The sequence below is a fragment of the Helianthus annuus genome, chromosome 9 (genome assembly GCF_002127325.2).
Source record: "Helianthus annuus cultivar XRQ/B chromosome 9, HanXRQr2.0-SUNRISE, whole genome shotgun sequence".
Lineage (NCBI taxonomy): Eukaryota > Viridiplantae > Streptophyta > Magnoliopsida > Asterales > Asteraceae > Helianthus > Helianthus annuus.
In genome coordinates this window covers 158,209,707-158,281,795 of record NC_035441.2, presented here as the reverse complement: position 1 = coordinate 158,281,795, position 72,089 = coordinate 158,209,707, and the positions used below count along the sequence as shown (strand labels likewise).

At 37.9% G+C, this 72,089-nt stretch overlaps 1 protein-coding gene across 4 annotated transcripts; it reads right to left on the bottom strand.

Moving 5' to 3' along the window:
* Nucleotides 1-52,842: 52,842 nt before the first annotated feature.
* Nucleotides 52,843-59,696, bottom strand: LOC110879169 (expansin-A1). 4 transcript variants are annotated; one of them, XM_022127590.2, is made up of 5 exons: nt 59,598-59,696; nt 59,349-59,483; nt 58,988-59,270; nt 53,375-53,707; nt 52,843-53,059 (listed from the first exon to the last, which is right to left on the bottom strand). In XM_022127590.2, the coding sequence occupies exons 2-4, from the start codon at nt 59,476-59,478 to the stop codon at nt 53,401-53,403; spliced, it is 720 nt and encodes a 239-aa protein (XP_021983282.1). In that variant the 5' UTR covers nt 59,479-59,483; nt 59,598-59,696; the 3' UTR covers nt 52,843-53,059; nt 53,375-53,400. The 4 variants fall into 4 exon arrangements, with proteins under 4 accessions (XP_021983282.1, XP_021983281.1, XP_035833660.1 ...); XM_022127589.2 differs by having other exon boundaries at nt 52,843-53,049; XM_022127588.2 differs by lacking the exon at nt 52,843-53,059 and adding an exon at nt 53,088-53,290.
* Between the last annotated feature and the right edge of the window lie 12,393 nt (nt 59,697-72,089).

Sequence of the window (72,089 nt, the reverse complement as noted above, 5' to 3'; positions counted from 1 at the left end):
TTTATTAATCATTAATAATAAAGATTACAATGATAAAGACTTGAAAAGAGAATAAAACCTAAATCACTATTTATTTATATACATCAGAAACTTGCGAATGACTTTTCCTTGTTGGACTCAAATAAGGCTAAACAACTAGATAACTACTAAACTTAAATAACTTTGAAATCTACAATTAATTTAAAATTCAAATCAATTGCTTGGTGTAAATGAACAAACCAACACAAAAGAATCAAAACAATTCCTCTCCTGCGACAATAAAACCATCACGCCGATTCACCAATCATAACATTATTCTTCGGCGTTAATGGTGCTTCTATCAGCCATAGCAAAGCATGTCTACAAAAATCATCAACCGCCACCATACCTAACTTTCACCACCACCTTTTTCCGTCGCCGGAGACGTTTTCTTCCACCGCAGACACCAGATTCTTCAAGAAACTCTACCACTGAAGACATCAAGACAAACTAACCAATTTCCGAAATGGTGATTATTTAACAATCAGTTCAACATTCCAGTTTGTTGGTGTCGATGTTGGAGATTTAGGTCAGCAAAGAAGATGGAGATGATGTGTTGGAGATGGAGGCGTGAAGAAGATGGAACGGAGTTAGCCAGATGGGAGTTGTTGGTGACTGATATTCTAGTGTTTGACAAAGAGTCAAGACCTGTAACACCTCGTAAAATCACGTCCAATGATGTATTGACACGTGTAATAAACCCTAATAAAGTCAAACCTTGGGATTTAGGGACTAATTTTTCGAAAAATCAAAAACTTTGATTATGAAAGGACTGGAAGTGTTAGCATACCTAAAATAAGTTTTTAAATAACCTTTTATGGTTTTATATTCACAAATAAGCCACTTGTTGATCAAGTGTAGCCGTTTGTGTATTTAATTGAAAGTTTGCGCAATAAAGGGTTAAAAGCGTCAACATGTTAATTCTTACATCTGAGTGACCTTTTAACAAACCGAGAGCTTCATGATATTTGATTATGCTCTCGAGAATGCCAATCATTGGCCGTCCAAGGCTTTTGTGCCTTTAAGTGACGTTATGCGCAACTTTGTAAGTATAAGGGACTAAAAATGTCAATATGTTTAATTATACCTCTGAATGACCTTTTAGAGAACCCGAAGCATCGTAATGTTTAATAATACTTTCAAGGATGCCTAATATGGATTAGATGAGGCTTCAATGCTAATAAGTGATGAAATGCGCAAGTTTGCGCAATAGAGGGGCCTAAAGCGTCAACTTTTGAATCTACGCCATTCGGTGACCATTTAAGCAAACGGGAGCGTAGTAATATTTAATTATATGCTTGGGAGTGATTATTATGGGCCATGGAAGGCTTAGATATCATTAAACGGCATTTCGCGCTACCTTGCGCAATTAAGGGACTAATTGCGTCAAACTGCAAAAGGAGGTCGAATCGTATGGTAACGGACCTTCCGGAATATGTCCATAAGTTAAACATACCCTATTTATCCTTTATATAGCTTAGATATAGGTTTAGAGGTGTTTGGTACGCAAAAATAAACTTTTATGTCATGCAGGGACTAAAAGTGTCAAAAAGTGCACAAGTTTGCACTTTTGCGCATATCTCGCATTCTGAATATCCCCGGACACCCAAAAATTTATGTAAGCACTAAAATATTTTATTTTAGTGTGTGGCATGATAAAATTCCACTCGTCGCGTAATTTGGACCGTTTTTAGCGTTCGTCCGTGTTTCGTCGTAATTCGACGCACTACGTGACCGTACGGCCAAAGGAACCGACATCCGACATGTATTTGAACATGTTTCATGTTCCCTATGTTTAAACATCATAGTGGGGCCTTAAAATGAGGTTAACGGGCCTTGAACGTGCCTAAAGTGACCATAAAAACTCACAGGGGCCATTTCTGCCATATATGAAAGTGATGTTTGCTGCTAAACAGCTGTAAACAGCCTGTTCCAGCAGTTTCTATCAATTGTAAATGGTTTTTTTTGGAAACTAGGGGCTGTCCATTGTTTATAAAACCATGGGTAATATGTGTAGGGTTCAGATTCAATCACGGTTTACGAGGAACGATCCTAACGGTCCTCAAAAACCTATAAATACCCATTCCCCACTTCACTTCTTTTGCACCTTTCCTTCTAATCTGCTTATTCTCTGAATTGGAGAGGATCTTGAACCTTTTTTAGAACCTCTCTCAGTCCTTTGGACTCTTGTAAGTAATCCCTTCATGCTTAGTTTAATTTTTTAGCGTTTTAACCGAAAGTCAAGCGTTTTCGATAAACGCTTTGACTTTTAAACGGTTAAGCAATTATTCGCAACGAACATGGCTACGTGACCGTAATTAGGTAGGTGTTTAACCCTCAAAGGGCACCTCCTAATTACCACGTTTACTTAGTTAAATTGTCGGGTCAAATGAAAGTCAAACGGGTTAGTTTTAAATAAATTCATAACTATTAATATAAAAACCATAAAATCAGTTTTCTCACTTTAATAACTTGGTAAATATTAGTTGATCATGTCTAAGCATGTTCAACCCGACAATTCTAAGTATAGGCTCGGTTCGGAACCGAAAGTCGCAAAAGTTGACTTTTGCTTTGACTTTCAGTTCTGACCCGATTTAGATTAATTTAGATATGCCTTAGGATTCCATTAGGACCATATTATAAGTTAGCATAACCCTCCAAGGTTATACAACTTGGTTCCATAGAAATCCTAGTTCATGCATGTTTCCGTAAAATGCTTAAAAGTTGACCATTATGCCCAAATGCCCTTAAAATGTGATTTTTGGAAATGTAAAAGAGTAGAAACCTTAGTTACTGATTTATAAACTTGTACCCAAAATTTGATATCAGTTTGAGGTCTAAAATAGGAGTTATGCTCATTAGCGTAATTAGAAAGTTTTTATGAATTAATCGGCGTAATTAGCATATAGCCTATCTAAACCCGATTTTCGATACCAAACTTTATACCTACTGATGTAATATAATATTTTGGGATTTTTGGAGATTTTTATTTATTTTTAGGCTGAGCATAACTTAGTGTTCTAAGCTTAATTTGGCTAATGCCGGTTTTGCCCTTTTGGGCTATAAAATGAGTTTTATAAATCCGATTGACCCCAAACCTTTTTCTACTGATCTAATATGTTAAATAAATTATTTTGAGCCTTCTGGAATTTTAAAAATATCAGCTTTCTATATAAAACCCGGAAATGGCTCCAAATCGCCTTTTTAAGCGTTTTTAACGCATAAGTATGTGCTAGAACCTATCTAAGCATATGAGGTTGAAACCTACTGATGTATTCAGTAAAATTTTATAATTTAAACAGTAGGAGAATATCTTAAGATCAGAATTCCAGTTTTGACCTTTTAAGCATATGTGAAATTACCAAAACGCCCCTGCGGTGTCTAGAATGATTAAGATCGATAAATTTCACATAGGATTAATACCCTACTGTTATAACTTAGTAAATTAAGTATATTTACTGATTTAATCAGACCTGTAACTCAGGTTATTATTTAAACCCTTTTTCACCCTTTAAAATGACCAAAATGCCCTTATGAGGCATAAATTGGGTCTAAAACCATTTGGGGCATAATGGAAGGTATCATTCTGATATCACAACATGTTTAAGGCATATTAACTTAGGAAACTTGTTCATGACTCTTATGGTTACTCGTTACGCATGTTTCGCGTTCGGATCGGTTTATGTAACTAGTTTGCATAAAATAACCAAAACGGGTCAAACCTTATCATTTTCACTTCAAAATCCAGAATGTGTTTAGTTTACCCATATTATACAAATCTCCAAACTTGTCGGGTCTAAATCACATTCTAATCCGGTCTGCGCTTAATCATGGGTTTTGAACCGTATCCTCCTTTAAAACTAACCGGTCTAAGCATAGGCTTAAATAAGACCCGTTAGGAATCTAATAGGTTATTAAAACCTTCGTTCCAGATTAAGAGCCCCAGTAGAAGTACTTGTGCTTGCTGATTTGATATACGGCTGGGATTGAATTTATATTTAGCTCAGGTAAATACGTTTAACTTATTTTCCCTTATACGGGCTTGGGATACGGTATTATAAAAATACCGCTTGGTCGGGTGTAGAAACCTTTTAATCGGAGATGATTAAATTGCATAATCCCGTTTTGATCTGTATTGCTTGATAACAAATAACATTGGGGGTTAATGATCGTGTCCTGGATATCCTTGGCTCATTTAAAAAGTGAATGGCCGCAACGTAAGCACAAGGTGTAGGCAAAACACCTCCTGTTGCTTATGTAAAACATATACTCACTCGTAAGGGTGTCTTCTTGTGAGATTATATTTGTGGTGTGTCTATTAATTTTGGCCGGCTTGTATATGTATTATCACCGGCCCTAAATGTTGGACAAACATGTAAATCAGATACAAGATTTTTATTAATAAAATTGTCCCAAGTTATAAAAATATTTTATGCCTTGTGCATTCAAATCAATTTTCTAAACGTTTTCAAAATGAGTCAGTTAAATTGTATTTACCAGTGAAAACTGACGTATTTTCCAAAAAGGTTAAGTGACAGGTACTGTACGTAATTGGCTGGGAGCTCAGGGCGTCAATAGGGAATCTTGCAAGTTTTAGATGCCTAAAGTCTGTTGAACAGTTTTCTTTTATTTTGATCCGCCTGTGGATCCCTTTGCATACCGTTTGTAATACTTTGATATTCTCATTCGGTTGTAAAAAAAATTATCTTTTGCTTCCGCTGTGCATTTAAATTGTGTTGTTTGACTATGATGATATCAGTTACGTCACGATACTCCCCACCGGGCCCACCGGTAATATATGAAAATTTAGGGGTGTGACAAGACCCATTCTAGTATTATACATCTACTTAGTTATTTTTAAATTAAGGGGCAATTTTGTCAATTCACATTTACTTAACTGAATAAGTTAACACCCATTCATTGTAGGGACTACCCGAGTAACAAGTGAGCAAACCACAAGGAACAAACATGCTATTTTAAAAAGGTGGAGACTAAAGATAAAAAAATGGCAAACCACAGGGACCATCCAAGCAATTAACTCTTCTAAAAATATAATGAGTTTCTTATAAGTAAGTACTATTATGTTTTTAACAAACATTATACATTGAATAAGAGATATATATGCTTCCCTTCTAATCTTGCCAGGGGCGGATCTAGCATTCAACCAGCCCGATCACGGGACAGGGCTCAACTTTGAACCGGTAGTGTAAATTTATTTATTTATTTATTTTTATTTTTATTTTTATTTTTATACAAATGATACCCATAAACAACTACAAGGACACCCGTAAGACCACCCGTAGTGGGGAAGAAGAAGATGATTTTGGTTTTTGATAAATTACACATTCACCATTTTTGCAGGTTGTTGCAGAAAGGAAGGTTGAGGAAGATGAACTCTTTTTCTAAAACCAAAAAAAATAATTATTTATTAATTAGATTTGTTTTTTCTTTCTTGAAAGTTGGAAACCAACCCACGTGGCTCACTATTATTCATTCTTATATATATATATATATATATATATATATTAAAGAAAGCTCTCTTGATGTATGGAGACAACTATTCTTTAGGAGATTTTTATTTTATTTATTACTTTCAGTTACAATAATATTTATTAATTTATTTATTATCTACGCCCATTTTAGAAAAACGTCCATTTTAGAAAAATGATTTCAAGCTATAAAAAAGAAAATGACAAATCTATTAGTTATTTGTTTTACTTTATTTATTTATTGTCGTTTTTTTAATATTGTATAATTGCATGGTGAAAAAAAATTTAGGACACCCCTGAGCTAACGTTGTGGTTCCGCCACTGAATCTTGCACTGCTAGAAATCAGACTAGCACATATAGATCACTAACATACGGCCTAAACTATATAAACAGAGTCTCACAGATGATCGCTATCAATTTTTGATATTTTTGAGTCATAGATCTGGTAATGTATTTTTTGCGAGATGATTAGGGCCTCAGAGAGAGATGTTGAATGTTATGGATAGACGTAAGACATATACATGATGTGTCTGAATCTAGTTCAACATTATCGTCCCAAGTTGAAGCACCTAATGCATACGTTGAGAAGCTTGTATCTAAACAAGAAACATGTAGTACATGTGGTATTGCTACCAAAGAATTGTCCTATTGCTATGCAAGCTAAAGAAGTTGATTTCATAGGTGACCAATTTAGGTATTAATTTGTTGTTGAATAAGGGAAACGTATAATAAGTTGGGAAGATAATAGAAGTTCTTTTCCAGCCGGTTACTCACAAAGTGGAGCGTTCCAGCCTAGAAAAAGAAGAGCCAATTTGCAAGATGTTCTTATGGATTTCATTCAAGAGAATGGGAGAGGATGAATAAGCAAGATCAAGAGCTAGCAGGACATAGAACTACAACTCAAAATATCAAAAAAAATCCTCTTACAACTAGTTGCGAAAGAGTTTGAAATAGAGAAAGTAAAAACTATTACCCTAAAAAGTGGTAATGTAACTAAAGATAGAACTCATTCTTTAGATGTTCATCAAGAGAATGAGTTTGAAACTTCAATGTCTAATGAAAAAGAGGAGTTAACAATTACGCAGTTTAGTAAAAAGAAAAAAAGGAAAAGGTTAAAGAACACAAGCCACATCTTCCATATCCTAAGCGCCAATTGAAAGAGAAGTTTGAGAGTATGCTAAGTTTCTTGATATGTTCACGAAGTAGATATCAATCTTCCATTTATGGAAACACTAGCCCAGATGCCTAAGTATGCAAACTTTTTGAAGGACTTACTTACTAACAAAAGAAAGTTAGAAGATCTATCTACTGTGACCCTTAATGAAGAATGTCAACAGTCTTGCAGAACAAATTACCATAAAAAGTAGTAGCTCCTAGTAGTTGTACGATTTCGTGCTTCAGGATATCTCTCTGTTAGTAATGCATTAGCTGATCTAGGTGCAAATGAAAATCTGATGCCATATTCAGTATTCACTAAGGTTAACCTAGGGGAACCTACTCCCACTCGCATTAGTATTAAGTTAGTTGACCTTAGATATCCAAGAGGAATAATGGAGAACTTGTTGGTGAAGGTTAATAAGTTTATTTTTCCAGTCGACTTCGTTATCATAGATATGGATGATGATGATGATGATGATGATGATAATCACGTGCCCCTCATTTTGGGACGACCATTTTTGCTATGACTAGACCTATGGTTGATGTCTTTGAAGGAAAACTTACTCTATGAGTTGATAAAGAGAAGGTTAATTTTGATGTTACGGATCTAATGAAGCATGATAAGGAGCAAGACAATTCAGTTTACTTTATTAATCCCATCCGTTTGATAAATAGTTTTTGGATGCTAACATTAAAGATATATCATTTTCTAATTTATATACCAGTACAGATAGGGTGTAAACGAACCGAACGTTCAGCAAACAGTTCGTGAACCGTTCAACGGGAAGTTCGTTTATGTCTGTTCATTTAGTTAATGAACGAACACGAACAAGATATTTCGTTCGATTAACTAAGTGGACTAACACGAACAAAGGTCTCATTCGTTCGAATGCGTTCGTGAACGTTCGAAAATATGTTCTTTACGTTCGTTCATGTTCGCTTGTTTATGTTAATTTGTTAAAGTTTTTATTGTTTTTTTAATATTTCACTTTCTCTCTTAAGTTTTAATCCCCCCCCCCCCGCTTTACTTTCCCTCTTAAATATTAGTTAATAATTATATTAAAAAATGGTAAACAGTAAACCATTATCTAAATACAGAAAAAGTTAGACACTAAAGACATTTGTTGGGATATGACTAAGAAACTTTAGATAATTATGTCTTAAGCTAGCTAAACTTGATTTATTGTATGGTGCTTTTAGTAGACTTCGTGTGTCTTGAATTCATGATTTATCAGTTAATGGTTGTATTTGACGACATGTGTCAAATGTTTAAGGTTAATGGTGCTTTTTTTATTTCAAGTTTAATGTTCGTTTGTGCTCATTTGTGTTCATTTGTTGTTTGTGTTCGTGACCAATGTTCACAAACTGTTCGCGAACAACTAAAATTCCTTAACAAATGAACACAAACATAAACTTCCATTCGACATGTTTTCATGAATAGTTCACGAACATCTGCATTTCCTTAACGAACAAACATGAACATTGCCTTGTTCGTGTTTGTTCGGTTCATTTATAGCCCAAGTATAGAGCTATCTGGAGCACTAGAGTTTGAAGAAATGAATGGAGATAGTCAAGAGGAATTATTTGAGCTTATGTACGTCAAATAGCTAAGTCAAAAACTTTAATAGAGGGGCCGCTCACACGAGAGTTAATGGAGTTGCCCTCAAATTTACAATATGCATTTCTGGATGCTTCAGGAAAACTCCCTGTTATCATATCCTCTCAGTTAGAAGAAGGAAGTAAAGAAATATTCATTTATGTTCTAAGAAGCCACAAGCAAGCAATTGCTTGGAAGATTATGGACATTGAAGGCCCACACTAGAGTTAAAGGAGTTGCCCTCAAATTTAGAATATGCATTTCTGGATGCTTCAGGAAAACTCCACGTTATCATATCCTCTCAGTTAGAAGAAGAGAGTAAAGAGAAACTCCTCTATGTTCTAAGATGCCACAAGCAAGCAATTGCTTAGAAGATTATGGACATTGAAGGGATCAATCATACTTACTACACACAAGATTCTCATGAAGGAAAAATATAAGTCGGTGGTGCAACCCAAAAGAAAATTGAATCCTAAGATGTAAAAGACAATTAGAAAGTGATTCTTAAGCTAATTGATGCTAACTTAATATATCCCATCTATGTCTCTAAATGCGCCAACCCTATTCAAGTTGTGCCTAGAAAGGGTGGAATGACGGTTGTTGCTGAGCTCATTCCAACTAGAATAATGACAGGATGGCGTGTGTGCACGGATTATAGAAATTGAATGACGCCACATAAAAAGATCATTTCCTATTACATTTTATTGATCAGATGCTTGAGCATCTAGCTGGGAAAATTCTACTGTTTTGTGACAACCCTCACTAAACCAGGTATCCGTACGACTTAATTAACTATTAATTGTTGCTTAATTACTGTGCTTAACTGAGATTCTTGATGAACTGCTACTTGACTGTTGATACTTGTACATATCTGCATCATACTTTGATTTCCGTCACTACATTATTTACTTACTGAACTCTAGTGACAAACATGATGCACAAAAGCACAGTAGCATTTGAACGGATAACCTATTGAACATGCTGATAAAGCCAGCATCAGGCAGACACTGCCTCCAAAGGCCTATATGAGCCAGAAATATTTTACTACACCCATAGTGTGTGTAGGGATACAAGGGTTGTAGAACTGCGTCTCTAGGAATAAGATATAATGATTGGATGCGCCTAAAACGTACTCTAAGCACGAAACACAACACTTTTATCAACATACTAGCTTCTAGCTAACTAATAAAGTGCCAAAACATGAGAAAATATTCCTGACACTTTGCAGAATAAATTGTGTCGCTAAAAATATCATTTACGACGCTTAAAAGAATACTTAAGCACTTTAACGGATTACTATCCAACCGAACAACCGGATATACCCGGAACATAAAAATATTGCCAGAAATATTATTGGTCTTTTCTGAGCCAGTTACGGTCCCTGATTACCCTAACACCCGTTTTATAACGTATCATACAACTAACGGAGTTAACCTCTAAAGTTAACCTACTTAACGTAACTAAACTCTAACTACACACTTGGAATCGAACCATAGGACCCCCCCTGGGCCGGTTTGGTCCCCTTGTAACTAGATAGTACACTTTTGATTATTAAATTGATCCATGTCTCAAATCTAGATGACATAAAACCCGTTGGACGATGAACATGATTTTGGTCTATAAATACCCCACCTTATCACAAGAGATTTCTCACACTTCACAACTCAACACACACACTCCCTCTTGCTCCTCCCACTCTCGGCCGAAGACCCCCCACCCCCATCCATCATTTGTCGGCTCTTGTTCATCCATTCCTAGCATATACAAGCCTTACGGGTCACGTATTAGGAGCTTTGAAGCAAGCGGAAGTGGAAGGACCTCGTTACTTAGCTTTTATCCACCACCTTTTCGCCTAGATTCTTCCCTAGCCCCGAGCTAGAGGTATAATGTTTAAAACTCACTCTCGAACGTATCTAAAGTGGTTAATATGATTTATAACGGTTAAAATGCGGAAACCCATCTTTTGAATCTATAAAGTTTACTAAAACTTGATTTTTGTTGGATAAAAGATCATAACTTGTGTAAAAGTTGTAGTGTTTGAATATGTTGATTATTGAGGCCCGATCTACGATGTGGTGGCTCTGATCATCGTTTAACCCGACTTTGTTAAGATCATAGATCTTGACATAAGCTTGTTTCTATCGGTACAAGGGTTAAAAGGTGAAACTCTACCACACGAAAGACATGAACTTGTGTAAAAGTATTTTGACTTGTAAAATAGTATTTAAAACTAGCGGATCTACGCATGTACAAGTGGTATATTCGTAGAACCAAGTGTCGAGAAAATCATGTTTTATAAAAGTCGGATGACACACTAACAAATATGATTTTTACAAACTACAAGTGTATAAACACTTGTGAAACGAAAGATTCGACAAAGTAACAATTTTTATAAAAGTTGTCGGGAAGTTGTAAAGAATGATTTATTCTAAAAACGGGGTTTTTACAAGATTAAACTATTTCACACATAGATCCACCAAATATAAGGAGATCTACACTATAGTTTTCGGAAAAACTACAAGTTCATGTAATAATGCGATTTACATACTAATCGACTAGTTTGATGTATTGAAATTAGTTTGATGTGTCGGAAATTGTTTGATTGAATCAAGAAATTGTTGAAGTGATTTTGTAAAAGAAAATGATACGCTTGAAAGCGTGGCCACCTCCAGTTACAGGGGAAACTCTGGCGAAATTTTTCTAAAATCTAACACTTAGAATTATTTACAAGTGTTAGACTATTTTTGAGATGTTTTCAAAATATATTTCGCCATGACTTTATTTATTAAATAATCGGAGGTGGGATTTTCACAAAAGCTAAACGTGATAAATATTTATTCGATAAATATATTTTTCACCACACTGTTTATGATTATTTTGTGAAAATATATAAATATTATTTTTAGAGTAAAAATAATATTTACAAACGTTGACGAACCCAAAATAATACAAACGCTTACACGACGAATATATAAGTTACACCGGTAATTATTATTACCACTTAATCGTTAAAACGTAACTTACGCTTTATACGGAAATATTCATAAACGCGTATTTTGTCAACGTATTATTTTGGAAAGTATTAAGTGAAGAGAAAATATAATATTTTTGAGAAAAATATTTATATTTTGGAATGAGAAGTAACAATATATTAAGTGGGACTTAATGAGATGATACAAATACACATGTATTAAATCCCCCATCCTTGGGAAGGAAATTAATTACCAAGTCTATACAAGGAACGGTTGTCTAACTGTTTCCCAAAACTTAAACTATAAAGCTAAGGCACGGCCATCCGTCTAATAGAATTAGCACATGTAGGTCGTTGCACAGCTGCCTGACATTCGGAGTACTTGGTATAGCGACGCACTGACTGTGAGTTCATGTCCCCCTTTTCTCTTAACTGTTTTCAGTTTTCTAAACTGCGGGGGTGAAATACATGTTACAATGGTTATGATTACTTTATACATGGTATGGTTAGCGTAAGGAGGGTTACTTTTAGATCATGTGAATGGGTAGGCGGAAACTTGAGGTCATTAATCCTCAGGGTAGGACCGAGGGGCAGGAGCGGTAGATCTATTTGGGTGTAGCGAGCCCAGTCTCAGGTCCAGCATAACGGACCTTGGGATGACTTTGTTCCCGACGCATAAATTTGCTAGGTTTGAGCCTTCCTACTTGCATTTCACACATATCAATGGCCTTGCAAACCATTGGTGATCTCTTTTTCCTTATTTGCTACATACCAGGGTTTTTGATAAATACAAAGGTTTATTTACTCACTTTCGCATGAACTCGCTCAACATTATTGTTGATTTTTCAACTTACATGTATTTCAGGGAATTAAAGATCTGGCACGGTATGGCATGTTTTTCGCTGCATTAGTCACCGAGGTCATCTAGGGTTTGGGGAATGTGACTCTTTCCTGGACAAGTCACAGTCCTCAAATCATGTTATGTTATGTTTAGGGTTGTAATGTTTGTGGGACAAGTTTATGGTTGATAGGGTGTTAACCCGTTAAGACAATGTTTTGATATTCTTATTTTAATGGATGATCTTGCATATTTTTAATTCATATAGCTTTGTTATGATTAAGCTATGGTATTAAGAAGTCACACCAAATTAACCACGCTTCCGCAAAGCCAGGGTGTGACAGCTTGGTATCAGAGCTCTGATCATAGCGAACTAGGATTCCTTCTTGAGTCTAGACTATGATCACTAGGGCTCTCACGAAAACATTTTTACTGCATACCACTTAAGTCCAGATCCAAAACCTTTTTATAAACAAATGTTGAGCGCATTTTATTTATTATTTTTAGGCTCAGTCTGGGAGGCTGAGGCTCGGTCTGGGAGGCCGAGGCTCGATCTAATGGATCGAGGTAGTTGTCTAGTGGGACTAAGGAGTCAGTCTGGGAGGCTGGGAGAATTTGCTAGTGGGACTAGGGAGTCAGTCTGGGAGGCTGGGAGAATTTGCTAGTGGGACTAGGGAGTCAGTCTGGGAGGCTGGGAAAAATTGGCTAGTGGGACTAGGAAGGACAGTCTGGGAGGCTGGGAGGCTAGTGGGACTAGGAGGATTATGTGATTATTATTTGGTAGCTTATGTGATTACCTGATTTACTGATTATTTGTGCATATTTGTGTTTGTGTTACAGACACATGGACTCACCAGGCACGGGTGATTCGGATACCACCGGACCTTTACCCATAGTATCTGACGACATTATATCCTCAGAGCACGAGGTGCATACCTCCGATTACACGAGCACTGATGACGATGACTTCCAGCCCTTCGCTCTGCCCGATGGCGCTGATGAGCCTATTGATGACCCTCCTGCTGAGTACTTACCCCTAGTTGTGATTCCGGCTCCTATTCCTTTAGCTGTCTATCCCGCATATGACTTGCTACTCGACGCCGAGGCTGACGGCGATATCGATTTGTTCGAGGACGAGCCTTTTGAGGATGAGATTCCGGATGCAGCCCTTCTTCCCGCTGGCGATCTTCTGATGATCGCTGACTGTAACACCTCGAAAAATTTCGTCCAATAATGTCTTGACACGTGTCATAAGGTTACGGAATGTGAAAACAAACTTTAGAGGGACTAAAAGTGACAAACAGTGAAAACTATGGAACGTAAGGGTCCAAAGTGTCAACAATGGATAAATAGACTCTATGATAACCCTACATAATGTTTATAACCTTAAACGGATGGTTCATGGATCATACGACGCGGAAATTGCACAAAAGTGAGGAATTACAAACTATAGGGGCCAAAAGTGTCAACATGTTGAATTTATACCTCTGAGTGAACTTTTGGCAGACCCGAAGCTTTTTAATGCTAAAATATACTCATTAGAATGTGTGGTAAAAATTTCGTGAAGTTTCGTTAACGTATGAGAAAGTTATGGCCAAAACCGTACTTGAAGGACTAAAAGCGTCAACATCGAATTTCATGGCTTTTCGGTTGAGCGCAAAGTTATCCGAGGACATTACCATGTTGGTAAATGTCCCAAGGTTCTTAAAAACCAAGTTTGGGGGTTTACGAGTCAAAATAACTAGCCGAAACCTCGTATACGAAGACCAAGGACCAAAACTTCAATATTAAAGAGATTTGAGGATCAGATGGGGCTAGGTGTCACACCTAGGACCCTAGGCGTGACGCGAGGCCTGCCCAGGTCCAGAATTCGCGAAAATTGCATTTTGGGTCCGAATTTGAAGTGCATAACAGCTGCCATCACCTCCTTTTGCTCCAATTAAATCCCATGCATGCCTAGTGCAACAGTGTGCTACCTCCAACCTCTGAATTCATCTTTAAATCAGATCAAAAGCTCCTTTCTTGGGCATTTGCATTGTGATCAAGAAGCTCTCAACTCTCAAGAACACTCTCAAGACTTTCTGGAGCAAATCTGAACGACAAGGCCACCTCCAAGCGTTAGCTAAGCTTCATTAGGACCTTGGTAATCCGTTATATCAACCTCTAATTCGTTCTAGCATAGATTAATTGCTAAAAGTCAAACTGTTGTTCTTATACTTTGACTTTTCGATTAAACGAGTTTTACTCAGTCATTTCTCAAATTGAAACCACAAATATGTTGGTATTTATGTGGGAAACAAACCCTCAAAAGGGTATTCTCTGATTCCCACTTTATGCATGCTAATTGTCGAGTCAAACTTGTTTCTAAAAAGTCAACAGAAGTTGTTTTTGCAAAAATAAGCTTAAATGGTAATGTAGATGACATGCAATCCGTTTGATCATCAAAAATAACTTATAATGGATATAAGAATGTGTTTTATCATCATCAACTCGACAATCTTTAGTATAAATACGAATCGGAACCGAAAGTCTTGTAAAACGACTTTTTCGTAGACTATCGATTCGGATTCGTACATGCATGTTTGAGATCTGTATTAGAGAGTATTTTTGACCATTTTTATTTTGGTTAAACTTTCTGGAATTTTATTGCTTGAGTCTATGTTTAGCCGATTCATTTGCATGTTTCCGATTTATGCTTAAAGTTGACTATTTTGCCCTTTTTGATATAAAACGTGATTTTTGGAAAAGTAAAAGAGTAGAAACCTTTATTTCTAATATATAAACTTGCACCGAAAATTTGAGATCAGTTAGTGGTCCAGATTTTTAGTTATGGCCGATATCGTAAAACTATATCTTAAAGTTACATAAACGGCGCATTTCGCGTATAACCTATTTCAGGCCACGTTTTGATACAAAACTTTTTACCCACTGATGTTATATAATATTTTGGGATTTTTGATGATTTTTATTTAATTTTTGGCTGATCGTATCTTAGATCGCTTAGTCGATTCGGTTAATGCCGGTTTTGACCGTTTAAGCCATAAAATGAGTTTTATACATCCTTTTGACCCGAAACCTTTTTCCACTGATTTTATATGTTAAATAAATTATTTTGAGCATTCTGGAAATATAAAAATCTCAGCTTTCTTTTGAAAACCCGGAAACGGCCCTAGATCGCATTTTTAGCATTTCTAACGCATAGTAAGCGTTATACTCATTTTAAACATATAAAACTCATACCTACTGATGTAATTAGTATATTTTCATATAATAACAGTAAGTATAAATGTTTGAACTCAGATTTCCAGTTTTGGCAGTTTTAGCCCTTGTGAAATTACTAAAATGCCCCTACGGTGCATAGTTTGATTTTAAATGATAAGTTTGGTATATGGGTCATACCCTACTGTTATAATATGTTAAATGAAGTATATTTACTGTATAAACCAGACCCGAAACTCAGATTTCTAAATTGACTCTTTTATAATCTTTTAGATGACCAAAATGCCCTTCTAAGGCATAAATTGAGTTTGAAATTATTCGGGGCATAATAGAACATAACTTACTGATATTATATCATATTTAAAGCATATTATCTCAGGGAACTTGCATTTGACTCTTTTGGCTACCCGTAACGCCCTTTTAGCATTCGGTTCGGTTTACGTAACTAGTTTGCGTAAATTGACCGAAACGGGTCAAACGTTATCATTTTTGTCTCAAAATCCAGAATGTATTTAGTATACCCATATTACACAAGTATTCAAACTTGTCGGGTCTAAATCACATTCTATCCGGTCTTTCGCTTAATCGTGCGCTTGTACCGTATCATCCTTAAAACTAACCGGTCAAAGCTTAAGCTTAAATAAAAGACCCGTTAGGAACCTAATAGGTTATTATAAACCTTTGTTCCAGATTAGGAGACCCAGTAAAAGCTACCTACACTTACCATTTGTGATTCATACTTGCTCAGGTAAATACATTTTGACTTATTTTCCCTATACGGGCTTGGGGTACGGTATTTAAAATACCGCTTGATCGAGCGCACAAATCCTGCACCCTATGGGTGTACAGTCTTGAATAGTTTGTGCGACTCGTTTAAACAGTCTTGTTCTTACTTTAGGCTTTGGGGGGTTATTGACTGTGTCCCGGATATCCTTGGCATTATCTTACGAGATGGCCACGACCAGAGCACGGGGTGTAGGCGTACACCCGACGTGTATAACTCTTTAATGTGGTGTGTCATTTAATCTTTAGCCCGGACAGCAGATCCCGGGCCACCAAATGTACGAGTAACATGTAATTCGTTCACAAGTTTATATTGCATAATTATCCCAAGTTAATAAAAATATTTATGCCATGTGCATTTAAATCAATTTTCAATCATTTTCAAAATGAGTCAGTCGATTTGTATTTACCAGTGTAAACTGACGTATTTTCCCAAAAGGTTAAGTGCAGGTACTATACGAACTAGGCTGGCTGTTTCCTAAGAGCGTCCACTATAGTCTCGCAAGCTCGGACGACAAAATAAACTGTTGAACAATTTTATCTTATTTTTATTTGATCCGCCTGTGGATTCGTTTCAACTACTTATGATGTTATTATTACATTTAATTAAAGTTGAAATGTATATATTCTGCTTCCGCTGTGCATTATTATATTGTGTTGTTTGTCTATGACGATGCCAACCACGTCACTGTACCCCACACCGGGCCCACCGGTGACACGTGGAGATCGGGGTGTGACAGGTTGGTATCAGAGCCAACGCTGAGTGAATTAAACACTAGTCCTTTGTGTTTAATCTCAGTTACACAATTGCACAATCCTCGATTTTCGAGTCTAGACAAAGAACTTAGGAAATGCTCGACATTTCGTTTATTTTATCTTTATTTTTATTATTAGCTTTGTCTTATATATTTTGTTGTGCAACTTGTTTAATTTTCGACAGGTTCATCATGCCGCCACGTATGCGAGGACGAGGAGGATTCGCCACATCACATGACCACGAGGCAGGACCCTCACACAGGCGAGCCCCATCAGCTTCGCACAACACTGCAGCCCATGATCTTTGGAGATCATTCGCCGAGCCAGCCAGGCACTCGGTATCTTTGAGCACCTCGCCATCCCTACCTCACTCCTTTGGGCCACATTCTGAAAATGGGCCCCATGACTCCCATGGATCTTTCATTCCACTACACCAGTCACCTCACCACTACCCAGCACCAGTTTATCAGGGCCTGTATAACCCCGATGCCTATTTGGATGAACCAGTGGGTCATAACCCACTAGGACCTGAAGACCACTTCTCTGGTGGTAACGAGATGGAGGTCGACGAGGACACTGACCCTTCCCTGCCACCGTCCGGCACGCCTAACCATCCCATTGAGATATCGGATGGGTCACCATACAGGGGATCACCATTCAATGGTGTTGACAACTACGATGAGAGGTTTAAGCAGCACGATTGGTTTTACACCCCCAACCATCACAACTCTCCCATGCACCAGTCTTATCACGGTTCTCCCGTGCACTCTCAGCACCACTCTCAGCAGCAGCAGCTTCAGCAGCCGCCTTTGCAGCAGGACCCATCTGAGGCCTTTTGGCGCGACGTGGTTACTCCGTCGCCACCACCACCACCGGTTTTGCCTCCTCCGCCTCAGAGGCCAAGGAAGAACGCGCGTATGTCTACGCGAGGAGGGATTCGCATTGCCACCCCTCGACATTCAGGTAGCGGCCGCTACTCGCCGCTCCACGAGGAGTCAGAGATGGGAGAGTCTCAGCATCCCGTCTCAGAGGTTACTTCTGCGACTATTTCACAACTACCGCCGCAGAACTTTGGAGAGCCCATCCCTGCGTATGCTAGCGCAGCACAGTTCAACCCTTTCGAGCCGACTTTTCCTCCCGGTTATGATTATACGGGAGATCCCTACTGGTTAGCTTCAGGCTACAACCCTCTCAATCAGGAGAGTACTTTTGGAGGTCCCTGGGTTACGGGACAATCAGCTTTTGGATTCCCACCGCAGGGATACCAGCAGCCGCAGCCTCCACAGCCACCGCAGTATCAGCCACCGCCGCCGGCGCCGATGATGTCGCCACCGCAAGTCCAAGAAATCCTGCAAGGGATACATGACGTGCGACGGGAATTGAAAAATGATCGCCGACACAACCGCGGTATGTTCAAGAAGATGGTTGACTTGATTAAGGGTAAGAGTAAGAAGGATTATTGAATCCTGTGTTGTTAGCTTTTTTTTTACTCATGTCCCTGCGTGGACATTTATTCCTGTATTCTACCCCTGCGTGGGTATATTTCTCTTATTCTACCCCTGCGTGGGTATGTTGTTCTGTTAACCCCTGCGTGGGTTTGCTTTGTTTTATTTGTTGTTGTTGTTATTGGTTTAGCCCCTGCGCGGGCATGTTATTCACGTTATTTGAATTAAAGTCCCGTTTAGGGCAAAGATGTACTAGTTACTTTATTTAAAATTTAAAATGGTTAATTTGAATTTCTCATTTTATTTATGTGCATGAATATAATATTCAAATAAATGGAAAATATCAATTTTTATTTGATTTGCCATTCTAATAAGAATCTTAGTAAGGTAAAACCTAGCTTGAATGTCTTATTAACAGACCTGGCCAATATGGTAAAACCTGGTTGAAAAGATTCAAATCTCTGTTAACATCTGTAAACATGTTAACATTCCTGGCTAAACGTGATCTGTAGAATCACACAAGCCACCCTTTTTAATAAATTATCTACAGATTATATCTGTATACAAGTCTGGTAATGACTTGATACCTACGGGTTATGACTATGTCATATAGTGGCAGTTGTGGTTTATGACTCCCTGCCTAGTAAAGGATTATTTGTTTAATTATACAATTTCTAATCCTATAAAAATCTAAATTTATAATTTAGTAATTGTCCGAAGTGACTAGGCCTATTGTGCCAATATACATTTCATTCCATAATATAGTTGCTAATAAAAGCCCTGAATGAAATTAAATAAATTAACTATTATGGTTCTTAATACCATGGTTAATAAATCGTCTAGAACGATAATATTGTTAGGTTTCTAAATAAGACCTTGTCCTTTTATGTAGCTTAAAGCTACATGGCCAAATCGGAGGAGACCAACAGTCATTCTGGAGAACACCCAGATAATACCAGGATTCACGTCACTGGTGAAGAATTGCAAGCACTGATAGATAACGCTGTTGCCAAAGCTATGGATACGCAATTCAGGGAATCTAGCGGTACTCGGAGTAGGACCCGAACAGTATCGCACGTAAAGCCCAAGACTCATTCTGAGGCTCATAGTAAGCCACCTTCTAAAAAGAGTGAGCCGAAGAAGGATGAGGAGGATAATCACTCCTCCAACCACAGCAGTATTCCTAAGCATGAAGTCAAGCTGAAGCATGATACGCACAGCAAGTCCTGTACGTACAAGTATTTCGTTTCTTGCAAACCCAGAGATTTTACTGGGGAAAAAGGAGCAGTTGACTGCATGACATGGCTGGATGAGATGGATACTGTTGTTGATATCAGCGGGTGTGCTGATAGGGACGTCGTGAAGTACGTGTCCCAGTCGTTCAAGGGAGATGCGTTAGCATGGTGGAAGTCACTCCTACAAGCTGCCGGTAAGGCCACACTGTACGGTATGTCATGGGAACAGTTTGTGGCCCTGATCAAAGAGAATTTCTGCCCGCAGCATGAGGTCGAAAGGATTGAATCGGATTTCGTATCTCTGGTTATGAAGAACCTCGATTGTCAAGCGTATCTTACTACGTTCAACACTTTATCTCGGTTAGTGCCTTATCTGGTGACCCCGGAGCCGCGAAGGATTGCTCGATTTATTGGGGGTCTGGCACCGGAGATAAAGGCAAGCGTCAAGGCTTCAAGGCCTACGACATTCAGATCCGTAGCTGATCTATCCCTCTCCCTCACTCAAGATGTAGTCAGATTGAGAGCTATGAAGAGCTCAGAGGAAAACAAGAGGAAACGTGAGGATGACACCTCACGAAGATCTGAGAAACGACACAGAGGGAACAACGACCATAAGAAAGGGTCGGGATCTAAGAAAGGAGATCATCAATCGGGTGAGAGACCCAGATGCAAGACCTGCAAGAGACACCATTTTGGGAAATGTCGTTTGGAAGCGAAATCCCAGTCTCAAGAAAGGCGATGTGGAATCTGCAAGTCCACAGATCATAAGGCCTTAGATTGCAAGAAGATGAAGGATGCAACTTGTTTTGGTTGCAACGAGAAAGGGCACATTCGGCCCAACTGCCCAAAGAATGCGAAGAAAGCTGATGATGGGAAGAAGACTAATGCGAGAGTCTTCAGAATGGACGCCAAGGAGGCAGTTCTTGACGACAACGTCATTACAGGTACGTTTCTTGTAAATGATGTTTTCGCTAGAGTCTTGTTTGATTCAGGAGCTGATAAGTCATTTGTAGATGATAAGTTTTGTAAATTGTTGAACCTTCCTGTTAAGACCCTAAGTGTGAAATATGAGGTGGAATTAGCCGATGGAACCATAGAAACCGCCTCGACTGTTCTAGATGGATGTGTTATATCCATTAGGAATCATTCTTTCCCGTTATCCTTGCTTCCCTTTAAGCTAGCTGGATTCGATATAGTGATAGGCATGGATTGGTTAGCGCAAAACCAAGCCCAGATTGTGTGCAACAGAAAGCAAGTAGTAGTGAAGACTCTGTCTGGTGAGTCACTTACTATTCAAGGAGATACCCAGCATGGATTGCCTGAGCAAGTGTCCATGCTCAAAGCATCCAGATGCATGCAGAAAGGATGTGTCATCTATATGGCACAAGTTACCATTGATGAGCCGAAACCGAAGATTGAAGATATCCCTGTTATCTCAGAGTACCCTGAAGTATTTCCTGAAGAACTACCCGGTTTGCCACCGGATAGGCAAGTGGAGTTTCGGATAGACATCATTCCAGGCGCTGCGCCTGTAGCAAGAGCACCATACAGATTGGCACCAACGGAGATGAAGGAGTTAAGGACGCAGTTGGATGATTTGTTAGCTAAAGGTTTTATTAGACCTAGCTCGTCTCCTTGGGGAGCGCCAATCTTGTTCGTTAAAAAGAAGGATGGATCGATGCGTCTGTGCATCGATTACCGTGAGCTTAACAAGGTCACTATCAAGAATAGATATCCGTTACCCAGGATCGACGATCTGTTCGATCAGTTGCAAGGAGCAAGCTATTTCTCCAAGATTGACCTGAGATCAGGTTATCATCAGTTAAAGGTCAAGGATGAAGATGTGCACAAGACAGCGTTTAGGACTCGTTATGGACATTACGAGTTCCTAGTGATGCCGTTTGGGCTCACTAACGCACCAGCCGCATTCATGGATCTCATGAATCGCGTCTGCAAGCCTTATCTAGATAAATTCGTCATCGTCTTTATTGACGACATCCTTATCTACTCGAAGAGCCAAGCTGACCATGAGAAACACCTTTGTATTCTCAAACTTTTGCAACAGGAGAAACTTTATGCCAAATTTTCGAAGTGTGAATTTTGGCTTCGAGAAGTCCAGTTTCTTGGACATGTGGTAAGCGAGCGTGGTATCCAAGTAGATCCCGCTAAAGTAGAAGCAGTCATGAACTGGCAGGAGCCGAAGACTCCTACCGAGATTCGCAGTTTCCTCGGATTGGCAGGATATTATAGGCGATTTATCGAGAACTTTTCAAGAATTGCTGCGCCCCTAACTTCGTTGACTCGTAAGAAGATTAAGTTTGATTGGGGCCCTAAGCAGCAGGAATCCTTCGATATTTTGAAGAAGAGGTTGAGCAATGCTCCAGTGTTGACATTGCCCGATGGCATAGAAGATTTCATAGTATATTGCGATGCATCGCACACTGGTATGGGCTGTGTACTCATGCAGAGAGGCAAAGTCATTGCCTACGCTTCTCGACAATTAAAGGTGCACGAGAAGAACTACACCACCCACGATTTGGAATTGGGTGCAGTTGTATTTGCTTTGAAACTATGGAGACATTACTTGTATCGAACCAAGTGTATAATATATTCAGATCACAAGAGTCTTCAGCATCTGTTCAATCAGAAGGAATTGAACATGCGTCAAAGGCGATGGATGGAAACTTTAAATGATTATGACTGCGAGATAAGATACCATCCAGGCAAGGCAAATGTAGTTGCCGACGCCTTAAGCAGAAAGGAAAGGGTGAAACCAATCAGAATCAATGCCAAGCGCATTGAAATAAGAAATAATTTGAACGAAAGGGTGTTAGCTGCACAGAAGGAAGCTGTGCTGGAAGCTAACTATCCTGCGGAAAAGTTAGGAGTAACTGAGGAGCAGTTATCCTACGACAAGGATGGAATGCTACGACTAAACGGACGAATATGGGTTCCAGTTTATGGAGGACTTCGGGATGTTATCCTCCAGGAAGCCCACAGCTCTAAATATTCCGTTCATCCTGGAGCTGATAAGATGTACCAGGATTTGAAAGCAAACTACTGGTGGATTGGTTTGAAAAAGTCAGTAGCCGAGCACGTAGCTGTGTGTTTGACTTGTGCGCAAGTCAAGGCTGAGCATCAGAAGCCGTCAGGTTTGCTTCAGCAACCTGAAATTCCCAAGTGGAAATGGGAAATGGTGACAATGGATTTCATCACCAAGTTGCCGAAGACGAAAAAGGGAAATGATACCATATGGGTCATAGTAGATAGACTGACTAAGTCAGCTCATTTTCTACCCATCAAGGAGACATATAGCTCCGATATGTTAGCTCAATTATATGTCGATAAGATTGTAGCGTTGCATGGTATACCTGTATCTATTATCTCCGATAGAGATACTAGATATACGTCACATTTTTGGAAGAGTTTCCAGCAATCGTTGGGCACTCGTTTGAATTTTAGTACGGCCTATCATCCTCAGACTGATGGTCAGAGTGAGCGTACTATTCAAACTTTGGAAGACATGCTTCGTGCATGTGCGATCGACTTGGGTGGTAGTTGGGATAAGAACCTACCACTGATTGAATTCTCCTACAACAATAGCTACCATTCCAGCATAAAGGCTGCGCCTTTTGAGGCCCTATACGGTAGAAAGTGTAGATCGCCCATTTGTTGGGCAGAAGTTGGAGAAGTCCAACTGTCAGGACCAGATATCGTCTTTGAGACGACAGACAAGATCGTTCGGATTCGCGATCGTTTGAAAGCTGCCAGGGATAGGCAGAAAAGTTATGCGGATCCTAAGCGCAAAGATTTTCACTTCGATGTAGGTGATAAGGTATTGCTTAAAGTATCGCCCTGGAAGGGTGTGATGCGATTTGGAAAGAAAGGCAAGCTAAGCCCGAGATATATAGGACCTTTCGAGGTCATCGAACGTGTCGGGTCAGTCGCTTACAAGTTAAACTTGCCTGAAGAGCTTAGCGCTATTCATAATGTGTTCCACATCTGTAATTTGAAGAAGTGTTTCGCGGACGAATCACTGGTTATACCGCATACAGATATACACATTGATGAGAGTTTGAAGTTCGTGGAAAAACCTTTGTCGATTGAGGATCGACAGGTGAAAAAGCTTCGAAGGAAGCACGTGCCTATTGTTAAGGTCAAATGGGATGCCCGTAGAGGTCCCGAATACACGTGGGAAGTGGAATCCACGATGCAAGAGAAATATCCTCATTTGTTTCAGTAAATCTCGAGGTCGAGATTTCTTTTAAGGGGGTGAGGATGTAACACCTCAAAAAATTTCGTCCAATAATGTCTTGACACGTGTCATAAGGTTACGGAATGTGAAAACAAACTTTAGAGGGACTAAAAGTGACAAACAGTGAAAACTATGGAACATAACGGTCCAAAGTGTCAACAATGGATAAATAGACTCTATGATAACCCTACATAATGTTTATAACCTTAAACGGATGGTTCATGGATCATACGACGCGGAAATTGCACAAAAGTGAGGAATTACAAACTACATAATGTTTTCGCCATGACTTTATTTATTAAATAATCGGAGGTGGGATTTTCACAAAAGCTAAACGTGATAAATATTTATTCGATAAATATATTTTTCACCACACTGTTTATGATTATTTTGTGAAAATATATAAATATTATTTTTAGAGTAAAAATAATATTTACAAACGTTGACGAACCCAAAATAATACAAACGCTTACACGACGAATATATAAGTTACACCGGTAATTATTATTACCACTTAATCGTTAAAACGTAACTTACGCTTTATACGGAAATATTCATAAACGCGTATTTTGTCAACGTATTATTTTGGAAAGTATTAAGTGAAGAGAAAATATAATATTTTTGAGAAAAATATTTATATTTTGGAATGAGAAGTAACAATATATTAAGTGGGACTTAATGAGATGATACAAATACACATGTATTAAATCCCCCATCCTTGGGAAGGAAATTAATTACCAAGTCTATACAAGGAACGGTTGTCTAACTGTTTCCCAAAACTTAAACTATAAAGCTAAGGCACGGCCATCCGTCTAATAGAATTAGCACATGTAGGTCGTTGCACAGCTGCCTGACATTCGGAGTACTTGGTATAGCGACGCACTGACTGTGAGTTCATGTCCCCCTTTTCTCTTAACTGTTTTCAGTTTTCTAAACTGCGGGGGTGAAATACATGTTACAATGGTTATGATTACTTTATACATGGTATGGTTAGCGTAAGGAGGGTTACTTTTAGATCATGTGAATGGGTAGGCGGAAACTTGAGGTCATTAATCCTCAGGGTAGGACCGAGGGGCAGGAGCGGTAGATCTATTTGGGTGTAGCGAGCCCAGTCTCAGGTCCAGCATAACGGACCTTGGGATGACTTTGTTCCCGACGCATAAATTTGCTAGGTTTGAGCCTTCCTACTTGCATTTCACACATATCAATGGCCTTGCAAACCATTGGTGATCTCTTTTTCCTTATTTGCTACATACCAGGGTTTTTGATAAATACAAAGGTTTATTTACTCACTTTCGCATGAACTCGCTCAACATTATTGTTGATTTTTCAACTTACATGTATTTCAGGGAATTAAAGATCTGGCACGGTATGGCATGTTTTTCGCTGCATTAGTCACCGAGGTCATCTAGGGTTTGGGGAATGTGACTCTTTCCTGGACAAGTCACAGTCCTCAAATCATGTTATGTTATGTTTAGGGTTGTAATGTTTGTGGGACAAGTTTATGGTTGATAGGGTGTTAACCCGTTAAGACAATGTTTTGATATTCTTATTTTAATGGATGATCTTGCATATTTTTAATTCATATAGCTTTGTTATGATTAAGCTATGGTATTAAGAAGTCACACCAAATTAACCACGCTTCCGCAAAGCCAGGGTGTGACAGCTTGGTATCAGAGCTCTGATCATAGCGAACTAGGATTCCTTCTTGAGTCTAGACTATGATCACTAGGGCTCTCACGAAAACATTTTTACTGCATACCACTTAAGTCCAGATCCAAAACCTTTTTATAAACAAATGTTGAGCGCATTTTATTTATTATTTTTAGGCTCAGTCTGGGAGGCTGAGGCTCGGTCTGGGAGGCCGAGGCTCGATCTAATGGATCGAGGTAGTTGTCTAGTGGGACTAAGGAGTCAGTCTGGGAGGCTGGGAGAATTTGCTAGTGGGACTAGGGAGTCAGTCTGGGAGGCTGGGAGAATTTGCTAGTGGGACTAGGGAGTCAGTCTGGGAGGCTGGGAAAAATTGGCTAGTGGGACTAGGAAGGACAGTCTGGGAGGCTGGGAGGCTAGTGGGACTAGGAGGATTATGTGATTATTATTTGGTAGCTTATGTGATTACCTGATTTACTGATTATTTGTGCATATTTGTGTTTGTGTTACAGACACATGGACTCACCAGGCACGGGTGATTCGGATACCACCGGACCTTTACCCATAGTATCTGACGACATTATATCCTCAGAGCACGAGGTGCATACCTCCGATTACACGAGCACTGATGACGATGACTTCCAGCCCTTCGCTCTGCCCGATGGCGCTGATGAGCCTATTGATGACCCTCCTGCTGAGTACTTACCCCTAGTTGTGATTCCGGCTCCTATTCCTTTAGCTGTCTATCCCGCATATGACTTGCTACTCGACGCCGAGGCTGACGGCGATATCGATTTGTTCGAGGACGAGCCTTTTGAGGATGAGATTCCGGATGCAGCCCTTCTTCCCGCTGGCGATCTTCTGATGATCGCTGACTGTAACACCTCGAAAAATTTCGTCCAATAATGTCTTGACACGTGTCATAAGGTTACGGAATGTGAAAACAAACTTTAGAGGGACTAAAAGTGACAAACAGTGAAAACTATGGAACGTAAGGGTCCAAAGTGTCAACAATGGATAAATAGACTCTATGATAACCCTACATAATGTTTATAACCTTAAACGGATGGTTCATGGATCATACGACGCGGAAATTGCACAAAAGTGAGGAATTACAAACTATAGGGGCCAAAAGTGTCAACATGTTGAATTTATACCTCTGAGTGAACTTTTGGCAGACCCGAAGCTTTTTAATGCTAAAATATACTCATTAGAATGTGTGGTAAAAATTTCGTGAAGTTTCGTTAACGTATGAGAAAGTTATGGCCAAAACCGTACTTGAAGGACTAAAAGCGTCAACATCGAATTTCATGGCTTTTCGGTTGAGCGCAAAGTTATCCGAGGACATTACCATGTTGGTAAATGTCCCAAGGTTCTTAAAAACCAAGTTTGGGGGTTTACGAGTCAAAATAACTAGCCGAAACCTTGTATACGAAGACCAAGGACCAAAACTTCAATATTAAAGAGATTTGAGGATCAGATGGGGCTAGGTGTCACACCTAGGACCCTAGGCGTGACGCGAGGCCTGCCCAGGTCCAGAATTCACGAAAATTGCATTTTGGGTCCGAATTTGAAGTGCATAACAGCTGCCATCACCTCCTTTTGCTCCAATTAAATCCCATGCATGCCTAGTGCAACAGTGTGCTACCTCCAACCTCTGAATTCATCTTTAAATCAGATCAAAAGCTCCTTTCTTGGGCATTTGCATTGTGATCAAGAAGCTCTCAACTCTCAAGAACACTCTCAAGACTTTCTGGAGCAAATCTGAACGACAAGGCCACCTCCAAGCGTTAGCTAAGCTTCATTAGGACCTTGGTAATCCGTTATATCAACCTCTAATTCGTTCTAGCATAGATTAATTGCTAAAAGTCAAACTGTTGTTCTTATACTTTGACTTTTCGATTAAACGAGTTTTACTCAGTCATTTCTCAAATTGAAACCACAAATATGTTGGTATTTATGTGGGAAACAAACCCTCAAAAGGGTATTCTCTGATTCCCACTTTATGCATGCTAATTGTCGAGTCAAACTTGTTTCTAAAAAGTCAACAGAAGTTGTTTTTGCAAAAATAAGCTTAAATGGTAATGTAGATGACATGCAATCCGTTTGATCATCAAAAATAACTTATAATGGATATAAGAATGTGTTTTATCATCATCAACTCGACAATCTTTAGTATAAATACGAATCGGAACCGAAAGTCTTGTAAAACGACTTTTTCGTAGACTATCGATTCGGATTCGTACATGCATGTTTGAGATCTGTATTAGAGAGTATTTTTGACCATTTTTATTTTGGTTAAACTTTCTGGAATTTTATTGCTTGAGTCTATGTTTAGCCGATTCATTTGCATGTTTCCGATTTATGCTTAAAGTTGACTATTTTGCCCTTTTTGATATAAAACGTGATTTTTGGAAAAGTAAAAGAGTAGAAACCTTTATTTCTAATATATAAACTTGCACCGAAAATTTGAGATCAGTTAGTGGTCCAGATTTTTAGTTATGGCCGATATCGTAAAACTATATCTTAAAGTTACATAAACGGCGCATTTCGCGTATAACCTATTTCAGGCCACGTTTTGATACAAAACTTTTTACCCACTGATGTTATATAATATTTTGGGATTTTTGATGATTTTTATTTAATTTTTGGCTGATCGTATCTTAGATCGCTTAGTCGATTCGGTTAATGCCGGTTTTGACCGTTTAAGCCATAAAATGAGTTTTATACATCCTTTTGACCCGAAACCTTTTTCCACTGATTTTATATGTTAAATAAATTATTTTGAGCATTCTGGAAATATAAAAATCTCAGCTTTCTTTTGAAAACCCGGAAACGGCCCTAGATCGCATTTTTAGCATTTCTAACGCATAGTAAGCGTTATACTCATTTTAAACATATAAAACTCATACCTACTGATGTAATTAGTATATTTTCATATAATAACAGTAAGTATAAATGTTTGAACTCAGATTTCCAGTTTTGGCAGTTTTAGCCCTTGTGAAATTACTAAAATACCCCTACGGTGCATGGTTTGATTTTAAATGATAAGTTTGGTATATGGGTCATACCCTACTGTTATAATATGTTAAATGAAGTATATTTACTGTATAAACCAGACCCGAAACTCAGATTTCTAAATTGACTCTTTTATAATCTTTTAGATGACCAAAATGCCCTTCTAAGGCATAAATTGAGTTTGAAATTATTCGGGGCATAATAGAACATAACTTACTGATATTATATCATATTTAAAGCATATTATCTCAGGGAACTTGCATTTGACTCTTTTGGCTACCCGTAACGCCCTTTTAGCATTCGGTTCGGTTTACGTAACTAGTTTGCGTAAATTGACCGAAACGGGTCAAACGTTATCATTTTTGTCTCAAAATCCAGAATGTATTTAGTATACCCATATTACACAAGTATTCAAACTTGTCGGGTCTAAATCACATTCTATCCGGTCTTTCGCTTAATCGTGCGCTTGTACCGTATCATCCTTAAAACTAACCGGTCAAAGCTTAAGCTTAAATAAAAGACCCGTTAGGAATCTAATAGGTTATTATAAACCTTTGTTCCAGATTAGGAGGCCCAGTAAAAGCTGTTGGTGCATATTTGTGACAACAGCTTAGATTTGGTCTTTGGATATCTTGTAATTAGTTAAACGATAAACAGTTAGCGGGTTTAGCTTTGTAATAGTTAGTTGTAAATGTTTGGGCTAACTAAACCCAAAGGTTTGGGTGATGGGGGGGGCGAATTGGGCCTGTCCAATTCGCAGCCCAGGAGTCTTTAACCTAGCCCAGTTGTAAACCTTGTGGTATATAAACAAGGTTAGACATTAGGGTTTAGGTTAATCAGCCAAAACAGTTTGTGAGAGATAGAATTTCGTGAGAACTAGTACTTGGACGAAATTAGGGTTTGTGAGGGATCTTGATTGATTGTAATCAGGTTGATAGATAATCAATAAAGATCCGGTTTGAAAGTGATTTACTGTTTTCTGTTTCTACACGTTTTCTGCTAATTCTGATCAAGAGGATTCCGCACTCTTGATTGGAAAGACGATTCTGTGAAGATCCATAGACTCAAGGGGACCTACAAAAGCTACCTACACTTACCATTTGTGATTCATACTTGCTCAGGTAAATACATTTTGACTTATTTTCCCTATACGGGCTTGGGGTACGGTATTTAAAATACCGCTTGATCGAGCGCACAAATCCTGCACCCTATGGGTGTACAGTCTTGAATAGTTTGTGCGACTCGTTTAAACAGTCTTGTTCTTACTTTAGGCTTTGGGGGGTTATTGACCGTGTCTCGGATATCCTTGGCATTATCTTACGAGATGGCCACGACCAGAGCACGGGGTGTAGGCGTACACCCGACGTGTATAACTCTTTAATGTGGTGTGTCATTTAATCTTTAGCCCGGACAGCAGATCCCGGGCCACCAAATGTACGAGTAACATGTAATTCGTTCACAAGTTTATATTGCATAATTATCCCAAGTTAATAAAAATATTTATGCCATGTGCATTTAAATCAATTTTCAGTCATTTTCAAAATGAGTCAGTCGATTTGTATTTACCAGTGTAAACTGACGTATTTTCCCAAAAGGTTAAGTGCAGGTACTATACGAACTAGGCTGGCTGTTTCCTAAGAGCGTCCACTATATTCTCGCAAGCTCGGACGACAAAATAAACTGTTGAACAATTTTATCTTATTTTTATTTGATCCGCCTGTGGATTCGTTTCAACTACTTATGATGTTATTATTACATTTAATTAAAGTTGAAATGTATCTATTCCGCTTCCGCTGTGCATTATTATATTGTGTTGTTTGTCTATGACGATGCCAACCACGTCACTGTACCCCACACCGGGCCCACCGGTGACACGTGGAGATCGGGGTGTGACACTGACGCCCCTGCTGAGGACTCACCCGCACATTCACCAGTCCCAGACTCCTTTGAGTCTGTGGCATCCGCACCTTCTCACGAGGTGAGCGCACAGCATTTCGCACACGACTCGGATCCTGACCAGGCATCCTCTGCTGCACCTATTCCGAGCTTTGCATTTGAGCATGACGATATAGAGGATTCTGATCCCATTTTCCCTCCGGGATTCGACCCGGATCACGACATTGAGTTTATCCCGATGGACCAGCCCATGGAGGACCCCGCTGATCCAGTTGACTCTATTGATCCTGAGTTCGACTTTGATATGGCTTTTGATGATCACGAGCCTGCCTTGGCTCCTGAGCAGGCAGCTGCTCTAGATCCTATGCATGAGCATGACCTGGTACATGCTGGCGTTCCTGTTGAGCCCGTTCTAGCTGACCCGCATGTTGGCGATCTTCCTGTTGATGATGTTCCTTTGTTAGTTGGTGATCATGTTGTTGCTATCGATCCTGTTGTTGATCCACCTTTTGTTGCTGATATACCGGTCGACCATCCTGTTGCACCAGTTGACCCTGTCATTGTTCCTCCATTTGATCCCATCCCGCTTGAGCCTGAGCACGCACTTTTTGCTGACCACATGGATCCACCCGATGAGGATGCTCAGCACAGTTGGATACCTGCTGACGAGGACGTCCCACCTTTGCCCCCTCAGATCCCTGTTACACGACCTGTTGATTTCACCTTTCAGGTTCCTCAGTTTGTACCTCCAGCGAGGCCTGGAGACGGTTCCTCAGCCCATCCTTTTGGGCACGTACCGATGTCTATTCCCTTCATGCCTCAGATGTCATCTGTTCCACCCTCTACTACACCATTTCTTGTGGCACCATTTGACCCCACCTGTGAGCCCTTGCTTTGGCCGACGCCATCAGCCATACCACCTACTGACCCATACCATTCGTTTCACGTTGGACACACTATAGAGGACGTTTTGATGTCCTTCGTTCATCAGCATGAGTCGCACACGCAGCGTCTCCAGGAGCTCGAGAGAGCTCAGCTGCCACCATGTTCATGCCATGGTCAGATACACTCCCCTCTTCAGCCAGGTCGATCATTACCCCCAGATTTTGCTGCTCGTCTCTTTACACTAGAGCAGCAGGTTGATTCTGTTATTCGCACTCAGCAGGCTATGGAGGAGGATTGGCTTCTGTTACACCGCTTGCTTTACCCTCACTTTCCCCCTCCTCCCCCGCCATCCGCTTAGAGCTCATCAGTGCTAAATAGGTAGACGTTGGTGAGACGACAGCGATTGTGACTGCACAGCATTTTGGAGACCAGCTGATGATACTGACTTTTGTTGACACTTATTTGATGTACTTGATGTATTTGACACTGACATGATATAGTTTTTGGACAGGGGTGATGTAGCCCCTAATTGATTGATGATTGTATGACACAGTGATGTACTGATACACTTACTACATTGTGGTCTCGATATATATGGCAATCGCAGTATTCTCACCATATCTGATTCACTTGATTGCTTATTTATATTTTTGTGACATGGGATGTTGGGACATGGGATGTTGTGTATATAATGCTTGTGACATGGGATGTTGGGACATGGGATGTTGTGTATATAATACTTGTGACATGGGATGTTGGGACATGGGATGTTGTGTATATGTAGGTCCCCTTGATGTTATGGATCTTCACAGAATCGTCTTTCCAATCAAGAGTGCGGAATCCTCTTGATCAGAATTAGCAGAAAACGTGTAGGAAACAGAAACAGCAAATCACTTTGAAACCGGATCTTTATTGATTATCTATCAATCTGATTACAATCAATCCAAGATCCCTAACCAAACCCTAATTTCGTCCAAACCCTAATGTTCTCACGAAATTGCTCTCTAATAACTTATTTTGGCTGATTAACCTTAACCCTAATGTCTAACCTTGTTTATATAACACAAGGTTTACAAGTGGGCTAGGTCAAGACTCTTGGGCTGCGAATTGGACAGGCCCAATTCGCCCCCCATCACCCAATCCTTTGGGTTTAGTTAGCCCAAACATTACAACTAACTATTACAAAGCTAAACCCGCTAACTGTTTATCGTTTAACTAATTACAAGATATCCAAAGACCAAATCTAAGCTGTTGTCACAAACATGCACCAACAAACTCCCCCTTGACAATAGCTTCATAAAAACTTTGTCTTGAGTCAAAACTTTGTCTTCGGTCTTCTTGCAATCTTTATGTAGTCTCGCACTGTCTTTGGTCTTTGGATAGCTTCAGCTTCAATAGCTTCTGTCAGCAACAGACTCCCCCTAAGCTGATGCATCCAATCACCAAATCTTCAACACGTTAGCATTTGAGTAAACTCCAGTTTAGCATTTGCACAGCAATCTTCACACTCCTCAATCTTGTCTGCAATATAGAAAGGAGGTTCTACCATGCAGCCAATCAAACTCTCATCTTCACACTTCACAGCAACTTCTCAGCAACAAAGTGCTTCAATCTGTATACTATAAAACAAACATCTCGAGAAACCATAAGAATTTTTCAACACAAGTTAAATAAATTATTATTTTTCAAGAGATTAGTTAAACTGTATAACAGATTAAGCTTTTTCAACTTATCACCAACACACAAAAACATTTTGTTCAACACACAAGAACAACCTGTCTGATTGAAAATTTTGAACTCACTTTCTAACACCGTCTCCCCCTATCGGTAACAATTCTTCCACGAATAACAGTTTTCCGTACGTTAAGAATTTTAAACAAAAAAAAATGACACTATTTTTGGATTTTTATATTTTTCTGATAGCAAGTAAATATGAAAGCAATAAACACTCTATTTTTGTGAGAATCACTGGTAAGAAGATCATATCAGCACAATCAAACTGTTTCACACAATTAGATAATTCTTTATTTAATTTTTCGTGAAAAACCAGTTCAAGACGATTACCAGTATGTTTGTCCACTTAAACAAAATGCATGAACATTTCAAGTACCATTACCATATGATACGTTAAGGTAATTTTATTTTCTGAAATACGAGCGTGTCCCACAACAGGATATACCCCCACAATCAAGGTATGCACAAAGATTCATCGTAGTAGGTGAGTATACTGAATTCATACTTTAAGATATCCTGTCTGTGTCTAGTTCTGCATTTAACCTGTTTTATCATGTTTTGATTTCGTAACCATGAACACCCAAATAAATACAAATCAAATCCTGGAAATATAAACAGCACACTCTATCATGCAAGTATCTTCCCTACCACATATTTCACAAGTCCAATCCAGAGTTCTGAAATCTTAACTGGGATTAGGTTGAGAAGAGAAAAGAATAGATCTTAGTAGAGATGGTATAATATACAAATCAAATGAGATTTTCTCAGTTTGATATAGGTTTATTGGGTTTCTTTTGGGCACTAGAGGGCCTCTTTCGGGTGTATTAGATCTATAGCGCGACAACGTACAGCTAGGTCAGCATGTATCTGGATGCAGCAGAAGCTGTCGTTGCCTAGCACCTCCAGGTCAGCATATATCTGGATGCAGCAGAGGAGGTACACGACTTTTTTCAGAGAAGATTTCAGAATCAGATCAAAATTGTGTGTATCGGGAAATATACAGACATTCAAATAGAAATGAGCTAATTCCAAGTGACTATCTTTCCTGGGGTCATGTACAATTTTAGTTCTAACAGACATACAGCCAAGATATCCCTAGATAAAACAACAGTATAAAGACCCAAAACTTCAGAGTTTGGCAATCTATCAACGCAAGAATTAAGGTCATTAAACCATACACCACTAATGTGTTCCCCACTCATATTCAATTCATTTAAGTTTATATCACATTGGTAAGTTGATTATTTCATGCTTTTCGCCTACTGGTACATCATATAATGAAGCTGCTAACACACTTAAGCAAATTTATAGTTCAAGTTCAGTGTGACAGTCTAACTTGCTGATGTACTATCATTTCTCCTTTTCACACAGTTTTTGATTTTTCTATTTTTTTTATGTTTTTGATTTTTCAATTTTTTTTTGTTTTTGATTTTTAAGAAAAGCAGTAAACTATTTACAAAATTCTTATGAAAAACCAGTTATTCAGGATTCCTCATCCCGTTGAGTTCGACTAAATGTTCAAAGCGAGCCCTGTCAAATGCTTTAGTATAAAGATCTGCCAGGTTATCCTCTGTGTCGACTCGATGTAATTCAATTAGTCTCTTTTCAGCACAATCCCGTATAAAATGATGACGTATGTCAATATGTTTTGTGCGACTGTGGTTCACGGGATTATTAGTTATTGAAATAGTGGCATTATTGTCTATCATAATAGGAGTACGAGTGAAATCCAAACCGTAATCGCGCATTTGCTGTTGAATCCAGAGAACCTGAGAGCAGCAGCTTCCAGCAGCAATATATTCAGCTTCACACGTAGAGGTAGACACACAGGATTGCTTCTTGCATTGCCAAGACACGATCCTGCCTCCTAAGAACTGACAACCACCTGTTGTAGACTTTCTGTTCGACTTGCATCCTCCAAAGTCTGAGTCAGTGTAAGCAACAAATGTCAAATCACTATCAGCTGGATACCATAACCCAAGTTTAGGTTTCCCCTTCAAGTAACGAATAATGCGCTTCACTGCTTTCATGTGTGACTCTTTAGGATTCGCCTGATATCTGGCACACAAGCATACGGCAAACATGATGTCGGGTCTTGAAGCAGTCAAGTACATTAGAGAACCAATCATTGCCCTGTATTGAGTAGGATCAACGTCTTCAGTGCTTTCATGATCTGGGCCAAGATTGTGATTTTCACATATGGGTGTGTTTGCAGTAGTGCAATCATTCATTTTGAACCGACTCAAAATGTCATACACATACTTTGTTTGATGAATAAACATCCCATCCGCCTTCTGTTCAACTTGTAATCCCAGAAAGTAAGACAGCTCACCCATAGCACTCATTTCGAACTTGCTCTTCATCACCCGCTCGAACTCTTTACACATGCTTTCATCTGATGACCCAAAGATGATGTCATCCACGTACACCTGTACCAGCAGAAAATCTTCCTTCTTCCTCTTGATGAACAGTGTACTGTCAATCTGACCTCTTTCAAAACCATTCTTTATCAGATGTGTAGACAGTGTCTCGTACCACGCCCTGGGAGCTTGATGTAACCCATACAAAGCCTTATCAAGTTTGTACACTCGATCTGGATAATCTGGATCAACGAACCCATCTGGTTGTGAGACATACACCACTTCTTGGACTTTCCCGTAAAGAAACGCACTCTTCACGTCTAGTTGGAAAACTTTGAAGCCCTTGAAAGAAGCAAAAGCTAGAAACAAACGAATTGCCTCCAACCTCGCCACTGGTGCAAACACCTCATTGTAATCTATTCCTTCTTGCTGATTGAACCCTTTGACCACCAATCGAGCCTTGTTTCGCGTGACTATACCTCTTTCATCCTTCTTGCACCTAAATACCCATTTGGTGCCAATCTCTCTTTCACCTTTAGGAAGATCAACCAACTCCCAAACCTTCAACTTAGCAAACTGGGCCAATTCCTCTTGCATAGCTTCAACCCATGAATTGTCTTTAAGAGCCATATGAATGTTCTTCGGCTCCTCTTGGGAAATAAAGCAACTGTACAAGCACTCGTTCACAATCCCAGTCTTCTCAATTGAAACAAATAACCCTGTATTCGCTGCTATGCTTCTTCTTGTTTGAACACCTGCAGTAGGATCTCCCAGTATCATGTCAACTGGATGATCTCTATTTGCTCGTGTAGTAGCAACTGCATCGACTTCCAAATTGTCACCAAGGTTTGAGCCAACCTCCCCCTGAATATGCTGATCCGCAAACGGATTAATGAAATCCTCCCCCTGATTGGGTTCGGGTTCATCGTCACTTGAATCAGTATCAGCAGCATCTTGGGAAGGTCCCGGAGCATCTGTTGTATCAACATTCGATCTAGGCATGAACTCGCCTTCATCATCACCAATCACTGTTTGAATCAGCTGAGACTCATCTGCATTGGAAAACTCAGGAATATTAAATGATTTAAAGACACTTTCATAATCATATAATATAGCTGGTCCACTCGTTGACTGTTGAGGTTTGTAAGAAGTGATTTCAACATTAAACACAACCTCAATTTTACCAGTTTTTAGATTAAAAACCCTTTTATTCGGTGCGCCAGGTACGTAACCTAGAAAGTAGCCCTCATCAGCCACCTCACCGAATTTTTGTTTATCTTTATTTCGCACAATGGTGCAGGGTAATCCAAATGGTTCAAAGCCTTCTAAGTTTGGTTTCTTGTTAATCATTAATTCATGACAAGTTTTGTTAAAACGTTTAACAGTCAAAACTTTGTTTAGGACATAGCAAGCTGTATTCACAGCTTCTCCCCAGAAGAGAACTGGTAGCTTAGAATCTGAAAGCATCGTCCTAGCGGCTTCAATCAACGTCCTGTTTTTCCTCTCAGCAACTCCATTCTGTTGAGGCGTATAAGGAGCAGAATATTGATGTTCAATTCCCTTGCGAAGACAATAGAGATCCAGAATACGATTCTTGAACTCCGTGCCATTATCACTCCTTATCCTCTTAATCTTTGCATCATGGACGTTTTCCAATTTTGTAAAAAGATCTATCAACATCTCTGCTGTCTCATCTTTTGTACCTAAAAAGAAAACCCATGAATAACGTGAGTAATCATCAGTGACAACTAAACAATAGTACTTTCCACCTATGCTCCTCACGTTCACTGGACCGAATAAATCCATGTGAAGTAATTCGTAAGGGGCATCTATGGAATTTACTGTTTTGGATTTATGAGGTTTCTTGTGTTGTTTTCCCTTTTGACATGGAAGACATTTGTCTTCCACTTGAAACCTCCGCAATGGAACCCCTTTCACTAGCTCATTTTTAACAAGATAGTTCATTTTGCGATAGTGAATATGGGCCATGCGTCTGTGCCACAACATTGATTCAGCTTCAGATGCTTTTGATAGTAAACACGCCACCACTGCAGTTGGATCCTTAGCACCCATGTCCATGACATAAGTGTCATTTCTCCTTGGCGCTCGCATCACTATCCAATCGTCCGGTATCTTCAAACCTGGTTTCAACACTAATGCTTCATTCTTGGTAAAATGGACCGAATGACCCTTGTCGCAGACTTGTGACACGCTCATCAGATTGTGTTTAAGCTGCTCCACATAGTTCACTTTGTCCAGTGTGATCTTCCCATTGGTCACCTTTCCTCGTCCAGTAATTCTACCACCTTTTGCACCCGCAAAATTCACATGTCCTCCATCATAATCTTCAAATTCAGTCAACAACCTCGCATCCCCCGTCATGTGCCTGGAGCAGCCACTATCAACATACCACAAGTTGATAATCCTCCTTAGCAGCTCCTGCACACACCAACCAAGAAATTAGTTAGATTGGGGGACCCAAGCCTTAATGGTCTTGGGTCGTCCAAATTCACCAACCACCGGAACGTCCATCCAATATCCATTACTCCTAACTGGAGTCTTGGATCGTAGACCTGTTGGAAATTGATTTTGACTTCCACTAGGTCTTTGGTCATGAGGGTTCCTATGTGTGTTTGGACTATTTGACCTTTGAAAATTTTGATTTTGATTCCAAGAAGCATTTTTGTTGTAATTTCTAAAGCCATTGTTATAAAAATTTCGACCACCATTATTTTGGTATCGATTTTGATATTGACCTTGACTTCTGAAATTATTTGTATTTTGATTGTTCATTCTTGGTGAACTGCTTCTAGGTCTCTCAAATCTGCTTGGTGGAGATCTAGGCTGAAATCTAGGTTGATTTCTTTGAAAACGAGGAACTTGTGGAGTTCCTTTTTCAGCCTTATCCTCACCAACAGCAACTATCTCTGGTTGCTTAGGAGCAGATTTCTTTGGAGAGTTGGACTCTCTCTCCTGCTTATCACCACTTTTCTCTGGTGACTTCTCTCTATTCCTCTCATTCACCTGTGCTTCATTATTTTTGTTAGGACAGCAGCTAGCTACATGTCCTTTGGTGTGACATTTGAAGCACGACATCCTTTTCGAAGACTTCTTATCTGAAGCCTTTGAACTAGATTCAGGCTTTGATGATGATGCTTTAGAAGAATCTGGTTCAGTTTGCTTAATTTCAGAATTTTCGTTGTTTTTATTTTTAGCAAACTCTACGTTCGATTCATTTTCAATAACAGTTGTTTCATTTTTCATGTCACTTCCTTGAACAAAATTTATCTTTTTAGCAAATGTCGAATTTTTATTCTTAGGTTGTGAAGTGTTCTTTTTCAAAACTGGTTTGCTGTTATTATCCTTCTTAGCATCACCTCTCTCAGACTCATCACCTCGACTTGCTGTGGAACTGCTTGGTGCTGTTGACATAAACTTTGTTAGCTCATCTTCATCAGGTAGGAATGAATAATCATGACTAAGAGGAGGTGGGACTTCATTATAGCCTTGGAATCCCACACTAGTCTTGTCATTACTCTTCTTTAACCCACCCATCATATGTTTCATAACAAAAGTAGAATCCCTGAATTGACCCAATTTCTTTTCAAGTTCAACAATTCTGAGTTGAGCATCTGACAACTCTTTGTTTTTATCAGAAATCTCTTTTGTTTTTTCAGCCATCATGTCATGAGCTAGGTCTATGACTTGAAGTTTTTCATTTAATTTGCAGGTTACGGCTTCAATTTCACTTTCATAACCTTTTATTTTCTTCAAGTATGACGTTTCATTTCTTTTAGCAAAAAAGTATGATTCTTTAATGTTAGACATTTCGCTTACCAAACTTTTGTTTTGTGCAGACAACCTGTCAACCTCACCCTGCAGTTCACGACATTTTAAACACACAGAATTAGATTTTACCTCTCCTGTTTGTTTGTCAAGGTTGGCCATTAGAGCTGCAAGCTGAGCTTCCAATTGTTTATACTTAGCATCCTTTTCCTCAGCTTCTTTTTCATATTCAGACTTTTGTTTTTCATCTTCAGCACCTGTTGTCTGATCAACCTTCTTTTCTCCAGCTCTATTCTCTACCTTCACCTCAGCATCCACTTTCACTTCAGCATCATCTACTTTAGCTTCACCATCATCGATTGGAGTAATCTCTGCCATGAATGCTTGGGTGACATCCCCATCATTTTCTAAGTGAATGCTCCAATCATATGAACCCTCTCTTGCAGTAGAGATCAACGCCTTTGAGCTAGAGTTGTTTGATGCATTTCTGTTGTTTGAACTCTGGCTCGAATTATCTTACTTTTGTTTCTGACATTCCCTAGCAAAGTGCCCATAACTTTGACAATTAAAGCACCTCACTTTGGTCTTGTCGAAACCAACGCTCCTTCCCACAAACTTTCTTCCTGTTCTGTTCATGAACCTTTTCACACGCCTAGAAATCATGGCCATTTGCCATTGCAAATCCATCTCTTCAAGATCATCAGGGTCAATCTGATCATAGTCTTCATCTAAAGTAGCAGGATCAGAAATCTTTCCCTGAATATAGTTTTCATAGGAAGCAACAAACGAAGCAAGTAGAGCCAGATGCTCTTCAGCAGACTTCACACTCATTGGCATTGACTTAGCAGTAGTACTCTGCTTAGACGCTGACGATTTCTTAACTCCTGATGATCCTCCTGAAGCAGCAACAAAACACACATCACCATCCTGATTCACCATAACCTGCTCATTCTCACATGATAAAAACGCAGTAGCAGAGTCGCTAGAAGCGTTGTGAGATGAAGAAGATGTAAGCCCATTGTACACTGCCGGATCTTGAACCTGATCATATCCAGTATCTTTCTTCTTCATGCTGAGCTCATAAGCTCTCAACTTTCCTACAACCTCTTCAAGCTCTTTTGTTTCATAATCTGCTTCACCCTTGATCATTAAAGTGTAGATATCCCACTTAGTAGGCAAAGCATCTAGCAGCTTGTCATTCTTCTCTACATCAGAATAGCAATCGATCTCATAATTGTCCATTTCTGACATCAGATGGTAGTAACGAGTTCAACGGTCCAAACGGTTCTGTCAGACGAGCTACGGATCAAATTCTATTTGCGAAACACTGAAATTTTTTCGACGCTTGCCAATGGAAATTCCACCCTTATCTTTGCTGCTAATTTCGCTGGGAATGCTGTTAAATTCGCTGGTTATATGTTAAATTTGCTGGGTCACTTAAATTTGCTGGTAAACGAACTTAATTTTGCTGGTCTATTTCGCTGTTAATTTCGCTAAATTCGCTGGTCAATATCGCTATCCAACGACCAGTAAATTCGCCGAAAAACCGTAATAACTTCGCTGTGGAAAGTTATACGATCACCAAAGTCGCCTTTGGATTTACTTCGCCGGTAAGTTTGCTGGTTTAAGTTCGCAGATCAGTCAAAATCGCCAGAAACAGTTAATTTCGCTGGTCAGTCAGCAAAATTAATCAAATTCGCCAAAAACAGTCAAATTCGCCCGGTAACTTTGGAAACTCAATCTGATCAAAATACTTGATGATTTTCTGATTCTCCAAACAACTTTCTGCAAAATCAAAACAAGCAAATTATCAGTGATTTTCGAAAATCAACAAGAAACAGAACGAAGAACGCGAAGAACACGAAGAACAGTCTTCGAATCTTCAAGTGTTTCCAGCCAAAATCCTTCAAACAATCAATCAGAAACTATCCTGAAAACCTGCAAATCAGCAAACAAACAACCAGAATATCAAATCAGCCAACAAAATTCGAAAATCAAGATCAAACACACAAAAATTTTCGAAAATTTTAAGAACCCTAATTATCAGGTTTCAAAAATTTTGAAAATTTTACTCCCTGTTTCTGCAGCAAACAATTCTAAACCGAGCAATCAAGAGCCTAACGCTCTGATACCAATTGTAGGTCCCCTTGATGTTATGGATCTTCACAGAATCGTCTTTCCAATCAAGAGTGCGGAATCCTCTTGATCAGAATTAGCAGAAAACGTGTAGGAAACAGAAACAGCAAATCACTTTGAAACCGGATCTTTATTGATTATCTATCAATCTGATTACAATCAATCCAAGATCCCTAACCAAACCCTAATTTCGTCCAAACCCTAATGTTCTCACGAAATTGCTCTCTAATAACTTATTTTGGCTGATTAACCTTAACCCTAATGTATAACCTTGTTTATATAACACAAGGTTTACAAGTGGGCTAGGTCAAGACTCTTGGGCTGCGAATTGGACAGGCCCAATTCGCCCCCCATCACCCAATCCTTTGGGTTTAGTTAGCCCAAACATTACAACTAACTATTACAAAGCTAAACCCGCTAACTGTTTATCGTTTAACTAATTACAAGATATCCAAAGACCAAATCTAAGCTGTTGTCACAAACATGCACCAACAGTATATAATATTTGTGACATGGGATGTTGTGTGTATAATAATCGTAACATGGGATGTTGTGTGTGATATATTGATAACATGAGATGTTATGTGCTATTACTATTACTATATACGTATGCTTACTATGGCCTGACCGACGTATACATCTTTAGAAGATGCCGCCAAGACGTCAACCTCAGCCAATGCCTACTACTCAGGACGAACTACAGCAAGTCATTGCTGCTGCTATTGCTCAATATGCTGCCTCTCAAGGAGGAATGAGTAGAAGCAACTCCGGCAACACGGGCAACAACAACAATCCACCGCATGGGTGCACTTACAAACAATTCCTGGACTGTAAGCCAGTAAACTTCGATGGCACAGGAGGTGCTGTCTCCTTCGTCCGCTGGGCTGAGAAAACCGAATCCGTACTTCGCATGAGCAAATGCGCGCTGGATCAACAAGTCACTTACATCTCAGGGCTATTTTTAGATGGAGCCCTATCATGGTGGAATCTACAAGTCCAAACACTTGGCGAAGCTGCTGCTTACGCACTAACTTGGACCGAGCTGAAAGAACTCATGCGCAAGAAGTACTGTTCTCGCGCTGAAATTCAGAGATTGGAGACCGAGTTCTGGCATCTAAAAATGGAAGGTCCTAAGATAGCAGAGTATGTTCAGAGGTTCCACGACTTGTCGCATGTGGTACCCTACATGGTTACACCTGAGTTCAAGAGAATTGAACGCTTCATTTGGGGATTGGCTCCTCAAATAATCAGCATGGTGACCTCCTCCAAACCTGCAACTATCACAGAAGCCATTGATTTGAGTGTGGCTCTCACCGAAGAGGCAATTCGGTTGAACAAGTTTGATGAAACTGAGCCCAAGAAAACGGAGACTCATGTGGAGTCGTCAGGTGGGAATAAACGAAAGTTTTCAAATTTCAAGCAGGACACCGGGATGGTGGTTAAGAAAGGGGAATCGAATGCGCCAGCTCAAGATACAGCTGGTGGGAGAAAGAAAAGTAAGGGATACATGGGTGCACAACCCAAGTGCAACTCATGCCAACGACATCACTCTGGTCGTTGTGGGTTAAAGGTTTGTGAAGCATGTGGAAAGGCTGGCCACCTGAAGGAGACTTGTTGGGCCACTGCTGGCCGGGGAGGCCAAGGAGGATATGGGAATAGGAACAACCGTGGTGGTGCTGGGAACCGCCCACAAGGAAACCAGGGAGGTGATGGAAACCGTGCCAATCATGCTAACCAAGCGGGTGCCATGAATCGAAATCAAGGAAACAACCAAGCGGGAAACAATGGTGGGAACGGGCAGAGGCCCGGATGTTTTAACTGCGGTGATGTTGGGCATGACAAGAGGAATTGCCCAGAATTGAACCAAGCACGCGGAAGAGTTTTCAACATAGAAGCACGGGAAGCGCGCCAGGATCCCAATGTTGTCACTGGTACGTTCCCTGTAAACCAACGCTATGCATCCGTTTTGTTTGATACTGGTGCCGATTACAGCTTCGTATCGCTAGAATTTAAGAATATGCTTGGTTTAGCCGCTAGTAAATTAGATATTCCATACTCGATCGAATTAGCGAATGGGAAGTTAGTAGAGGCTAACAAGGTGATTCGAGGTTGCGTAATCGAATTGGGAGAGCGTGAGTTCGTTCTGGATCTACTACCAGTCCAGTTGGGAAGCTTCGACGTGGTAGTAGGGATGGATTGGTTATCAAGTAACAAGGCCGAGATAGTTTGTCACGAGAAGATTATTCGTATCCCGACCGATGATGGTGAGACCATTGTTGTTCATGGGGAGAAGCGTGAGACGCCGTTAAGGATGATTAGCTGCCTGAAAGCGAGAAAGTGTTTGCAGAAAGGATGTGTTGCTTTTCTGGCACACATTGTAGATAAGAAGGCTGCTGAGCCAAAGATCGAAGACATCCCTGTCGTAAGGGAATATCCAGAAGTCTTTCCTGAAGACTTGCCTGGATTGCCGCCTCAAAGGCAAGTGGAGTTTCGCATTGACTTAGTTCCAGGCGCCGCGCCTGTGGCTAAGGCACCCTACAGACTTGCTCCGTCTGAGATGCAAGAACTGTCGACACAACTTCAAGAGTTGTTAGACAAGGGATTTATCCGACCAAGCTTCTCGCCTTGGGGAGCTCCAGTTTTGTTTGTGAAGAAGAAGGACGGTAGTTTCCGTATGTGCATTGACTACAGAGAGTTGAACAAGCTGACGATCAAGAATAGGTATCCCCTGCCAAGAATCGATGATCTGTTTGACCAACTTCAAGGTTCAAGCTTCTATTCAAAGATCGATCTTCGATCTGGATACCATCAGTTACGGATACAGGAGGAGAGTATCCCGAAGACAGCCTTCAGAACCCGATATGGACACTACGAGTTTCTCGTTATGCCGTTTGGTCTGACAAACGCACCTGCCGTGTTCATGGATTTGATGAATCGAGTTTGCAAGCCGTACTTGGATAAGTTCGTGATCGTATTCATCGATGATATTTTGATTTATTCAAAGACGAAGGCTGAGCACGAGCAGCATCTTAAAGCCATTCTGGAGCTGCTAAAGAAAGAACAGTTGTACGCCAAATTCTCTAAGTGCGAGTTTTGGCTAAGGGAAGTGCAATTCCTTGGGCACGTGGTGAACGGAGGTGGAATCCACGTGGACCCCACCAAGATCGAGGCGATCAAAGATTGGGAAATGCCAAAGACGCCAACCGAGATTCGGCAATTCTTGGGTTTGGCTGGCTATTATCGAAGGTTCATCGAGAACTTTTCAAAGATCGCCCAACCATTGACACTCCTCACGCAGAAGGACAAGAAGTTTGATTGGGGAATCAAACAGGATGAAGCATTTCAGATATTGAAAGATAAGCTTTGTAACGCGCCAATCTTAGCTCTACCGGAAGGTACTGATGATTTTGTGGTATACTGCGACGCCTCGCGTCAAGGATTGGGTTGTGTGTTGATGCAACGTCAAAAGGTTATTGCCTATGCGTCACGCCAACTGAAGATACATGAAAAGAACTATACCACACATGATTTGGAGTTAGGCGCAGTAGTTTTCGCTTTGAAGATCTGGAGACATTACCTTTATGGTACGAAGTGCACAATCTTCACAGATCACAAGAGCCTCCAGCACATATTCAACCAGAAGGAGTTGAATATGAGGCAAAGACGATGGGTCGAGCTGTTGAACGACTACGACTGTGAGATAAAGTATCACCCAGGGAAGGCGAATATGGTCGCCGATGCCCTAAGTCGAAAAGAGAGGATCAAACCCATAAGGGTTAGAGCTTTGGAGATGATTATTCAGACCGATCTTTCTTTGCGCATTCGTGCCGCGCAGAAAGAAGCTCTCAAGGAAAGAAACCTTGAAGAAGAGTATCTCCGTGGGATGGAGAAGTTATTGGTACCAAACAGGGAAGGAACGTTGTGTTTTGAGAACAGGATTTGGGTTCCTTTGTTTGGTGGTTTACGGAAGGTTATTTTCGATGAAGCTCACAAGTCACGGTACTCTATCCACCCTGGAGCGGATAAGATGTACCAGGATCTTAAAGATTACTATTGGTGGCCTAGGATGAAAGGCGATGTTGCTGTTTATGTGAGCAAATGTTTAACATGTGCCAAGGTTAAGGCAGAATACCAGAAGCCTTCAGGACTTCTGCAGCAACCAGAGATTCCCAAGTGGAAGTGGGAACAAATCTCTATGGATTTTGTTACAAAGTTGCCAAGAACACCAAGAGGCCATGACACTATTTGGGTAATAGTGGACCGTTTAACGAAGTCAGCACACTTCCTACCTATCCGAGAGAAGGATAATACGAGCAAACTGGCCGAAATTTACATGAGAGAGATTGTTACACGCCATGGAGTACCTCTCTCGATTATCTCTGATAGAGACGAAAGGTTCGTGTCAAGGATATGGCAATCCTTCCAAGAAGCTTTTGGCTCCAAGTTGAATCTGAGCAGAGCTTTTCACCCGCAGACCGACGGTCAAAGCGAGCGGACGATTCAGACGTTAGAAGACATGCTGAGAGCATGTGTGATGGATTTGGGCGGTAGCTGGGATAAGCATTTACCCCTGGTTGAGTTTTCATACAACAACAGCTACCACACCAGTATTGGTGCCGCGCCGTTTGAAGCTTTATATGGGCGCAAGTGCAGATCGCCGCTTTGTTGGGCTGACGCAGGTGATAGACAATTGGTTGGTCCTGAAATGGTACAGGAAACCATAGATAAGATCGCGCAAATCCGAGACCGTATCAGCGCGGCTCGTGACAGGCAGAAAGCCTACGCGGATCGAAGCAGGAAACCTCTAGAGTTTGAGGTTGGTGAGATGGTTTTGTTGAAGGTATCACCCTGGAAGGGTGTGGCACGATTTGGGAAACGTGGAAAGTTGAACCCGAGGTATATTGGACCGTTCAAGATCTTGGAGAGAATCGGGTTAGTAGCATACAAGTTGGACCTACCTGCCGAACTAAATGGTGTTCACGATACATTTCATGTATCCAATCTGAAAAGAAGTCCAACTCAAGATAACGTTGCCATTCCTACCGACGAAATTCATATTGATGACACACTGCACTTCGTTGAAGAACCTGTTGAGGTCACGGATTGGAAAGTTAACAAAACCCGCCGGAGCAGTGTCAAGCTCGTCAAAGTTCGTTGGAATGCTAGACATGGTCCTGAGTTTACCTGGGAGCGGGAGGACCGAATGAAAGAGAAATACCCCCACTTATTTCCTGAGAACCCTGCTTCTACCAGCAGAACTTAAAATTTCGGGACGAAATTTTTCTAACGGGGGGAGAATGTGACAACCCTCACTAAACCAGGTATCCATACGACTTAATTAACTATTAATTGTTGCTTAATTACTGTGCTTAACTGAGATTCCTGATGAACTGCTACTTGACTGTTGATACTTGTACATATCTGCATCATACTTTGATTTCCGTCACTACATTATTTACTTACTGAACTCTAGTGACAAACATGATGCACAAAAGCACAGTAGCATTTGAACGGATAACCTATTGAACATGCTGATAAAGCCAGCATCAGGCAGACACTGCCTCCAAAGGCCTATATGAGCCAGAAATATTTTACTACACCCATAGTGTGTGTAGGGATACAAGGGTTGTAGAACTGCGTCTCTAGGAATAAGATATAATGATTGGATGCGCCTAAAACGTACTCTAAGCACGAAACACAGCACTTTTATCAACATACTAGCTTCTAGCTAACTAATAAAGTGCCAAAACATGAGAAAATATTCCTGACACTTTGCAGAATAAATTGTGTCGCTAAAAATATCATTTACGACGCTTAAAAGAATACTTAAGCATTTTAACGGATTACTATCCAACCGAACAACCGGATATACCCGGAACATAAAAATATTGCCAGAAATATTATTGGTCTTTTTCTGAGCCAGTTAGGGTCCCTGATTACCCTAACACCCGTTTTATAACGTATCATACAACTAACGGAGTTAACCTCTAAAGTTAACCTACTTAACGTAACTAAACTCTAACTACACACTTGGAATCAAACCATAGGACCCCCCCCCCCCTTGGGCCGGTTTGGTCCCCTTGTAACTAGATAGTACACTTTTGATTATTAAATTGATCCATGTCTCAAATCTAGATGACATAAAACCCGTTGGACGATGAACATGATTTTGGTCTATAAATACCCCACCTTATCACAAGAGATTTCTCACACTTCACAACTCAACACACACACTCCCTCTTGCTCCTCCCACTCTCGGCCGAAGACCCCCCACCCCCATCCATCATTTGTCGGCTCTTGTTCATCCATTCCTAGCATATACAAGCCTTACGGGTCACGTATTAGGAGCTTTGAAGCAAGCGGAAGTGGAAGGACCTCGTTACTTAGCTTTTATCCACCACCTTTTCGCCTAGATTCTTCCCTAGCCCCGAGCTAGAGGTATAATGTTTAAAACTCACTCTCGAACGTATCTAAAGTGGTTAATATGATTTATAACGGTTAAAATGCGGAAACCCATCTTTTGAATCTATAAAGTTTACTAAAACTTGATTTTTGTTGGATAAAAGATCATAACTTGTGTAAAAGTTGTAGTGTTTGAATATGTTGATTATTGAGGCCCGATCTACGATGTGGTGGCTCTGATCATCGTTTAACCCGACTTTGTTAAGATCATAGATCTTGACATAAGCTTGTTTCTATCGGTACAAGGGTTAAAAGGTGAAACTCTACCACACGAAAGACATGAACTTGTGTAAAAGTATTTTGACTTGTAAAATAGTATTTAAAACTAGCGGATCTACGCATGTACAAGTGGTATATTCGTAGAACCAAGTGTCGAGAAAATCATGTTTTATAAAAGTCGGATGACACACTAACAAATATGATTTTTACAAACTACAAGTGTATAAACACTTGTGAAACGAAAGATCCGACAAAGTAACAATTTTTATAAAAGTTGTCGGGAAGTTGTAAAGAATGATTTATTCTAAAAACGGGGTTTTTACAAGATTAAACTATTTCACACATAGATCCACCAAATATAAGGAGATCTACACTATAGTTTTCGGAAAAACTACAAGTTCATGTAATAATGCGATTTACATACTAATCGACTAGTTTGATGTATTGAAATTAGTTTGATGTGTCGGAAATTGTTTGATTGAATCAAGAAATTGTTGAAGTGATTTTGTAAAAGAAAATGATACGCTTGAAAGCGTGGCCACCTCCAGTTACAGGGGAAACTCTGGCGAAATTTTTCTAAAATCTAACACTTAGAATTATTTACAAGTGTTAGACTATTTTTGAGATGTTTTCAAAATATATTTCGCCATGACTTTATTTATTAAATAATCGGAGGTGGGATTTTCACAAAAGCTAAACGTGATAAATATTTATTCGATAAATATATTTTTCACCACACTGTTTATGATTATTTTGTGAAAATATATAAATATTATTTTTAGAGTAAAAATAATATTTACAAACGTTGACGAACCCAAAATAATACAAACGCTTACACGACGAATATATAAGTTACACCGGTAATTATTATTACCACTTAATCGTTAAAACGTAACTTACGCTTTATACGGAAATATTCATAAACGCGTATTTTGTCAACGTATTATTTTGGAAAGTATTAAGTGAAGAGAAAATATAATATTTTTGAGAAAAATATTTATATTTTGGAATGAGAAGTAACAATATATTAAGTGGGACTTAATGAGATGATACAAATACACATGTATTAAATCCCCCATCCTTGGGAAGGAAATTAATTACCAAGTATATACAAGGAACGGTTGTCTAACTGTTTCCCAAAACTTAAACTATAAAGCTAAGGCACGGCCATCCGTCTAATAGAATTAGCACATGTAGGTCGTTGCACAGCTGCCTGACATTCGGAGTACTTGGTATAGCGACGCACTGATTGTGAGTTCATGTCCCCCTTTTCTCTTAACTGTTTTCAGTTTTCTAAACTGCGGGGGTGAAATACATGTTACAATGGTTATGATTACTTTATACATGGTATGGTTAGCGTAAGGAGGGTTACTTTTAGATCATGTGAATGGGTAGGCGGAAACTTGAGGTCATTAATCCTCAGGGTAGGACCGAGGGGCAGGAGCGGTAGATCTATTTGGGTGTAGCGAGCCCAGTCTCAGGTCCAGCATAACGGACCTTGGGATGACTTTGTTCCCGACGCATAAATTTGCTAGGTTTGAGCCTTCCTACTTGCATTTCACACATATCAATGGCCTTGCAAACCATTGGTGATCTATTTTTCCTTATTTGCTACATACCAGGGTTTTTGATAAATACAAAGGTTTATTTACTCACTTTCGCATGAACTCGCTCAACATTATTGTTGATTTTTCAACTTACATGTATTTCAGGGAATTAAAGATCTGGCACGGTATGGCATGTTTTCCGCTGCATTAGTCACCGAGGTCATCCAGGGTTTGGGGAATGTGACTATTTCCTGGACAAGTCACAGTCCTCGAATCATGTTATGTTATGTTTAGGGTTGTAATGTTTGTGGGACAAGTTTATGGTTGATAGGGTGTTAACCCGTTAAGACAATATTTTGATATTCTTATTTTAATGGATGATCTTGCATATTTTTAATTCATATAGCTTTGTTATGATTAAGCTATGGTATTAAGAAGTCACACCAAATTAACCACGCTTCCGCAAAGCCAGGGTGTAACATGTTTTCTAGATAATTTTTCAAGGTAATTCCAAATTCCTATTCTTCCTAAAAACCAAGAAAAGAGACATTTGCTTGCCCATTTGGAACTTTCGCTGACCGAGGCAGCTCGTTAAGGCTGTGTAATACGCCAACCATATTCCAAAGGTATATGATGGAGATTTTCCATTGTGTTACATAATGCTTAATGTTTTGGCATATGGTATGCTTCATTTGAAGGACATAAGGGAGGTAAAATCATTAAGAAATGTGCATTAACTTTTAAACAATGTTTGGTTTTAAATTTCGAGGATGGTTAAAGAAAATAATAAAAAATCTTAGTTTTAAATTTGTACATAAAGTTTTCATTACTAGGTAGATATTTCTTAATGCACAAATTTCAGAGGAGAAATCAGAAAAATACAAAAGGATTTTCTTTAGTTTTTGCTTATGCATTGTTTTCGGGGGAGAAATAAATTGATCGAAAAATTTACAAAAAAAAAAATCATTTTTTTTTGTTTTCTATAAAATTTCAAAAAAAAAAAAAAAAAACACAAAACTAGTATGTTGCATCATATGGGAAGTGATAATTCTGTGGGTGAGGCTAAACACATGTAAGGCCTTCAATTGAAAAGACTATGATCTAATGTGATATGTTGATAGGCTCTGTTTTGACTTGGAAAATAAGTTTTCTTATGATGATTTTGAAACTAAATTTATGACTCTAGTGATGTCCCAATACACACTATGTTCTAGGGTCTGAAATCAAATCTGAAAAAATTCCGGCATCTACTTTGTTTTGTAAAATAAAGACCTAGGTGTTTGATGTTTAAAGCTAATGTGCTTATTAGATCAATTTATTCACCAAACGTGTCCAACAAGATGCCGATGTGCACAACAAAAGAGAACCTCTAGTGTCCAAATCCCTTAGAGCTAAATCAAATGAGAAACCATTTTGATCAATACATAAATCTCTAAATATGATCTATCATGTTCTTTTCTCAACCAAGTCCCAGACAAGATTTCATATTCTAAGACAGATATTGTGAAAATATGTGGTAGGGAAACTGATTGGATGATAGAATGTACAAAAGATGTTTTAGGATTTGTGCGGGACCCACTTTAGATCGTAATTAATGCATAAAACATGATAAAAGTTCACAAATGTTTATATAAGAAAGGTGTAAAGCAAGAGTTTAAGTGGACAAATATATTGGCAATCACAAAGACCAGTAAGAGTAAATCTGTCTTGAAAAGTATTGTTTGGTTCGCTTCACAACGATTTGATCGCGTAGCAAATGTAAATTTGTATTGTAGTAGTCATGTTTAATTTTATTTTTATTTTTTATTTTCGTTTTAATATTTCGTTTCCTAAAAATTAACCATTCTTGAAAATTTGACTAATCATAAAATGTTGAAAGAAATTCAAATTTTGGGAAAGTATAAGGTGTTCATGTGAATAATGGATCCTATATGTTGCGTACAAAGGTTTGCTTACAAAAATCTAAGAATTTGCAGAATTTGTTCAAATCAAGAACCAGGGGTTGATGAAGAATGGGGTATTGTCACTTTCTGACAAGCATGAAGCACCACAATGACAAGATGTGCCTGAGTCAAAAGAACATATATCATTGTTTGACAATGAAAGTACATACGAAAAGGTACCCGTGAACCTGATTGAAAAAGAAAAGATTTGTTGGGAATCCTCCTCTTGCTCCCTCTTTTAGCAAGATGATAAAGAAAATGTTGATTATGATCCAGATGCGGATCTAACACCAAGAGAAGAAAAAAAGACTCAAGTTTGAGAGTTTAGAAACGAAAAACCTAAAAACACCATTACCAACACCAACACCAACAGCACAAGAACAAACACATATTCTGATGACAAAGTTGTCTACTGGAAGTGGTGATCATAGTGCTACATTCAAACTATGAAGATCATTTGATAGCATTAGCCTAGGAGAGATTGTAGGGTCTAAATATGATAGGCTGACGTATCAAATGTACGCTATTGGGTTTGGGTGATGTTGTATCGTGAACATGGGTTCATGATGGGCTTGTGTTGGTTCGCGTTAGGTCGTGTGGGCTAGTGAAGGCCATATCGGCCATGAGGGCCGCAACTCTAGTTAAATGGGCTTCTGAGTATGTGTAGTATATACATACTTTTAGGCTCATAAACTAGGGTTAGCCATTCTAGAGGAGCCGTTCCATTAGAGAGAGTTAAACTTCATAGTGGTTTAGTAATCATACTTGTATCAAACGATTTATTCAAAGTATCAGTCTAATCGTATGCAAGTTTTTTTCTTCGTGTTCTTTAATTCAGATTAACAGTTTGATTCCGTCAGACTGTTGGTTTTACTTGATATCTACATTTTCAACACTTACAAAATGCAAAATTTCATGTATTTCTATTAAAATTGAAAAAAAAAATGCTTATTTATAGAATCTGCATATGTACAAGTCATATGTGTGTTATAATAACTTTTCATGTGTAGGCAGGCATTAAAAAATTAAAAGAGCATATAAAAAATAGTGCATTGATTCTTTATATACATAACATGCACCTTTGTATATAATTAGTTTAAAAATATATGAAGCAAAAATTTAGGTTTGCTGTTATAGCTCTTGTGATAATTTAGTGTTCTACAACAATACTCAACTAAGGGGTTGTTTGGTAGCCTCTGAATGGTCATTAAGAGTCTACCTCTTAACCATTAAGAATTTTACCAATGAGAAGGTAGAAGAATGTGACATGTGATGATTTATCATTCAGAGGTTACCTCTTAACCATTCAGACTTGAGGTTACCTCTTATTCATTCAGAGGTTTTAAACTATTAAGAGGTAGTATCTGAATGGTCATTAAGAGGTTACCAAACAGCCTCTAATTTATATTTCCGGCCGATATAAGTGTTGTTACAATCATACTTAAACACATAAATAAAGTGCAATACATTCTTATATACATGTACGATTACAAGGAGCTCATATTTAATATTATTCCGTATAACGGAAAGAACACTTATAATACGTTCATCTATTAATGTGAACAAAATACAACATTATACTCATCAAACTCGTATACGTGACTACAATACGACACTTTTTAGTTTGTTTATTCCATCATTCTCGAGCCTATTGGTTCCTTCCAAGTAAATAAAACAAAAGAAGGATTAGTGGAATACATTCTTATATACCTGTACGATTACAAGGAGCTCATATTTAAAATTATTCCATATAATGGAAAGAACACTTACAATACGTTCATCTATTAATGTGAACAAAATACAACATTATAGTCATCAAACTCGTATACATAACTACTATAGGACACCGTTTAGTTTGTTTATTCCATCATTCTCGGGCGTATTGGTTCCTTCCGAGTAAATAAAACAAAAGAAGGATTTAAACTCATAGCATTTAAGGTTAATACTCTTGTTCGAAAGTTCATATCACGTACCATCAAACTAGATGCTTAATGACTGCTTAACGAAACTGGCCTCCGGTATAGGTCTGCCCAAAAGACCAACCAGAAGGCGCCACATTGTAGGACACTACACTTCTACCATCACTTGTGGTGACCTTAAAGGATAGTGCTTGTCCATTCAGGTAACTATTGCTTTGCCAGTTTTGTCCCCAATTTCTTGACATTGGTTGCCATCCTGTTCTTGACCCCTTTATGAACACGGATCTTACATCTCCAGCATCACCTACGTTTGTGATAAGTACCAGGTTGAAGTAAGAATGTCCATTTATTGTGAACCTAATCCCACCTCTTCTCCTGCATGGTACCCTAAAAGAAAAAGGCCAATGGTGACATCATGAGTCAATACAATAAAATTCTATATGTCATTTGACACGTTCGACTTGTAAATTAACAAGGGAAGTTTGATTTTTTTTACTACCATGCCATGTACCGCTCATTTTTAATACTCATGTGTACTTCTTCACCGTGTTCCTAACATTCCATGCTCATACAATCATTACCCACTTTGTAAGTAGTTTAACTAACCGTCGATGGTTATCTAACTACTATTTAATGAGATCCCGAAAAACATCGAGAAATATACGCTAGAAATAGAAGAGCATAATATGTGCTCTTCGGCTTTACCCAAAGTTTTGACCAGTAAATGTCATTACGAATATCATTTCTACTACCCTAACCAACTAGATAACTAATATGTGTGTGGCTTCTAGCACTCGATCAAAAGAGCAGTAAGACGCATCTAAGATGCCTCGCGAACTGATAGTTCGTGTACTAACTTTTTCATGTAACCAAAGCCTTGGTCACTATGAATGTTGTATCCAATGAGTACCTGAGTTAATTAATTTTGCTATATAATGTCACCATTATGTTAAAATGAAATAATGTTTCACATGTTTCGATGAAAATCTATAAAAGAAGATTATTTATTTATTCACTATATATGATAAATAAGCTATAATTCCTAACTAAAATACTATACATTCTCTAATGATTAGAAGATGCGTAGTGGTAAGGGTGAATAATGCTCTCACTTTTAGGCGTTTTCCGTCATGTGACAGTCCAGTCAGCAAGGGGCATTATTGGGCGTTTTTCTAAAATGGGTGTAGCAGGAATGTGTGTATTATGTTAAAAAGCGGTTTAAAGAATTAAATAAAACAAAAAACTAACAAAAAAGAGGATTGGTCAAGAAAAAGTGGGATACATCTGATTGGCCACCCAAATACCATTTGAGCGTGTTTTAAATCACGTTGGAGGGGGGATTTCCGCTGGATCACGCCGGCGGGGGTGGGGCGGTGGCGTTTTTGGGCGTGTTTGGGAGGATCACGCCGGAAATATTGCCCACTACGGGTGGTTTTAGAGACCAGACATTTAAATTGGAAAAATTGATTAAAAAATATAGGTGGTGGAGTGGTAAGTAAGAGTCTTGGGGTTCTTAGGGATCCAGTTTCGATTCGTGCCCTCCCAATTATTTTCTGCGGCACCTGTTGATGATGAGAGACTAGGCGAATAGGTGGAGATCGCTAGTTCGATCCTTGAACTGAGCGAGTTTTACCTCACCGCACTGTCGTGCCTTCGGGCGAGTGTTCACAGACGAGTCGAATAGGTGGAGATCGCTAGTTCGATCGTTGAACTGATCGGGTTTTACCTTACCGCACTGTCGTGTCTTCGGGCGAGTGTTCACGCATCACGGGCTTCGGACCTAGGTGGGGTTTTTCCCAGTTGTTGAATTTCGCCGGTAGATCATTTGAAAGATTCACTGTTCGTTAAAAAAAAATAATAATAATAATAATAATAATAATAATAATAATAATAATAATAATAATAATAAATAAATAAATAAAGAAAACTGTATTGGCCGACACTTAGATATAAAGGCAAAACCACTGAACGTGATTTGCATGCCAATTGGCAAATATGGTTGCTTCAAAAGAATAGAAAATGAAAAAAAAAATAAAATTAGGCATGGTTGATTCCATATCAATCCAGTGAAACCCACAAAAGTAAGCGGCCGTGATTGAATACGTAACCGACGAAAAAAAATAATAAACCAACTGTATTAGATATCTAGACAAAACATCAAATACAAATATATTTATCATACAAAACTTATGAATAGAGTAAAAAGGTAAAAAAATACAGGGGCATTTTCGTAATTATTTACTCGTAGAGTAATTATCAAAATTACACTAAAAATGATCTTTTAGGGTAATTTTGATCTTAAAGGTATCATAATTACTCTACAAATGATCTTGTATGATAATTTTGATCTTGTAAGGTATCATAATTACTCTCAAATGATCTTGTATGGTAATTAGGGTAATTTTGTAGAGTATGATAATTACTTTACAAATGATCTTGTAGACTAATTTTGAATTGTATGTTGTTTGATAAACTTGCAGAGTAATTTTGATAATTATCCTAAAAGATTATTTTACAAAAATACTTTACAAGATCATTTATAGAGTAATTTTAATAACTACCCTACTAGCAAATAATTACAAAAATGTAACCGCGTTTTTTTTTTCATGCATTTTGTACGATAAGGCTCTTTGTAGATGAACATAACACTACACATTTACATATAGGTAACAGTATGACGATAGGTAAAAGGATAAACAAATAAAACTTTCATCATACTACTATATTAATATTTTTTGGATTACACGGGTTAAATAATTGTTTTTTCTTAATATTTTGTCGTATAGCGTTTTAAAATCACAATACAAAAAGATGCAAACGAATTGAACTTTCAACAAACAGTTCATTAACTGTTTGGCGTGAAGTTTGTTTGTGCTCGTTCGTTTAATAAATGAACAAACACAAACAAAAAAAATTCATTCATTTAGTCAAATGAATGAACATGAACAAAGGCCACGTTTGTTCATTTATATTCATGAACGTGCGGTAACATATCCGTTTATGTTCATCCATTTATGTTTGTTTGTCTTCGATAGTTAATTAGGGTTTTTAGTTTTTATATTATTTTTGATATTGTTTTGTTTTTATCTGTGGTAACTAAGACAAATAAACCATATTCCAATACTCTCAAATTCATTAGGGTGAAGGGGGTGCACACCTAATAGGTGAGTGCCCTCTCTTACGCCAAACCAATCCCCGTGTGCCACGTCAACTCCCCTCTTAAACTCCCCTAACACCCCCATTTGATGGCGCCACTCCCCTATTAGGTGAATTGGTTTTTTTTAAAAAAAAAGAAAAAAAAAAAAAAAGAAAATACCTGATTGGACAGCTGCCTTCTCTCTCCTCCCTCTCTCTCGGTGAGCCGCCACCGGTTCCCCACCATCTCTCCTCCCCGATTTCCTCTCCCGAAGGGCTGGCGGAGCTTTGCCGATCGGGATCTCACCTCCCCGATGAGCTTCACCGAATACGCCCCGAGTGCCCTTAGTATATGTTGGGTGGATCTTCTTAAGGTTTGTGATGAAAGATGCATGTTTATTTGAAATTATATATATATTCGATTATGTTCATGAACACTTATTTGTGTTCATGATCATTCGTTTGTGTTAGTTTCCATTCGTGAACACTTGTTTTTATTCGTTTATGTTCATAAATGTTCTTTTGTGATTGTGTGTGTTCATGAACGTTTATTTTCGTTCGTTTGTGTTCGTTACCTATAATTAACAAACGAATACGAACAAGTACCTATTTTGGTAAATAAATTTTCTAACAACACTTACTTGGGAAAAAACTCAAGATAAGTTGCTAAACAAAAGAAAGAAAAGGAAAGTAATCAAACAAATAAAACGATAGGGTGAAAAGGGTTGGAAGCTAGCAAAGTTCTGCCAGCGATAGCGACATACATGGAGAGAACAAAAACTTTAATTATCAAATACCATATAAACTAATGAAACGTGTAGCTATTTTGTACTATAGAAGAATCTATACATCAATATCTCGAGAGAAAGTGATGCACTCCCTAAAGAATTAACTCTAAAGTATCCCTCTAGTCCGGTTAATCTTGGTTTTATATCTATAACTTACATATAAAAATAGTAAGTACATGTTTTGAGTTCAGAACTTAAAAGTTTATGTGCTTTTACTGTCAGAAAGACAAAAGCTCATATGGGATGTGAAAATGACATATTTACTCTTATAAAATGTGGTATAAATTGTCTGATATTAATATCACGAGTTGATGACAGAACTACCCTTGCAACACAGCTGTTATAATTTATAAATAAGTGGGTACCGCCGTACCGGTACTGGACTACGAGTATATGAAAATGACAAAATTGTCGTTGATATTGACTTCTTCTGATTAAAATATTAAGATTTTAGTGGGCAACCAAACTGACGGAACTACCCTTGACAACCATCGAAATCAAATAATTAATGGCCGTGAGTGATGGTAATAAGGCAAAAGACTAATTTACCACCAATGACAACGACGACTGTATTAGAAATAACGTAAACCTTTGACGAGAATATTCACGGTGGCTATGTCAAAAGACCAAAGTACTCTTCAAAAGTCAAGGTGTATTTTTATTTCTTTTTTTTAGGCAATCAAGGCGTTAAATACTTCAATTTACAAAATAAAAGTAAGGCATGAATTTCCGTGTTTGACCACAAATGACCAAACTATCCTTGCTAGTAGCTAGCTAACCATAGTACTTTGATGTGTGTATGAAACTATATTAACATAACATCTAGCTAACCATAGTAGCAAATCCATTGGGAATAGCCTAATGGTGTTGGTGAGTTAGATAAGGTGTAGATTAGTAGGAGGTCATGGGTTCAATCCCCATGGTGTGCAAGTTTAGCCATTCAAAAAAAAAAAAAGCTAACCATAGTACTTTGAAGGGTGTATATACAAACTTTAATCCCACTTAAGCAAGAATGACGGAAAGAGAAATTTTTAGTCAAAGGGTTATCATAAAGTTATTTTTTCTAGCGCTTATTGCTAGAATTTTATATATAAAACTTCAGTAGTCGTAGTCGGGGAATCAGCAAACCCTTTTGACCCTCCTTGGTTCTGCTCTTGATAACCGAGCTTTTAGTAGGGTCTAGAAAAGGCGTAATGAGGGAAACTTTACATGAATATCCGGGAATAGATATGTTCCTACTCAAACTTCCGGCTCCAAAAACTTTTGTTTACTTGCATAAGGGTGAAGGGGGTGCTCACCTAATAGGTGAGTCCCCTCTCTTACGCCAAACCAATCCCCGTGTGTCACGTCAAGTCCCCTCTTAAACTCCCCTAACACCCCAATTTGATGGCGCCACTCCCCTCTTAGGTGAATTGGTTTTTTTTTTTTTTTTTAAAAAAAAAAAAAAAAGGAAAACTGTGATTGGACAAGACCTCTCTCTCTCCTCCCTCTCTCCTCTCCTCTCTTCGGTGAGCCGCCACCCATTTCACTCCCCTCACCCACTCACCTAAGGGATGGCGGCGGTGTTCCCCTTAGGTGAATGGGGTCACCGATTTGAGTCCCCGCTTACACCCCGTATACCCTAATATAAACTATGGTAATCTTTGCATATTAAAATATGAAATCTGAAACCACTGACCGCGGTGTTGTGATATATGTAAAACAAACAACTAAATTATTGTTTATGGTTAAAAGAAATGCATACCTTCGGTAAGCGACGGGGACAACTCCTGCGCGGTACTGAGCAATGTGAAGAAAAATCGGCTCCGAGAGGTCGAAATGTATATTATCACACCATCCGCCCGGAGGGCAAAAATTAGTGGCAGTGACCACAATGGTGCCTGGAAGGCACCATTGTGGATCATTGACACACCTAAGCTCGAAACATGCACCACAACTTAACCCGTTGTTGAACAAGGGTGTACTCAGTGCAGCAGTGTTTGTACCATACCCTTGGCTGTACAAATTCCCATATCCACAAGCTCCACCTAAAAGTGCATGAAGAGTTATAACTTACAAACCCTAATTCAAAATATTATATTTGGTGCATGAAGAGTTCTACATACCCATTGTTCCAGAGGCATCACCACCACCATAGAAAGTGGCATGTGCGTTGCTCCATGGAGTTATATAGTAACCATTAACCAGTGATACCACCGACAAAAAGCTCATAATCGAGATGAATGTCAAACCCATTTTTCCTGCGAAAAAAAAAAGAGTCGAAAAGTCGATCTCACATTACTCGCTGAGCCTATTAGGGTTTGGGAATTTGAAAGGAAAAAGATATAAATTTAAATGAAAAGTAGAAGGATTACGAGTGAGTAAAGAAGGTGACCATGAGCAACCTTGAAAAGATATAGTTTTTATGAAATGTAGATGGAGGATTAAATAGAGGGTTTTCTTGTGTGTGCATGGACCCCTACACAACGGGAAACTTTCTGAAATTAGTTGTTTGTTTTCATGTAATCATTAAAACTTCACCCAACTTGCTTAAGTGTTCTATTTCAAAAAATATTCAAAAAGTTTATTAATATAATATTTACAGAACTTATAACTATATTAACTAATTAAGGGTCCAATCATAGTAATTTGGTTTGGAGAGATTGGTGTAATAATTTTTTGTATATGATTCATAGTAATTTGGTTTGGAGAGATTGGTGTAATAATTCTTTGTATATGATGTAAGCGGTTTTTGATACGATCCTGCGCTTTTGTCAGACCGGCCGGTTGTTTATAAAGTTTTCCTTAAAGTAAATATTGAATGTTTGTATTTGATTCTATACACACACCTATAGAAGATGCGAAAAAATAAAGAGCAGAAGAGACGAGAAAAGATAAAAAGTAAAAGACATACCAAAGAAAAAAAACTAAATATTTTATCATTAATTACTTAAACAAAATTAATTTATACGATACATGTCTAAATTTATCTTATATATATGCTACACTAAATTAGCTTTGCTTTGAAATGGTACTTGGAAATAGGTTATTAGTTTAATTTAGTTAGGTATTTCCATCTGCAGCGCAGTGGTTGTGACATTCAGGTGAAGGCTCGGCTAGGGATTCAATCTGGGTTCGAGTCCAAGGGGGGGGGGGGGGGGGGCGAGGGTTTACCCATTCCACAGGTTTCCCGCGCATCAGCGGTGTGCTACGCTTTCTAGTGATGGTCGAGTAGTAGGCCTTTGGACATAACTCTGAAAGGGTGGGTTTACACGTGTAAAGCAGTTAGCCGTTAAAAAAAAGTTTAATTTAGTTAGCTATTAATTATGTAAATTTACCCTTATATTCTTTCAATAACATGAAATTCAAATTAAGAATATTTTTTTTGTTTAATTTAATATTTAAATTAAATATTAATATAAGGTATATTGATAAACATATATGGATCATTAATATTTTTCTTTTTCTTCTCAATTAAATTTTCTTTTCAAATGATCCTTCATATATATATATATATATATATATATATATATATATATATATATATATATATATATATAGGGAGTTTGATTTGAGAAGAAAATTAAATTGAGAAGAAAAAGAAAAAAGGTATAATTGTAAAACATTAAATAGTTTTTCTATTATCACATTTATTATTATCTTTAACTAATTAATTAGTCATAAAAATTATCATACTCCACACTAAAAGTTTTATCTACACACATCAAAATTTATCCTACACGTTTTGAAATTTATCCTACACATATTGAAATTTATCCTACATAGCTCGTAATTCATCTTACACACCTCGTAATTTATTCTACAATTTAAATGAATTTATTTTCTTCTTTGAAAAATATATTTTTTAAAAATAAATTAAAAATTTAATATAGTTAGCTATTAAAAAAGAAGACTACCAATTAATGATCTATCTACCAATACACACTTGGGGATTGATCATTAGAAAACTAATTTAAATGAGAAAACCAAAAAAACTAACTAAAAAAGCCTAAAAAACATACCAATTTTTTTACAATTTTTTTATTAATTTTCGCTAGTTTTTATATTTAAAAAAATTATATTGCACATGTGCAATAATACGGAAAAACCTAAATCACTTAACCCACGCCCCACCGACACCCCCCAAAAACCTAAACCCCCTACCCCCACCCCCAAAAACCTAAATTCACCCTCCCGCCAAAAGCCTAAACCCCGCACCCCAAAACGTAACCCCTCCACCCCTCTCCTGAAAACCTAAAACTAAACATAAAACCCGAAATTAACCTAAACTCCCCCCTCCCTCACCCCCCAAAAACCTAACCCCCCCCCCCCCTCTTACACCAAAACATCTAATCCTAATCCTCCAAAAAACTTAATCCTAAAAGCTAAACTAAACTCAAAAGCTAATTTTAAGAATGTAATGCACATGTGTAGTACACATATAATACACATGTACAGTACAAGTTTTTTTTATTTTTTTATATATAAAAATAGTGATTTTTATTAAAACATGTTAGAAAAAAATTGTATGTTTTTAGACTTTTTTCTCATTTATATATAGTTTTCTCATGATTCCCTCCCATATACACTTACATTAATATTAATTACAAAAATTAAATAAAGTAAAATGAAGTATTCTTATTGGTTGAAATTTTCTTTGTTTTATTCTTACAAAAAGATTCTTCTCATTTGAACCCTCCAATATATATATATATATATATATATATATATATATATATATATAGAAATGGGATCGGGAGAAAACGATCAAAAGTGTGAGAACGGTGAGAACGCTTCATGGCCCAACATGTGTCACGCCGCTTAAAAAAGGGCGGAGGGGCTTTTTTGTCCTTTCATCTTCTTCTTTTCCTGTTCCGTTTTTTCCCAATGTTGTTTTAATTTTTGGTTTTTGAGATTTTTGGCGTTACCCAAATTCAATAATTAATGGCGTTTTAATGGTTCCATTGTATCAACATTTTGGCGTTTATGGCGTTATTCACATCATATTCCATTTGGAACCTAGGGGGCAGGAAATCTATTTGAATGGCGTTTTCCAAGGCGTTTAAACAAGTTGGCCTATTGATCTATTATTTTTATAAACATTTTGGCATTTGTGGTATCTTGGCGTTTTACTATTGTTAAATTATATTTCAACCACAGAAAAAAAAATACAAGGGAAGGAAATAAATTAAAAATCTTAATCGGATCTCTTTTCCCAATCTTCAGTGTCATCAGTCTCTCTCTTCTTTAATAGTACAAGAACTGTTATCAAATATATGGCGTTTTATGTAAAACTTAACAAACCCATGGGTTTGATTTTTTTTGTCTGCTCATCTGTTGAACTGGCTTTTTTGTGGATGTTTGGGGACATAGATCAATGGCGTGTTAGTGGGTTTTTCGCTTTTTCTTTATCTGGATCTTCATCTTTATAGTGAACCCACTCTTCAGTGTCATTGACCTCTTCTCCTCATTCAAACTTTCTTCAAGAACAAAAAATACAAAATGCCATATGACTGGCATCAGTACTTTTTTCCTGAAATTTTGTCCATCTCATTCAGCAAAATCTTTCTGAGGTACTCCCCTCTGATAACAATTCATTCAGTTTATTTGTTGGCGTTTTACAGTAGGTGGTATTTAGTAGTATTGGCGTTTGTTTTTTTTGGATTGATCAAATGGAAGTTGCTGAGATGTATCATTTTATAGGATGTCTTTTTGGCGCCTAAATTAGGCGGTGCATTATTATAATAAAGTATTTGTCTTTTCAGTTACTGTTTTGTAATTAATGTTTTTGATAAGCTTTATCTCTAAAGTCTGTAACACGTCCCATCTTTCAAGTTTTGCGTTTTAGATTCTTCAGTATTTACTGATTTTGTATTTACTGTTTCTAGCTACATTTTCAAGTTTGCTTTTTATTTTTTTTTATTTTTTTTGGGTTTTTTTATAATAATTTTTCAAAGTAATTTTATTATAGTTTGGGAGTTTTTTGGTGGCGTTTAACTGGATGATATCGTTTAAACAAGCATTTTGGCTGTTTTGGTGTTTTTATTATATATGCCGTTTTATTATATAACAATTAACTGAAAAAGAAAAATAAAAAAAAGAATAAATAAACAATTGATCTTTCAAATCTTCTCTGTCTCCAGTCTCTTTCTTCTCTTTTTTGAATCATGTTAACTGGCTGGTTCGACTTTCCTATAATTCATTTTGTTTTTTTGTTTTTCAAGTAGTTTTTTGTGTTGCTGTTTGGAAGCACACAGTCTGACATCAGCATCTTTTTCTTGAATATTTGTCCATCTCATGCAGCAAAATGTTATTGAGTTTATATCCTTCAGCCATCAATTTTGAATTTTTACAATCAACGATGTTTGATTTTTTAACTTTTTTGCAGTGGCGGACCCAGAAATTATTTGTTGGGGGTGCGGATGAGTGGTTCAAGCATATTTCTAGGGGGTGCGGTCGGGTTTTTTGCCTAAAAAGTACACTAATTTTTTTTTCAAGGGGTGCGCCCACCCACCCTGGGCTTCACCTAGGTCCGCCCATGCTTTTTTGGCGTTTTACCGATAACAAGAACGCCACGAAATAAGATCACCTTAAACCTCAAATTTTGATCATGCTAAAATCAATAATGTTTTGCTGTATGAGATGGACAACATTGTTAATCCTCGGTTAAGAAAGATAACTGACAATGTTGTCCACCCCATATAGCTAAACTTTATTGACAACAAACCTCAATAATGTTTTTATATGTTTTGGCGTTATAAATTTAATAGAAGTTTAGGATAAGTCAATGAGATTTTACTCAATGAAATGGACTATATCCTCACTTGAGGATTTTGTCTATTTCATTGAGCGAAATCTTATAGACAGCCAAACTGAATTTCAAAGAAACGTTTTTGGGGTTGAAGATATTTGATGTTTGGGTTTTTTGGCGTTTCTAAGGCGAATGGGAATGGGTTATATGAAATATGGCGTTTGGGTTTTTGTGTGTGTTTTTTAACTGAAGGTCTGAGATGTTGTATATATAGGATTTTTTTGGCGGTTTTTTTTGGCGGGATTTTACTATAATTAAGTTTGGCGTTTTATATTTAATGGCGTTTAACTTAGAATGGTCTGTGATTTTTGTTTTTGGCGTTTTGTGTGGAGTAGTTAAAAGACCTTTTTACCCTTAATGAAACGCGTACATGTAATAAAATTGATGTTATTTACGAAAACGCCACCGCGCCAATCTAGTCCATAGATTATTTTGATCGGACGATCGTTAAGCGTTCTCACCGTTCTCACACTTTCTATCGTTTTCTCTAAATCCCGACCATATATATATATATACATATATATACGTACACATGTTTTTTTTGAAACGCAAATTTGAATCACTGACGGACCATTAGAGTATCATGGTGCCACCAGCGAAACCATCTGATAATATCCATCTCCACTAGGCATAATGCCTACACACCAATTCAGGAGAAAACCTAATAAATATAGGAAAAACTCTCCTTGTGAGAATCGAACTCAAGACCTATTAATTCAAAGTCTTATCCAACCCCCAAGGTACATATGTAATTAAGTTAAGATTTTAGGTTGAAATATGGGAATCACTTGTGATCCTAAAGTCTTGATTTCGGATCTTGTCACTCATTTAATACGTTATGTCTTAATCAATTTAATACTCTAAAAAAATACTCTAATATATATAACGTGTATAACCTTTATACATAAAATAACGAAAACCTTTTTTACATATATTCTCGATAATTTATTTACAATTAGTTGTAGTTTATGCATGTTGAATTGTGAGTACGTGAAAACCCAACTACCATAAGAAATCAGCTAAATAATTAAACATGTAACACAACACAGAAATTACCACTAGTCATCTGAGTGATAAAGTACTTGTGTAAGAGTGTGTCCAAGTACACCAAGCAAGCATACCTTCAAGTAAGGTTATTACATAGTGGATATGCTTTTCTTTTTGTGTTATTGCTCGATCATTCTCCTTACTTACCTTTCCCATAATAATTAAACGAGTTAAATGTAATTTTAGTCTCTGTGTTTTGGATCATTTTACCAATTTACTCCAAAGGTTTTATTTTTTCGTTTGTGGGTTCAAAAAGGTTTCACCGTTGCCATTTTAGTCCACTGGGTTAACTTCATCTATTTTTTTGTTAACAAGAAGGGCAATTCGGTCATTTTATAGGACTGAATTGCCCTTCTAGTTAAAAGATATACATATAAAATGACCGAATTGTTTTTCTCGTTAACAGAAAAAATGGATGAAGTTAACACAGTGGACTAAAATGTTAACGGTGAAACATTTTTGGTCTCATAGGCGAAAAATGAAACATTTAGAGTAAACTGCCAAAATAGCCCAAACTACAGAGACTAAAATGACAGTTAACTTTAATTAAACACTTGATATCATAGCTTGTTTAATCGTCAAAGTTTCCCAAATGTTAGTATTATATTAGGGTGGAAGGGGCATCATTCGGTAACCCCTTCGGTGAGTGTATATGCTGATCGGGGAGGCACCCCTTGGGTGGATTCAGTGTTCAGTGAAAGCTTATTACGGTGAGTAGTCACCGAGTGGGGAAGAGTAGAGAGAGAGGGGGTTACTGGTGGGTTTCATCCTCTTTCAATCAATCACAAATTTATCTTTAAAGAAATATTTACCACTCTTCTTGTGTTTGAGCACTCCTAGTGTTTGAGTGCAAAATATGAAGTGAAAGTGGAAGTTGACATGACATGATATTATTGGTTAGGAGAAAAGTTTACCACTCCCTATTTGGGAAGGGTGTACCTATTTACACACTCAAATGCCTATATGCACACCAAAAAGGGTTTTTTTTTGTCCTATATGCACACCCTGCAGTGTCGAGCTGTGGCCAAAGCGCGGCGTTTTGGTCCGGTCAACCAGACAAAGACTGACAGGTGTCTGACGGGTCTGTTGACCGGACCAAAACGCCGAGCTTTGGCCGAGCTTTGGTCCTGTCAACCAGACAAAAGACTGACCGGGTGTCTTTGTCTAGTTGACCAGACCAAAACGCCGCGGTTTGGCCACAGCTCGACACTGCAGGGTGTGCATATAGGACAAAAAAGTCTTTTTTGGGCTGACTATCTACACACCAAGTGTGCAAATAGTTTCCCCTTTGGGAAACACGCCTTCCACCCTTAGATATGGATTCTCTTAAGGTTACAATAGTTTTTAGTGTATTCACGCATTTTGTTAAGGTTACAAGTATTTTCTTAGTATTGTATTCAAGCCTTAAAATTTTCAATTTTTTTGATAATGTTAATGTACATCATCAAGCATAATTTGTACCTCAATTTACAAGGGTTAATTATATTTTTGAAGAATAACCATACAAGTGTATTGTTCGTTAAACCTAATTATGAGTTTTTTTGTAAATATCCAGATATTTATTTATTTGATTAAGAACTTCAAATGAAAATAAGAAATTAAGTTATAGATTACATGTTAGTGCATTTTAGTGTGTTCGTTACTATGCAAATAGACTAGGATGAGTCTTGTGTCGAATAGGTGTTTGGGTATAACGAAACAAACAAATAGATTGTCATTAGCTAGAGCATGTCTAGCGAATAGAGCCATTCACTAGTATCTAGATGTGAATGAACTCTCATTCGCTAGGTTGGTGTTAGCGAATGGGAGGATGGCTATAAATATATTTTCATTTGTTTTATCTCAAATACAAGTTTAAGAGGGAGATCACCCTTGATCTCCCAGGTCTTTCACGATGCTAACTCTTTCAGTGTAATAATGAATTTGTGATGATTTCCTAATCTTTTATGTACTGATTTAGTTGGTGTCTATTTTAATCTTTTGTTCGTGTTATCAAATTCAATTAATAAACCCATATTTCGACCCTACAAGTGCTTTCAGAGCTATATGGTACCTGATCTAGTCAGTCTAACACTCGATTAGGTCTCGAGCTTGTGATTGGTGGTTGAATTTGATCAAAATTGTGAACAATGGGTTTTTGAACATGTCGATCAAAATTTTTAAATTAGTTCGATTAAAATGTGTTTATATGTCAAAACTAACTGGATAAGGTTGGTTAGTTTGTGTTTCTAAATCGATTCATTCAAAAATTTTGATCTAATTCATGAATTGGAGTTACTTAGCGATTCTCTGTCGAGTTTGTTAACAAAAAAGGCCACCAGATTCATAACTGTCACTGCAATCAGATTGGTAGTCATTCGCTAAGAGTCCTTAGCGAATAAGTTGATTCGTTAGGTTGGTTTCAGCGAATTAGGTGTCATTCGCGTGATCCCTTAGCGAATCAATGTCCATTCGCTAGGTGTTTGTAGCGATTCAGGTTTCGTTCGCTAGGATTGTTTAGCGAATAGGTTTTCATTCGCTGGTTCTCATTCGTCAATTAATTCATTCATTAAGGAAATGTTCATTTTTTAATGTTAGATCTCATTCGCTAAAAAGAATCCTCATTCGCTAAAGGATTATTCATTCGTTGACAATGGTCTTCATTCGCTAAAAGATTGTTATTCGCTACAAGACCTGCATTCACTAAGAGTTCCTGTTCGCTAGGGTATGTTCATTTGAATGTCGTTTAGCGAATGAGAAGGCTAATGATGTTAATTTGATCCGTTTCGATGTGTTGAGATGTGATGTTAACAAGATACAATCATCCTATCCTTAATAAAAGTATTTTCGGAATATTTTCTTAAAAGAAATTTTTTCCAACATCGAATTGAGTGTTCAAGGATGCGTTAGATCAACTTGTGATGATGAAATCATAAGTTTGTGAAGATTCTGGGGTTATCATGGGAAACCGAGAGTACAATGGTATTCTTGGATCGTTCTATCGACCGATGATTTGAAGTTCCTGCATGATAATGTCACTATTATGGGCCAAAATGTGAAAATTCCGTACATGAAGATGTTGAATTTACCAAGAATTAGAGGGATTAAAAATTTCAGAATTTGTATAATTCTTGGAAATTCGGTGTGATACTTCAATTTCAGGTGGTATATACAACAACCCTTTGGTGGTGCATAGTATACGAGAGTTTCAGTTTGTTTATCAAACTGAAGTTCTAGTCTTTGTAAAGCTAGTTTTGTATAGGATATTAGAGGTTCAGTTTATTCATCAAACTGAAGTTCTAGTTTTATTGGGAGCTTTCGATGTCGATGATTGGCAAGACCGTGATAGGGGTTGATTGTGACGACTTTCATGGAAAATACTACAAAATTCATATTCGGCATATGATTTATTTTTTGAACTAACCGTCAGGGAACAATAATGTTAGAAGTTCACAGTGCATTACCAATCGTTCCTCATTAGAGGACTACAAAATTGATCCTACATCACATGGTTTATTCTAATGAACTAAGCATCGGGAATAAGGATGTGACAGGGAATATCAATGCATTATTAGAGGATTATGTCATTATCGACTTTGATTTGTTTGTTTCTGATAATGCTGATGACATGTTGTTGTTAGTTGAATGACTGAACCATTGCCAGACGCCGAATAGTAGAAATGATTGATCAGACATAAAGCTAGCCTAGGTGGAGGTGATGGTAGTCGATCGAGTTTGAGTTTCTAACTAATCTGGATATGTGTACTTTGAGAGGGAAGTCTGATATGAAAAGCTTTACGTTGAATGGTTTGCTTCATGAAGTTTCGAGTCAAAGTCTAGCATCACCTGAATTATCAGTCAAAGAAGCACACTTTGATTTATCAGCCAAGAGGGAATCTCTATTGATGCGGCTATGTTGTCATCAACAAATCTATGACTGAAGATTGTAGGTTATTCAGTATTCGACAGCAACAGATAAGGGGGGATCTATGAGTGCATTTTAGTGTGTTTGTTACTGTGTGAATACACTAGGATGAGTCTTGTGTTGAATAGGTGTTTGGGTAGAACAAAATAAGTAAACAAATTGCTATTCGCTAGAATATGATGGTGTTAGAGAATAGGAGGAGGACTATAAATATATGTTCATTTGTTTTGTGTCATTAATAAGTTTGAGAGGGAGATCACACTTAATCTCCTAGGTCTTTCACGATATAAACTATTTCAGTATAATAAATATTTCATGATTTCATAAACGTTTATGTACCGATTATAGTTAGTGTCTATCTCACACTTCTATTCATGTTATCAAATTCAATCACTAAAACCTAGATTTCGATCTTACATTACATTACATCAAAATATGTATAATCAGTAGGATGTTACATCAAACTATGTATAATTAGTAGGATCGTAGGATTATGTTTATTATGCTAACAACTAATATTATGCATATGAGCGGAAGAACAAAATATCATGTTTTAACTCATCTTACATAACACGCCTAATAGTTATTCTTAGCTTTGAATGTTGAATTCGGAAATGTATTTTTATTAATAATAGTTGTCGTAGATTCCTTAAAGTTGTCGTGCATTCCTTTAAGAGCATGTAAAATGCGATGATGCATTGGCGTGATAAAGAACTTGCCTTTACTTTAATAAAACTCAAATCACTAAGCACAAAAAAGATTATCTCATATATATGTATAGGATTTCTCACTAATTAGCGATGAGTAAACACAACTGTATCATTTATTGTTTTAAGTAAATATATACTCTATATATACACAATTGCATATTATATACTTGTAATATCATATATATATATATATATATACACTATGATTTGACCAAGTATGCTTTTAACTAGTGTTAACCACGATTGAACTAGATTATCTAAGTATGGTTGTGAATGACCACTCTTGGTCATGATTGACCAAGTATGATTGTAATTAACCTATAATGATTATTCTTGACCTAGATTCACTAATTCATATGTGATTCACCTATAATGAGTAAGTATGGTTGTAATTGACCAGTTATGACCATAATTGACCTAGATTAACCAAGTATGGTTATGAATGGCTTGTGTTAACCAAAACTAACCTAAATTCACCATGATTGTGACTCATCATGGTTGACCATAATTGATTTATACTAATCACCTAAGATTATGATTGCCCTTAAATACCATGATTGACCTCTACTGGTCAAGTATGATTGTCATTAACCTAAATTGGTCAAGTATGTTTGTGAATGATGATTGTTGACCATGGTTGACCAAGTTTAATTATGGGTTATCAAGTGCAGTTATGACTAACATATTGATAAAATATAGTTGTGATTCACCTAGTTCAATTGTGAATGATCATTATGATTGACATAGATTGGCCAATATTAACGGATACTGATCATGTATAGATGTGATTGACCTAGATGAAGTAAGCATAGATGTAATTCACTAAGTCTAATTCTATTACCAAGGTTAATTAACCCATCAGTCATTTGTTGGAAATTATCTACGGATGACCTATGGAAATTATAAAAAATAACAAAAAAAATCTCAGTTCATTTGGGTTACCGACAAGTTTTAAAATTTTATTTGTTGTTTTCTTGTTTTATGTTTTATATCATTAAAGAAAAAGAAAATATAAAATTTCAAGAATGCGTCAGACCAATGGACATATAATTTTTTTATTTTTTTCCTTCTTGGATGATTTGTCACTTTTATTGGTAGTGATTGATCAATGGCGACCCTTAAAAATTGTCTTGTTGTTTCTTTTTGCGACTTTGTTTAATTTGTTGGTATTTTTGAGTGTAATTTCAGATATTGTATGGACTTTTAAACGTGATTTGGAATGTGATAAAATATTTAATTATTGTATTATTTAATACCTTGAATCACACAAATGTTATTGGGTTTGCTATATTTAAATTCGGTAAAATACATTCGAATTAAACCTGAACTATTGTTTTTGTGTTTAGTTTACATTGGAATTAGCACCTTAATTCAACTAGTAAGATGCTTGATTGGAAAATGAAAGAGAGTAGGATTTAGATCTGATTACCTTAGTTTTTTCAAGCATTACAATCATTGGTGGTTTAGTGCACTCTTTCAGTTGTTTCATTTACAACTTAAGATGTCACTTTCAGTGATGGTTCGTGATTGATCTCGAAAGTCGGTAAAACACAAATATAAAATCAATTTCTAAATATCTTTACTAGCAAGGGTAAGTAGGGTGTCGAACTATGAGGAATCAGTGGAACGTGTCAAAGTTCAAGTGCCTTACTAATTAAGTAACTTATGACTACTATGTTTGTTTTGATTGCAAGAATAATTGTGAAAGTGATTATAATTAATTGCTTGTAAACAATAACAAGAAAAGGTAATTCACTCTGGTATTTAGATTTGCAAAAACATAATTGATCTAGTTAACATATTCGGAAGTCATTAAGAGTGACCATGTATATGCTTAATAAAGTGATGGATATGGAACCGAACCTAAAAGGTTCTATTCACACAACCACCAATTCAATTATGTGCAAACATAAACCAGAATCAAATGCTTATCAAATTAATGTTCAAACAATACCAAATGGTTTAAAAGTAAAAACTACAACTGAATTCGAGCAAAACGTAGGTGGTTAATGAAATTGAATCCCAAAACCTTAGGTTAAACAAGAATCAAAAGTATATAGCACAAACCCTACAGCTGGAGGAGATCACGAGTGGTTTAGCTGCTCATCGGCGTGCTTGAATTTTTAATAATCGGATGGAATCTTGATTGCATGTACTTGTATGATTGAAAATTTCATAACGCCTTAAAATTTCCTTTAGGATGCCTAAAAACTGATGGGAACTGATTGAATTCATAAACCTAGGGTTTAGGTTTAGATAGGTGGGCCATGCCATGAATTCACATTGCTTAATCAACTCGGGACATATTACGTCCCCTGGGAAATTCCCTTTTTTTTCTTCTTGATATATGTCCTATCTTTTGCTCCCTTTCCAAAACAGGACATAAGTTATGTCC

What these genes read in the sequence shown, in the direction of transcription:
- LOC110879169 (XM_022127590.2), bottom strand. Translation starts at nt 59,478, where the DNA reads ATGGGTTTGACATTCATCTCGATTATGAGCTTTTTGTCGGTGGTATCA. An exon ending in TGATGCCTCTGGAACAATGG is followed by an intron (nt 59,271 to 59,348) that starts GTATGTAGAACT and finishes ATGCACTTTTAG; the next exon opens with GTGGAGCTTGTGGATATGGG. An exon ending in GTCCCCGTCGCTTACCGAAG is followed by an intron (nt 53,708 to 58,987) that starts GTATGCATTTCT and finishes TTTTTCTTTTAG; the next exon opens with GGTACCATGCAGGAGAAGAG.